General features: G+C 45.2%; 3 protein-coding genes across 7 annotated transcripts in view; 2 read left to right on the top strand and 1 right to left on the bottom strand.

Annotated features, from left to right (window-relative positions):
- cdk12 (cyclin dependent kinase 12) overlaps positions 1-26,375 on the bottom strand; it is a 27,593-nt gene extending 1,218 nt beyond the window's left edge. The window contains exons 1-15 of one of the 5 annotated variants that reach the window (XM_062533024.1): positions 26,187-26,375; positions 22,910-24,197; positions 14,285-14,950; positions 11,756-11,941; positions 6,905-7,044; positions 6,537-6,707; positions 6,230-6,419; positions 5,757-5,813; positions 5,304-5,405; positions 5,025-5,102; positions 4,796-4,912; positions 4,536-4,667; positions 3,976-4,193; positions 2,530-3,087; positions 1-91 (exon numbers count right to left, since the gene is read on the bottom strand). The exon at positions 1-91 is cut by the window's left edge and continues 1,218 nt beyond it. In XM_062533024.1, the coding sequence (XP_062389008.1) occupies positions 1-91; positions 2,530-3,087; positions 3,976-4,193; positions 4,536-4,667; positions 4,796-4,912; positions 5,025-5,102; positions 5,304-5,405; positions 5,757-5,813; positions 6,230-6,419; positions 6,537-6,707; positions 6,905-7,044; positions 11,756-11,941; positions 14,285-14,950; positions 22,910-24,120 (3,917 nt within the window). In that variant the 5' untranslated portion in view covers positions 24,121-24,197; positions 26,187-26,375. Of the gene's footprint in view, positions 92-2,529; positions 3,088-3,975; positions 4,194-4,535; positions 4,668-4,795; positions 4,913-5,024; positions 5,103-5,303; positions 5,406-5,756; positions 5,814-6,229; positions 6,420-6,536; positions 6,708-6,904; positions 7,045-11,755; positions 11,942-14,284; positions 14,951-22,909; positions 24,912-25,767; positions 26,123-26,186 lie in introns of those variants that run through there. The other 4 variants (XM_062533021.1, XM_062533025.1, XM_062533023.1 and 1 more) reach the window with 4 other exon arrangements.
- Positions 26,376-28,308: 1,933 nt separating this feature from the next.
- On the top strand, positions 28,309-43,726 carry fbxl20 (F-box and leucine-rich repeat protein 20). The gene is made up of 15 exons (XM_062533027.1): positions 28,309-28,581; positions 32,308-32,369; positions 33,122-33,176; positions 33,483-33,557; positions 33,754-33,848; positions 34,459-34,527; positions 34,690-34,785; positions 35,103-35,229; positions 35,819-35,893; positions 37,848-37,978; positions 38,203-38,263; positions 38,479-38,523; positions 38,863-38,919; positions 39,140-39,352; positions 39,881-43,726. The coding sequence occupies exons 1-15, from the start codon at positions 28,540-28,542 to the stop codon at positions 39,986-39,988; spliced, it is 1,311 nt and encodes a 436-aa protein (XP_062389011.1). The 5' UTR covers positions 28,309-28,539; the 3' UTR covers positions 39,989-43,726.
- A 4,702-nt stretch (positions 43,727-48,428) lies between these two features.
- Positions 48,429-67,197, top strand: LOC134076254 (SH3 and cysteine-rich domain-containing protein 2-like). The gene is made up of 11 exons (XM_062531252.1): positions 48,429-48,927; positions 56,903-57,215; positions 58,557-58,651; positions 60,480-60,570; positions 60,962-61,086; positions 61,577-61,706; positions 63,615-63,667; positions 63,962-64,044; positions 64,485-64,536; positions 66,372-66,509; positions 66,676-67,197. The coding sequence occupies exons 1-11, from the start codon at positions 48,835-48,837 to the stop codon at positions 66,772-66,774; spliced, it is 1,272 nt and encodes a 423-aa protein (XP_062387236.1). The 5' UTR covers positions 48,429-48,834; the 3' UTR covers positions 66,775-67,197.
- Positions 67,198-71,535: the final 4,338 nt, after the last annotated feature.

Genomic DNA, 71,535 nt, shown 5'->3' with positions numbered 1-71,535 from the left:
AGTCTATGCTGGGAGGGGGGATGGGGAGGTGATGGGGGGCGTCGCTCAGAGTCCATCAGGTCAGGAGCATTCACTTTCCTCAGTGCATCATCTGTGTAAGGGGAGAGAAGATTATATAGTCAGACAGTGCAATATCAAATATTTATTGGGGCACAGACACAGATGTACACACACTAATTTACGTTTGTCAAAAATTAGGGGGTGACCTTGGCCTTTGAACACACAAGATCAGGCCACCGCAACAAGAGGTACTCAAGGATGCCACCAGAGGTCGCTAAAGGGTCGTACATTTTAGAAGTCGAACGAGCCAGCATTTCTGTTTGCCAAAACTACCATCCTGTTTTTTTAGGGTTATTTCTTTTTTTTTAAAAAACGTACCTAATTATTTTTCAACCATGTCTTTAAAATGATGAAGATACACTACTCAATGCCTCCTCTCATGCACCAAACAAATTTAAACATTCTATGGCTATTTTAACTCTCATTTCAACTGTCAACTTCATGTAATCATGACTAGACAAATCTATTTTAGTCTACCACCAGGTCGAGCTGAATTGAACCCTTAAGTCAGCTGTTTTAAATACTTAAAGCTTCTAAGGAGGATACAGGACCAAAACACCCGACTCTACGCTACTCTACGGTTCTATCGCTATTTAATCAAACGACTGACAGTGGTCTGAAATAGGCTTTATATTTCTCGGCACCACATATCAAATTGCAAATATTACAAAAGTTGTCACGAATATGCACGGTCGCATAAGTTGGTTACATTTACATGTACTTCACGCATGTAAGCAAGTTGTTGATATATTAAGGTTACAATATGTAACAAAGTATGGACATAAATACTCAATTCTAACCAAAACTTGACATTGTGTCATCAGTCAGTAAATCTGGAGTAGATATCGTATGCTACAAACCATGTCTTGCGTAAAACCTTCAATTTTCAGACGACGGCTTTTGTTGTTTTGGGTTGGCTATGCTAGCTACGCGGGCTATACATCCACATTTTACATTAAAAGGCCGCCAACATTGTCAGCTTTTCCTCGTCTATCAAACTATTATTAGAAGAGACACGAATTGGGAATTAAGACGTTAGGAGAGGTACGCTGGAATGTTATGTACATACAATTTCCAAACAAGGCAAAACTGTTTTGGACATGCTGAGGAAAGATTAACAGCCATATTTGGCAAAAATGGCAATAAATACATTTTAATTATTATCTGGATAGATTAAATGGTAGTGGCTTGCGGGAGGCGTTGGTATGAGATGTGAATCTTCAGACGCTGTTCTTCAACTACAGGGGCTGTTATGCTAGTATGATTGTTGAAGTGAAGGAAAAACGACTGATGAAACGAAAAACAGGGAGATAACCATAAAGATACAAGAGACAGAAAACCCCACAATGTGCAGTTAAGGAACGAAAAGAATGTGTGACCTAGATAACAAAAAGCACAAAGAAATTCGTGCAGGTGAAGTCGAAGGTTGAAAACATTTATTTCTGATGTATAATTTATTAGATTTGTGTTTCATATAAAGGCTGACATACAGACTGTTTTATAGCAATATTTTATGGATAGACTGGCAATCCAACAAACCTGCTTTACAATGAGAAAGAAACCTACTGTGAGATGGGTGTGACAGAAAAGGGGAAAACTTAAAAACGAAAAAGAAGAAATAAGCATGAGGAAGGGGGGTGTTTGAGGAAGTTCAGCCTTGTTCGCTTGCACCCCGACATTCCCTGTTGGTCCTCCAAGGGAAGGCTCTGCTAGTGTAGTGCTGCAACAAAACTGACAGCAATGGTGCTCAAGTATGAAGAGGTGCTTGTGTTTGAGAATGCAAGGTGATGGATGAACAGAATGTACAGGGAGAAATTGTGAGTGAGAAGAAAGGGAAACATGTTTTCTGTTTGGTTATAACAGGCCAGGATAACCTGGTCTCTGTGGCCTGCATTTACATCGGTGGCAGATCTGCTGACTCAGCCCATTGTCATGTGATCAGGCCCTAATGAAGCCACCTCCTTGTCAGCCATCTTGTGGTGGCTCTAAGCTTCCATGGTTGTCTGCTTGTCCAGCAAGGAGGTTAATTAAAATAGGACTACAGAGGGAGGGTGAGCTGGTGGGTGTGTGTGAAGCTGACTGTTGCCCTAAATGTGATGCAAGCCTGTCTGCCTTAACTCCTGACTGTGATGTCTACTGTAGGTTTAGATATATATTTCTTCCTTTTCAAATGACAATGGCATACATTTATTTCTCAACTTCGGTTTCATACTTTAATAGTTTCACATTTTTTTTTGTAATTTCATATTTTTCTCAGGTAGCAAAAGAAAAAATAAAACCTCACAAAAATGTACAATCACAGGAGGCAGAAACACTGGACAGAACTGCAGCGCTGTGCATCACCTACACACAACCTCTCAAGATGCGTTAGCCATTTTCCCCCCAATCTCAAAGGTGCCCCCCTCCCTTTTCCACCAAACCTCGTCCCGGCTTCCTGCCCCTTAACTAGAGACCGAACTCAAGACTTGCCCTTCCGATCGCCGCCAACAACGGGCCCTCCGCGGGGCCCGCGCGTCGTCACCTCGTCGGCCTGGATACCGTTGCTCTCGTCGGCACCCTGCTCCGCGGCGCCTGGGCCCCCTGCCGGCGGCTGCTTGATGAACTGGCCCAGCAGCAGGGCGAACAAGCTGGCCTGGTCCTCCTGGCTGAGCGTGCCGGCGGCCGGCTCGGTGCCCGGCTGGGGCGGTGGCTCGGGGGGCTGCCGGTGCGGGTGTGCGGACGGCTCCTCGGGCGGCGCGGGCGGCTGGGAGGAGGAGGACGACGACTGCGAGTGCTGCAGGATGGAGGACAGCGTCTGGCTCAGGAGCTCCAGCTGCTGGGTGGGGTCGGGCTCGGGGGGAGGGGGCTGGGGTGGAGGGGGCGCAGGGGGCTCGGCCGAGGGGGCGATGGCGGAGGTGCTGCTGGGGGGAGGACGGGTGGGGGTGGAGGGGTTGGTGGAGGAGTTGAGCAGCTGGGCCATCTGAGGGAGACTGTCCGTCTGGCCCTGGAGCAAGTTGAGCAGCACCGCCAGCTCCGTCTGATTCAAACCTGAACAGTCAGAAAGACAGAGGGATGGAGACAGAGTTCAAACTCACACTCAACGCTTCTATTTCCAACCCAGCTTTGAAATAATTACTACCCCTTGCATGGTGGGAGGGACAAAAGCATACCCAAGCTACAAAGTTTAGTGCAACAAAATGTTGTATTCTGCAATACAGTTACTGGCTTCACATAAAAACACACTGATTAACAGATGTGTTTTGGCTTACTTTCAGCAGGTGTTACTGAAATGTGGGTTCACAGTAAAGTCATGGCAACATAAAGCACTAATGCTAAAGCACACCGATTTCCTCTACCCTCAAAGAGCTGAAGCTCCGACAGGCCCCTGTAGAAGTCAACTAGGCAACGATTAGCTGATCATGTGAAAGAAGCCAACTTGTCTGCATATGCTTCTCTCTGCACAAACACACTCAGTGTACACACACAACAAATTCCCATTTATTTTTTAAACGTCAGTCCCCGTCACCTAAAAAATGGCCTACGCATCAATGTAAAAACCAGAACGAGATGATTATTTACCACGTCATGCCACCACAATCCACCATCATTAGCAGGCAAATATACGCACACACGTTATGTTTAACACTTAATCCCAAAACTTGCCTGTGAGAGAAATGCCGATCAACCAAGAACAGCAATAAGTATTTTTAGACAGAAAAGCATGTTAGATAGCAAAGCAAGTTTATGTTAACATTTCACTTATGTCTGTAAACGTCTTATGAGGTGGCAAAAGTGGGCACTGGTCGATTTCATGTGAATTAGTACATGGTAGTTAAGTAGTAATTCCCAACCCTAGCACATCAAGATAATACATTTCAACTCAACCAATCACAACAAAAGCAATAGGCTCATGTTCATGGCCATGTCATGTCTAACCTGCCAGCTCATTGGCCGAGATGTTTGCTGGGGCTGGGCGTGCTGACGGCGGAGGGGGTGGGGGGCTGGGTGGGGGCCGGCTGTTCTCTCCGCTAGGGGGTGCGACGGGGTCCTTGCGGGGCACTTTGGGAACAGGCACATCCTCAGACAGCCCACTCTGGCGCTGCCTGCGCCGCTTCTTACTCCACAGCTCGTGGCAGTCCTGCCAGTGAGGGAGACTAGAGGAGGAGGAGGAGGAGGAGGAGACACACAGGACAGAACCACATTAAACATGCTGTGAGCACCGAGTTGTCTTGAACACAGCCGTCCGACACTCCTTTATTTACTTGAAGTGTATTTAATACAGCAGCAACATCTGGTGTCACAAGAAAGCTGGCACAGCACAAGCTGTTGATCCACACTGTATTAGGTTTTGGCATTAGGGTAACAGTTTGTAACAGTGATGGACCATTATGTTTTAGCTGACGCCAAGGGAAGAGATGCACCACACAACTGATATCAAATTTCTAGAAGAAAGGCTTGTTTCTGTGTGTGTGTGTTTGTATGAACAGTCGACTTACTCAGGAGGCGACATCTTGCTAGGCTCCACGTCACACAGGAACTGGCTGTTGAGCGCCTGCTCCGCTGTGCAACGTCGCGAGGGGTCAAGGGTTAACATTCTGTCCAGCAGGTCTAGAGCATGGGTCGGTAAACTAGAGGGAGGGAGAAGCAGGGAGTGAACGGGAGAATGAGTAAAGACAACGAGGAGCAAGTCACAATATGAGGTGTGTGTGTGTGTGTGTGTGTGTGTGTGTGTGTGTGTGTGTGTGTGTGTACTTACAAGGCAAACTCCTCTCGTAGCCGTCGTCGGTACTGCTTCTTGGGCTTCATGGTGTTGAAGTAAGGTAGCTTGATGACGTCAGGCCAGACAGCAGGACAGGGACTACCGCACAGCCGACTGCCAGAGACCACAAGAGGTTAGCAGATGCTACACTACATGCTAATGGATCAACCACAGACCAATCAAGAAGCACGTTGGTGAGATTTCCAACCAATGGTGTGTTGCATACCTAATGAGCTCGAGCTGCAGCAGTTCCTGATTGGCCTGGAAAATGGGCTTTTTCGTGAACAGCTCTCCAAGGATACACCTGAATATGAAAACAATGGTGGTTACTCCTCATAATCACTGATGGAGGCCCTCATACACAGCACACAAAGTTGGACAGGGTTAAAAAGCCATAAACAGACTAAATTAGCTGAAAGGCATTTTTGTACAAAACACCCGGATGTCAGAAGCCTGGCTCATTCAGTTTGCTGCGCTGTGCGGGCGGGTGTCTATGTGCACTTACCCGCAGCTCCAGACGTCGATGGCAGGCGAGTACCTCTCCTCCCCCAGTAGCAGCTCAGGCGGCCGGTACCACAGTGTGATCACCTTATTTGTGTAGGGGCGACTGGGTGGGGTTGGTGAGGAGAGAGCGAGAGGTCAAATTACATGCCTCAATAAAGCATCAGTGGTGGTTTAGTGATAAACCTAGTTAAGTTAGCTCAGAGTAAATGGTAAACCTTTTAAGAGCAGCAGACTAGCTTTGTCTAGGCAAGAGAATGAAGCCATAAAGCTCTTTGATAAAGAGGTGCACCACGTCCTCTGGTTTAATTTACACAGGGTTGTCACCTGTGGGATTGGTTACCCCAGATTAAGGCAAAACGTTACTAATCACTGAAATGACACAGGACAGTCGATATGGGTAGAGTAGAATCCACAGTCTTTGGTAATGTACAGTCTCAGAGCTGGGGGAACTTACCTCTCCTCAGAGTTATACAGCCGGGCCAAACCAAAATCGGCCAACTTGATCTGACCACTGAGGGAAGACATCAGAAACAATGGTGTCAAGGGGTAACACTTAATAGAACTCCACTCTCCAACGACATGTATTTGCACTTGGTGAAATGTCAAATCTCTGGCAGCAAGAGATGCAAGTAACTGGCAGCACTGAACCAACAACGAATTTAAGCTTTAAAGGAAGCTTTAAAGAAAGTAATATGGCTCTGCTGAAGGCTGTTTGTGTGTGTCATTTGCCAGATTGCCTCTCACTGCAAGATCACAAAAGGCACTTGCATGATTTAATAATGCATTATTAGAGCGCAACGCTTCACACGTCCTATAAGTTGGATCAGCAGCACCCCCGTGTGTTCCATTTAAGAATTACAGCCTGCAGGTTGAGTTTACATTGCAACAGTGCATGTTGACTTAAATGTACCCATTCCAGGGCAGTACCTGTTGTTGAGTAGTATGTTGGAGCACTTGATGTCCCTGTGCAGGAAGTTCTTTTTGTGGCAGTAGTCCAGGCCCTCCATGAGCTGCCTCATGAAGCTGCGGATGTGCTCGTGGGAGAAGGTCACCAGGCCCGACTCCAGCAGCCCCATCAGGTCATGGTCCATGTACTCAAACACCAAGTAGAAGGCACCTGAACACACACACACAAATATGTTGCCCTTTTTTGCCTTGTAAAATCTTTATTTTAAGTTCCTGAGACACAGGCACATCATGGCTGGCTCAGCATGTAAGCGGAGCACTGGCTGACCTTTGTCCTTTTTGAAATCCAGGGCGTCCTGCTTGTCGGTGACGATCTCCTTCATGTTGACCACGCTGCGGTGGTTGAGCTGCCGGAGGATCTTGATCTCTCGGATGGCCGTGATTGGGAAGCCCTCTTTCTCATTGTCCAGACGCACCTTCTTCAGGGCCACAAGCTCGCCTGTGTGGACACATGCACACCCACAATCAAACACCAGTGCGCACACAGGGGTGCACCCACAAATACATTCCTGGACATACATGTATTGACTCAAACATTGCTCTTTAGGTCAGTCACTTGTTATGTTGGTGGAAACATAATCCTCCACCACTGGTAGTAGAAACCACTGCAGTGTGCTCTTGCACGCTCCCACACACCTGTGTCCTTGTCCTTGGCTTTGTACACCTGGCCGTAGGTGCCTTCTCCAATGATGCCAATGATGTCAAATTTGTCCACGCAGCGCTTGCCCCAGTCACTCTGGGTTTGCATTCGCTCACCATACCGTGGACAGCAGAACCTGCACAGACCAAATCAATCAATCAATCAATCAATTAATTAACCAAACAATCAATCCCTGAGCATGGATTTAACGACAGACAGGATCTTTATGGTCGTTTGTATCCATGTAAAATTGAGTTGTGAAATGAAAAAGAAAATATTAAACGATTCAGTTTGGAGTTGGTTTCCTTTTCTATTCAGGCCCTGACAACAGTACAAACATGAACATGAAAAATGAACCGTGAAAAGTTGCCATCAAATAGCAGATACTAAACCATAAGTTGCACAATTTAGACTTGCCATTTCTATCTTGCTGAGTGGAGGAAAAACTGGGGTGACAGGAAATCCTGTTTGTGATTCTGACCCTGACTCTGCTTTGTGTGTGTGAGGCAATTGCAATCTGTCAAAATCAGCCTCACCATAATGGCCAGAACATTCAACTTGACTAGAAGAGTGAATCCTCCAAAATCTTGCTTCTGGTAAAGGCTTTTCTATAGCGATATTCCATTGGTGCATGCATGGCAAATCCTTTCACTACTCTTGAAAATGGAGGATTTTCATAAACTCTAAAGTTGCCATCACACAGATTAAGATACAGTACACAACAATCCAAATTAAGATAATTTCAGTGTACTCTAACAAACAGTCTAACAGTAACACTAACAGTACACAACTACAATAACAATAATGATCATTTCCACTGTAGCATAGAATTTTCGCAACAACTTCGGTAAGGACCGATCTTCATAGCAATCATCCCACCGGACTCATACTAGGCCTCTTGGGAATTTCCCAAGGAATTAGTTTCTACCTCAAACAAAGTAGTCTGGCTATCACCATACGAAGCTCAAACTTTTAAGATTGAACATTAATATGGGGAGTCTGCGCTTTATTTCTACTGCACAAGAGGCGTGCTTGCTTGGGGGAGGGGCGGGACTGACAAACTCTATTGGCATTGTTCAAATCATGACTCTGTGCGCTATAATCCTTAAACCAATCAGACCAACGATTCGGTGCATCTTTTGGATAAGCTAGTTTGTGATTGGAGCCAAAGTTTCTGGCAGGGAACAGAGGAGATAGATGAACAAGTTACCAGCCTGAGCTGCCGAGCGAAATCCAAATTTGCCGGCAGGTCAGGCAGGGTTCACCCAGCCTAATAAAGTAGCCTAAATGGCCAAGAACCAAATCTGGAAGATTTGAAGAAAAAAAACAGGAAGAGGCCATCCCGGAGGTGGGCTTGGCCCCTTGGAACTCTGAATGCTTCAGCATTAACCAAGAGATTTTGGACAATTCCATGCTCCCAACTTTGTGGAAACAGTTTGGTGATGGCCCCTTTCTGTGCCCCAGTGCACAAAGCAAGGTCCATAAAGACATGGATGACAGAGTTGATGTGGATGAATTTGACTGGTCTGCATAGAGTACGGACCTCAACCTAATAGAACACCTTTGTAATGAATTAGAGCATAGACTGAGAGCCAGTCTCCTCCTCCAACATCAGTGTGTGACCTCACATATGCGCTTCTGGAAGAATGGTAAAAAATCCTATAAACACACTCCTTAACCTTGTGGAAAGCCTTCCTAGACGAATTCAAGCTGTCATAGCTGCACAGAGTGCACCAATGGCATATTAACCCTATGAATTAAGAATGGGATGTCACTTAAACCAACACTGTGCACATTAAATGCGCTATATAAAAAAAATGACTTTCTTACTTAAATTCATATGCGATTCAAGGCAAGTGACCCAATACTTTTGGCAATATCGTGTATGTTGCAGTAGAAGTGCCATTTGTTCTGGCCTATGTTCCTTTTAAACCACAATAGGAACATTTTAACAGTCGACTGACCAAACATTCTTTGGGTTGTCAACATGCTTTAACTGTGGATGATATGTTAAATTCACCATCAACTAGATTTGTGTGGCAACATACAGTTGTCTTCTAAATGCAGTGTTTGAGTTTAAGCGTGTTAAAACTTCCAGTTGAAGTGGTTCTATTGTGGAGGCAAGCTAATAAGTAGGCCCAATGCATCTGAGAGAGTTGCCTATCCTGGCTGCTTTCAGAGCTACAGCTACAAAAGTTCTATCACTACGCTGACGGCAACTGTTGAGGCAGATGTGTAAACACTCAAACATAAGGTGCACAACAACAAGCCTGCATGCCGCTATCTACAGTTTAAGAGGGCAACAGATACAATTTATGTGGTGAAAATGTTGGTGCGAAAAGAAACATGCATCTAATGAGTCACATCAATGTAATCTCATACATTAAATAAATAAACAAATAAATAATAAACAAACAAACACCGGTCATCGATAGAATTTGGCCAAATGTTTGTCTTAGGTTGCATGATGGTTAATAGTAATAGTACAGAGCTCAAAACTCTGTGTTTATGCTTGTTGACAGACATGGTTATAAGCCAAACAGCCATATAGTTAAAGTGATAGCAAAAAAGAATAACTTTGTTTACTCCTTACACAGCTTCCTGCTCATCGCTGCTATGCTGAGGCACACTAGTGAGACCGTCAGAGGCTTTGTAGGACACGTAGGACACATTTATACCACTGCTTGGTCAAATTTCCTATGGTGATGCGCTATTTGGAACGTGCATCATTTTTCGATATACCGCACGGCTATGAAGTAGTTCCCTTCTTTTGGGCTTATTACACTTGAATATTAATTCGGCAATGTGAATGTAACGGTAAAAACAGCAACCTTGTATCTAAGACAGCGGCAATATAAACGAAAATGATAGTAGCAGTGGTATAAGCGGGATAATCAACTCTGCCCCGTGCGTTTCTAGGAAAATAATGCACGTTCGAAGTGGTAATAAGGACCCGACGCCACAGGCGGAGGGGACTTTACACTTCGATAAGTGCACGGCGCATCGTTGATCATCCCTTACATAACGACTTTTAAGATAGATGTCACAGTACACTACTTATGCTCACACACAAACAATCAGTTGCATGTATGAAACGCATGGTCAGTAGCAACTCCTGTAAAGTCTAAACACACCTTTGAAAGTTTAGTGTTCTTGCCCATCATTACTAAGAGCAGAAGCTTGTGTGTCTGACCACGGCGCTGCTGCAGCGTGTTGCGCGACAATGGGCTGTCTGCAGATCGGCTTAATATGCCCAGGCAATCGGCCGATGCCGATTATTTAAAAAAAGGCAAAAATCATCCCGATTAAACGACCTTGTGGAGGTTAATTAATGTGCTTCATGGATGTGTGGTATAGATGCAGCCATGGGATACTCTTGTGTGTATCAAAATCACATTGATGCCTAATGCCTATTGCTACTAAAAAACAAGCAAACGCACACATTGGGCATGCAAAGATGAGGTGATAAACTAAAGAAATGGATGCCGTAGCAGTTAGACATGGGAAAGACGTTTACCAGCCTCTACTGAACTAGTAAAGGCAGTATTCACCAACAGCAAGTGAGTCTGATGTTACAAAAGTTTACGAACTACGGTGTAGATTATACTCCCTTTCAATGACATCAAACTCACTTATCAATTAATAGAGGCATTTATGATGAACAGCAACAAGCAACTCTGATACACAGTACCAATCATAGTGAAAGGCAATGAATGAAGCCTATAATGATGCTGAGGCACTTTTCCTTAGCCTGGCTAACACCAGACCGATTCTAAAAAGAGTTGGTCTGGGAATGCTTCTTTCAGTTTCAATTTCCAAGTAGCAAAACCAGCAGTGAAATGAAGGCCAACACAAACGGCAAGCCATGCAACAGTTGAACGGGACGGCGGAATTCTTGTGTTAGGTCAAATTGCTTTATTACACACACTGCTTGCGATCCGAACGATTGCCAGTAGCTTTCTCAGGGTCCCTAGTCATAAAACATAGCACCCACAACATAGTAGCAAACCCAGAGTTCATTACAGAAGACTGTTCAGACTTACCAACTGTCCCCCTACCAACTCCTCTCCAAGAAACGTCCGTACAAGGCAATTATGTCACGCAAGATCTCGACTTTCTTTCGAGAGGAGCTAATAAGGGGACAGTTGGTAAGTCTTCTGTAATAAACTCCGGTTTCGCTAACTACGTTGTTGGTGCTTCGTTTTAAATGTAGGGACCCTGAACAATCTACGAACGAGGTTCGATGCTGTTTTGAACAAGGCTACTGGTTTAAAAAATGCTATAAGGAAAGCGTTTGGCTCATCCCTCCCTAGCTAATACATTGTTTGCGATTTTGGGCTATAGCGTATACCGGTGCAAGCTCTGTAGTTTCTCTACGGCTTACTGGTTTGTTTTCATGCAGAAAGAGCCTGGGGTCAATTTTCGCCGGAATTACACTTTAAGGCCGCAATATTTTGAGAAAATATCTAATTGCGATTTTTCTGACATAATGCCATCTGATGATTTTGAATGTCACTGTCAAGATTCAATTCAATATTCCAGATATCTAGGTTTAATTTCTGATAGGTGAGCATGCTGAGTGCATGAGAAGCACAGCACTCCTAATTGGTGAACTTCACTGTCTGTCACACAAGAAGGATGATATGAATATACAAATCATAAATGTGACAAGATTAACCATGCTCAATTAACTGTTCATACTGCAATTGTGTTAAATGTGCAGCCCTGCTAGCTATTCCCCCAATGAACATGTCAAATTAAGAGTAAGGTTTACAATGTGTACTTTAGGTCCCTGTCTTGGTCAGATGTCCGAGACCTCAATTTAACAGACAAGACAGGCCACTTACTTTGGTCTCTTCTTGTAGGTTGGCTGCACAGGGGGGAGGACTTGCTGCGGAGGCGACGGTGGCGGGGAGGAGTCTCCGCCCGACTGCGGAGGGGGCAGGGGCAGGTCGCTGAGCAGGGAGCGCGTCCGCGTCTCCCGCTCCTTCTCCCGACGCGACGAACGCTGAGGAGGGGTGCTCTTCTTTGGGCTGCGGCACACACGACACGGGGACGGCCATTAAGGACTGTCTCAACAACTAAAAAGCTCACACATAGCACCTCTATGACATGACACAACTTGGGTGTGATGTGTTAAAGGTGCTATATTTAAAACGTTCAAAAATGACCTCAGAATGGCAACAGACTGTGAAGAAATTATCGTTTTGATGTCATTTGAAAATACACAGAGAATAGATGTGCTTTCAGAATAAAAGTTGCACTTAGTTTAAAAATGGTGCTTCTGCTTGGTAGAGTTGTGCATGACCAATCGACATGTAAGTACATTGGTCATGGTTCCTATGTGCAGGGAAAAGACCAAACCCCAAAGCAAAAACTAAAATAGTAATAGGAACTGCAGTCAGAAGAACTACAATAGGCCCCCCGACTTCCATGCAATGGGAATGCATGAAAAAATTATTTGTTTCTCAAAAGGTTCAAGGAATTGCAAAAAGTCTCTCCAGTGCGAAAACACCCCATGCTTCAGACTGCACATGGAAATTAACGGAAGAATGCAATCATGGACTAAAGAGTGCTTTCAGTGTGTGTTTGAGAGAACAACATGTAATGCCTGCCAGTCAATTTTCACTTCTTTCTTTCAATGGTATAAGCAGTGGTGTCTCAAAAAACTATGGAGGAAGTATTATACAGGATCAGATAGGTCGACTTCTGCTCCCCTGCACACAGTAACCTGTCGCAGACAGTTCTGAGTCATCCTTGAGGGACCTTTCTGATTGCTAAAACAAACAGTTTTAGACTGTTTACCGTTCACTGCCTACTGCATCAGAGCTTAGTCATTGTTAAACCTAGGTAAACAGAGGAGACCAAACACCTGCTCAGATCCTGCATAAACCACAGGCAGCCACCGATGCCACCCACTCCTAGCAACAGAAGTTAGTGAATGGCTTCGCTTCAGTGGGTCTGGTGACTCATAATACCCAGCAGGATCCTCACTGTGTCCATTCACCGCTGCCACAATAATTATTAATTTAAATAGGAAGATGTTTGAACAAAACAGGCCTACAGTTACTAGTCAAGAACATCCTCTTCAGCACATGCCAAGAAACAAGAGCAAGAGGTACAAAAATGTATTTCCACTCTCTGCAACGACTTAGTCAATGCAATTTACATTACATTTATTGTGACCAAAGGCTGTTGGTAAGCAAACCAAAAGGAAATTATACTTTCAAATTTCCATAATAGAATCCTTTTCAGTGTACGACATAACCAGAGAGGGTTGAAGCGGAGCAAGTCGCCAAAGTTCAACAATTTACGCCTTCGATTACTGCTGGGGGGTGGGATTGCCCTTTATGCAAACTAGAGTAAGCCCTTGCTGCACCAATGTTAATGAGAATTTCACCAATAAATTGGGCCATTGTGTCTTTCTGGACTTGCTGAGGGTCTTTAGGAAACATTTGTCATAATTCGGACATGCTTGTGATCATTCCAAACTTAATAGTGTAATTTGTTAGTGTTAAAAATAACTTTATATATCAGACCATGCAACTTACAGTTACTGTCTGGCTGCTAGCGAGCTAGCTAGTCCACAGCTAAGGTAGCCTAACATTTTATAAGGAGAAGTGTCAATTCTTTGACATTACAACTAGCTGAATAACATTACTGACATCAGTTAAAGTGGATGTCATAAATTGAAGTGAACTTCCAACAGCATATTAAGTTTAAGCGAAGTCCCTTAACTGTTAGCCATTAGCTAGCATCTAGCCATAGCTACCGCCAACTACTTGTATAGGTTTTACTAATCAAATTCTTCATTCCACTTCCAAGAGTGATTCATTGGCATCATTTATGATTATATACAGTAACTGTACACACCATTATGTTTATCTGCTCTTATTGTTTAATAAGAGATAATATTCATTTTGTGACGTAAGGTAATACACCCACTTAAGTAGTGCCGTTTTGCTCACACAGAAACAAATTGTTGTTCAACGCTAGCGTTGCGCTAGCGCCCCAACCATTCCGCAGCCGAACCATAGATAATAACACGAAACCTGCCACTTGCCACTGGTCAGTGTACTCCCTGCCTAAGGGGGTAATAAACATAGATGCAGAAACGTAGATACCGCATTGCAACATTCTGATACACGCCTACGTGTGGCTACCAGTTTGGAGAGGTCAGGTTCAACTCAAGATTCTGATGACGTACAGTTAGCATCTATCGATAGTGGGATAACAAGTCAATGAACCAAGTCAACGTCAGTGTTGCATCAAAATTAATTTAAAGCGGTTATTTTAAAGTACTACTCTAAGCATTCATGTACCGATTAATCATTTCCTGATAATAATATAGCATATAACCATAACCACACGCTTACCTGTCCCTGATCTCTACCAGCATTGGAGGCAGCGGGAGTGGTGGCAATGTGGAGGTTTTCATTGGCAGAGCCTTGTGGGCGGGGCTGCGCGTGTGACTCTGATTGGCTGGTGATCTGGGGCGGGACTTTGCCAGAGCGGTGATGGAGGAAGTGGCTGGGGACGGCGGAAGAGGAGGGGGTGAGGTGAGAGGAAGCGGCGGAGGGGAGGTGAGAGGAAGAGGCGGCGGAGGAGAGGGCAGAGGGGGGAGAGGAGCCGCATTCTCCTTCCCCAGAGCCACATCAGCTGGAGCGTCTGGAGGGGGCGGGGGTAGCGGCTCCGTGGGCTGGGACGTAGCCCTGTCCACTGGGTTAGGCGTCCGGTCCGACATCTCCATTTCCTGGTCTCGGGGACGGGAGGAGGGTGTTGTGGGCGTTGCAGTCCGGCGGGTGGGGGATGAGCCACGGGAGGCGGCCAGTGAGGCCGCCTGTCGCTCCTTCTTTCGGCGGCTGAGCTCGGCCCCCAGGCTGGAGGCGATTGGCAGGCGCGAGGAGGAGGGGGAGCGGCTGGTCGGCCGGCTACTGTGGGTGCCACTGGCCGCTGCCGACGAGCGCTTCTTACTGCGAGAGCGGGAAGAGGAGCGGCGGGACGAGTATGGAGGTGAGCGCGTCCGGGAGCGGGCAGATCGTCTGGAGGGAGGAGAGAAAAAGGACAAGTTCAGTGTGGCCAATAATAGCTTGGGGCAAGGTCATTTCATAAAGGTCAAACAAATAAATTAAAAAAAGATGTTGCAGGTAGTACAATCAAGCACTAAAGAACCCAAACCCAAGGAGGGGGGAGCTTCAACTATGACTACACACAAAAACACATCAAGGACCACAACCAAGGGTAGCAATACAAGGGGAAGAGGTCAATGGACTTGAAGAGTTCTACTAGTCAAACAAATGGAGGTGCCCACCCAAACATTATTTAGAAGATACATTCCACTCCATAAAAACAAGCATTTAGCAGACGATTGTATCCATCCAATTTTAATCTGGCTAAAATCAATTAACTGGATTAATCTATCGCTATTTTGGGATTAGGGCAGGACATTCTTCTGCATAAAAGAGATGCACATACCATAATAGCGTTCATAGAAATATAAGGACCGCTGGCTAAAGCGCAGAAGTGCAATGGCATAAGTTTCCCCTGCTACTGAATCCGCTTTCAGACAGAGGTCTATTTCCGCAATGTTCATGACTTTTTACGGTAGGTTTTTTTTCGTTGTGCTGTCTGAATGCATATGTCCATATATCTACTACCGTAACTTTTCCTGCTGCCGACCTAGTCATGTTTCCGCCACAGCTGCTATGTGAATGCAATTGCGTAAAAAATCCGCACTGATCCGCGGATCAATGATGATCAAGGAAAGTATTACGTGCATTTAAAGCGCCCAATGTCACTGAACAGTTCCATCTCTCTAACACGTTACAGGTAATGCAGCAAGGCTATAGCCTCCTCCATAGGCTGTTAAAACTACACTCTTCCGCTGTCAGGCATGCACAGCTGACAGCGCGACCGCATTCAGGCTATTAGGCTTCATTATCTGCCCAGCGAACTAAAGTCCAATTGACAGAAATTCTACATGAGATTATATAGATATCTTATTATATAGATATACAGCTAATAACGTCCACGAAGGTAAGACCTAAGCGGTTTAAGCTTACAAGTAGCGTTCCCCACGAACTGTATAATCCCCCCCCCCCCCCCCCCAAACTGTATAAATCCCCCCATTTGAGTCACTGAGGGGGGAATTCCCCCCGTTGTGAAAAATGAAATTCAGGCCCTGGTCTCGTTCACAGGAGTTTCTGTCTCAGCCCCTTGCCACTTAGCTTGAACTTCAATCCATTGATTAACCAAAGAACAGGTTTGTGTACTGCTTACAGGGCTTGAGGCAAGGATAGTGGCAATGCTCATAAAAAAAATACGTCTTAGTCCTCTCAAGCTTATGAAAAGAAAATGAAGAATAAAGATTGTTAAACGTGTGCATCACTGTTGAGATTGTACACACAGATGTATGTCCACCGTTGTCCACTGTTGTCAGAGAAAATGGAATTTATTCCAAGGATTCCCTCCTACCCCTTCAAGGGCTGTGACCACCAGACAAATGATTAAACACAGACTTGTTAAACTCTCATAAAGCTCACACAGTTCAGTGCACAGTCCAATGAAGAGCAAACACACCTTGTGTGAATATAAAAGAACGCATGGCAATTTCATGGGGCGACAAACTCCCACTAAAATAAATTTTAGTCTAGCCTGAGGTCATAATGTCACCTGAATGATTCCTCAGCAGAATGCAAAAAATAAAAATCCAATCCATTTCCCAAACAGATTTTTTTTCATTCAAGATACCCAAATAAATGTGTCAACATACTGACCAGCAAGCACCAAACCATCCCTGTTGCAACACTTTGTATCTCAAGGAACTACTCTGTAACGAATAGAGTGCAACAGAATTCTATGCACAGGCCTAGACCCGTTAAGATTGCTTGATGAACTTTGAAGATAATTTTCTGTTGAAACTTTGACCTTTGATAGTTTCCACGCAACTTTCTATACGTTTAACAAAGCAGGAAGACTTTTCTCATGATTTTCACAAAAGTGTTAATATTTTTCCAGATCTGGAAATTTAGAATTGCCCATTTTAGACTTCCAAGACCAAAGCTACATTAAACAGCCTGAATAAGCAACCAGGAGCAGCACAAGTCATGAAGACTTGAGCTTCTCCTACAGAGCTCACCAAGGAACATTAACACAAGGAACACAAAGACCCCTGTGACATCAGCTAGAACTAGAATGACCACCGCTATTCATATCATGGAGCGCTACAATCTTTGATTCATATCACTACTTCTGAGGCAGGAACTACGTCACAGTTATGTCATACTTGTTATATGGGTCTTCACAATGCTAGTGGAACACTCCATTGACTTAGGATAGAATAGGATTTCCCAACATTGTGCGGTAAAAGAAATTCACATAATTACTGCTGCAAACATAATTACCGCCGTCAATGGCAACGGGTTTTGTGGCTCTGATTTACATCTTTCATATAATTACTGCTGCAAACATAATTACCGCTGTCAATGGCAACGGGTTTTGTGGCTCTGATTTACGCCTTTCATATCACTCCCCAAGTAGTTCGGTCACTATTTGCAAAGGAACTTCATTCAAAAGTGAAAGCATACGGTTGATCAGCTGTGCTCAAAAGAATGTTTGATTCAAGTTCAGCATGTGCAACGTATTTGTAACTCAGCAAAACCCACAACAAAACGGTAACAAATAAATGTAGAGACATATCTTGTGGAGTTTATTTTTTTGTTTTGACATGGTTGGAGTGCCAGTCATTATCGGTAAAATAAGTCCCCTCCGCTGGCGTGTCGGGGTCCACCCCATTGGAACTATTTTTCCAATAATGACCAGTGTTCCATACATTATCCCTTACATGACCACTGCAGCCTATAATACACCCTTCAAAAAATAAATCCTTTATAAATGATTATCTGATCTAACCTGACTCTCGCCAGATCCTTGTAGTTCGCTGAGCTTCACACAGGGATCTGGGACTTCGCGATAGGAGATGTATTTCTGAAGGCGGGGCCTTGTAAAAAAATCCCTGCTTGTGATTTGATAAACCACTTGTCCGTTATCTTGAATGACGTGCTAGGCTACTTCAAGCTCTTGCCAAACCCGGTTGGAAGTGGAGTGAAAACATCCTGGCCACCAATAAATGCCTTCAAAAGCATTCTCTGTTCGTCTTTTTAAGAATGAATACTCGATAGATTCGACACAACGTTTGAAATAGCAGAATCAATGGCAGCACAAGACTCCTCGCTTCGTGCCGCCATTGTTGTTTGAATCAGACAGTCACTTCGGCGCTACGTCACATCTATGAAATCCCCTCTGGCGATCTTGATTGGTTCATTATTTTTTTCTCCCGTGAAGGAGTTTGCATTGCCCAAGTCCAGACCCTTGTGTGGAGCTCAGCGAAACGCCTCTGGTGGAGCATGGCGGAAATACAAGGGTCTGGCGAGAGTCAGGCTAGATCTGATCTGAACTGGTCATAAGAAAACTGAACATCTCTTATAACACAACACACCACAGCCCAGTGTTGCTGTAGAACATGCGAGGCGCATGCTGCCCCTTTCAACAAATTACTATTGATAGTGAGCCTTTACCAAACTATAGGTTAGAGGTAGGGATGGGTAGTTTACCAATAACAAAAAGGACAAAAAAAGTCTGCACACTAAGGCTCCAATAGATTATTTCTTTATTTCACCACATGTGACGTTTCGGGCCACACTCCTCAGACATGTCTGAGGAAGGGCAGTGTGGCCCGAAACGTCACATGTGGTGAAATAAAGAAATAATCTATTGGAGCCTTAGTGTGCGGACTTTTTTTGTCCTTTTTACTGTTGCTCTTTTGAGTCCAGCACCTACTTTTAAAATATTCAGATGTGCGCCCCCGCTTCTACACTATTAGTTTACCAATAACGTCACCCACGGGAATAAGTTACTATAGACCATATTGATAAGGTCTGACATGAACAATTCTGGGGGTTTTTTGGTATCAGAGAATCTCTGTGTGTGTGGGGTGGAGCAGTTGTCACCTGTGCGCACGCGAATGTGTACACACACGCTGCAGACACGGAGCTGATGGGAACAACGGCTGAAAAGATACACTGTTAAAAGGCATGACTTCACTACACTTTCCTAGAGTTGATGCTGACAATGCCCATTCTAATGGGAGAACGGAAACTCAGGTAATTTGTCGAAAAGTCCTTCACCACGAGAAAATGAAAAGACTGAAAGAAATCATAAATGTTCAATAAATGTTTTGTTAAGATACACAAAAAGTGTCAACTGAAGTGTTACATTTTATCGTGCAAATAAAAAAAACATCAGCAGCATATTGGCCATCGGCTGATCCTGATTTCGACCCCGAGCCATCGACTCTACACATTACACACATTTGCTACATCAAATGATTTTTATGATCACATTCAGGGGAGATTTTGACTTGGATCTGCTCGTGCACATGAAGCGAGCTACTGTGCCACTCTCTGATGTAAGGATACTTCTAATTTGGCCTAAGAAGCTGAAGAAAGGTAATTGAACCCCTTTTCCATACAGCAGAGCAAAGTTGCACTGTGGTTATCATCTAATTCTAAGTGGGTCACGATTTCGCAGATCAAAATTACCAATCTTGAACTTCGAACTCAAAGGCAGAATTGACGCTGTAGCCATATCCTTAATGTCAAGTCCAGCAACACACACACACACACACACACACCTCTAATTTTAGGCTAACAATAACTTATCCTACTCAATTCAGCGAATGAAAAGATGATCTAGTAACAGTCCAAAATTACTTTAAGGCTTAAAATGGACATTGATAAGTAAATATTCCATGAACACAAACCATGGGTATCTTAGGAGTGTGCACAAACAAGTAAATTATCATTCTGGTGTTGTTTCATTTCACTATGTTCCTGTCTATGTTTAGTGTTTGTTCTGTTTACAACCTCATGGTTAGAAAGGTTTCAAAATAAAAAGGGCTTTCAAAATAAAAGTCCCCCCGAAACTGAACGGGAAAAGGCCAAAAAAAAGTAAACATAAAGAATGCATTAATAGCAATATAGATCGAAAATCGAATAAAAATCGTGACTTTAAAATTGAAAATTAAATCAAATCGAGGATGATGACCCTATTATAACTCCATCCTGAAGTTGGCCCATCTTACCCTTCACAAATTCATCCCAATTCTAAATGGACAGTGAAAGGATACGAGATTGTTATTGGAAGATTAGAAATAAATTATCTACCTTAGGGATGGACAATATACAATAACTGTCATAGAGTAGTGGGATGACCATCCTGCCTAGACTTTCAAAGGGAAATGAAAGTAATAAAATCTACATTCAACTCTCACTTACAACAAGTAACAAATTGCTTTCAAAATGCAAGACCACCAAAATCATTAACAATCCTGAAAGCGACCTCTACCAGAATTGACAAAAGAGTGTAGAAGTGAATCTAAACAAACTTTTGAAGTGGCATCAACAGCATTATATTCACACATGTGGCATCGTTTCTACCTCATCAATTGTTTTTAAATGTAGGTAGGCTATAGCAATTTAAATGTTTCACCTGCTAGGCAGGTCACATAACATGGATTCCCTGTCAGGTGTAATAAGGCTTAGTTCACCCTGGCAGTCGAAATCCGATTTTTTGCTTATCTGGATTGTATCTAGCATGAATTTTGGGTAGTCTGAACGGCACAAAACCGCATGAAATGCGATTTTTCCAATGCTGATTCGCACCATACGGAGGTGGTTTCAATATCACTTACTATCGGATATGACTCAATCTGAACAGTCGAACCACTTGAATAGGATTTCAAAGTGCCCCTTTCGTCATTTGCACTGCGACAAACAATTGCAATGTAATTCTGAGTGACGGAAGTGATTGATTGATTGATTCAGCGCGTGTGCCAGGGCTACCAGCAAGACTCAAGTCATCATTTTATGGTGAAACATGGAAAACTGTAACGTTAAGGGTGATGAGGTATTTGCGCCGCGGCTACACATAATAAGTTGGAAAATATCCAAAATAAATCCACTTTCATCCATGACTACTTGGTTGTGTACAACTCTACCTAATGAATCCAGGTGTGTGTAATTTATATCGGATCTAAGCATTGCACGCCAAGATCGGATGTGATCACTTGCAATATGTAATGAGAACAGTCAGTCAGAAAGATCAGGTTCTGATCGGATATGCACGACATCCGATTTCGACTGCCAGTGTGAACTAAGCCTAATAGGAATCAAAATCCCAGTGGATATTTCACGTCTTATCAAATGCTCACCACTGTCAAGGGTGATGTTTTTGCTTCAAAAACAAAATGTTGTTTTGTTTAGCGCACACGTCTATGAATTTAAAGATCTTAACTACATACTGTGAAGTTACATTCAGGTCTATTAAGTGTAAATGTTGTCAAATTATTTAAATAGATAAAGCCACCACTATGGTCACTACTATGGTTATATTTATTTGTTTAGATCCAGTGAAATTGCTGCCTTGACAACACGGTCATGGCTGCGATACTCTTGTTATTGCATACAGGGTCTTCCTCCCCAAGGCCCCCATTAAGCAGCGCCAAAGCCCATAAATGTGGTCTTAACACCCTCCCTCTCTGTAAGGCCCATGCCTTTAATTATCTCCAGCAAACCCTCCTCCCATCCCCGTATACACCTCCACCACACACCTTCCTCTGCTACTTTTGAAACCATCAGCCACCCCTGAGGTTTACAGCCTATACACACACGGTGTGAAGATGGTACCATGGCCCACCATCTTCTTGGCCACAAGTCACATCTGCTTACAGTCTTGAGAACCACCCACAAAAGTGATCCTAAAAGTAAAACCTTGGTCTGAAAACTGCCTTTCACCATGTTTGATCTCATTCTTTACATACATTACAGCATGAAGCTCATGCAACATGTCCTGTCCTCCCGGCCTGGACTTATTTTTCAATACATCATCCCTATCTTGTACATTTAAATGGCATCAATCCACATTCTGTCAATGATCGCAGTCAAGAAGACTCAAGAACAAGTTCTCTACAACACTAGAAAGCTGGTAAAATTGTGAGGTTCAGCAACTGCTGCTAAATACACAGAATCAAAATAAAAGTAGCCAAAAGTAAGTGACCCAACAGCATAAGGATTTACTTCATAAAAGGGGAACTTTAGGAGTGTGAAGATGATTTGGCTAAGAGCAAACAGTACCAAGAGAGATCAGGAAGTACAGCGACATCAGGCGTTCAACCACCACCCACCATCCTTCAGTGTTGGTGAAAAGTTCTACACACCCACACCAGAGCAGACAACTGTCAGATATTTGAAAGTAAATGATACCATTCGTTCACACCACTGTAGACTGTTTACAACACTCAGGGTTAGCATATGACTACCACTATGCCTATAATTTACCTTTAGTTGAGCATAACCTCAATAAACACATTTATGGTGAATGCTGCCTCTGCACAATATCAAGGTCAACGGAAAATATTAACAAGGCCTTGTTCCATTTTTGGCTTCAGCTTGGCCTGAAAGCACAGACACTTCACTGACATCTCACACTGCATGCCATGAAGTGAGACTGTGTACAGAGGCATAACAGACCTATTCTATCTATAGGAACTGGGCCTTGCTCTATGGACTGAGGCTAAAGCTGACTCTGAGGCAAGAGACTATTAGATTTGAAAAGCTAGCCTATGAGTCCAAGGTACTATAAGCCTCATCTCGACATGCCTGTGCACAGTAAGCAGGCCCACAAACCATGCCCTATTCACCACAGCTGTGGCCTAAATCAATCATTGACATGTATGTATATATAAGGTTGGATGTAAAAAAAAAAAAAAAACAGAAATTACCAGCTGAAAATCCTATGCACATTGTCACATTCAGAATTTCAGATGTGTATGGAAATTTATTTGGCCAATCAATTAATAACACTGCTGGAGGTGAAGTTCAAGGGTGCAAATGTAGGCCTATGTTTGTAACGTTTGTTCTGTGCGTGTGATTCAATACACTCACCTGGACATGGGACTTGCACTTGAAGATCTCCGGTTGCCATAGGGACTGACAGATAGCCGTTTCCGCGATGAGTAAGGGCTGGTATCCCTCTCATAGCTGGAGGATCTGTGTCTGGACCCATAGGGGCTGTCTGAGCGCTGTCTGCTCCGTCTCACTGACTCCCGGTAAGGGCTCGGGCTCTGGGCCCTACGGCGTGATGAGTATATGTCCTCAACCTCTGCCCCATAGACCCCCATTCCCAAAGGACTGTCCCCCCTTCGAGGGCTGGGAGATAAAGTCGAGCCAGAAGTCTGCTGTCTGCGGCGTGGGCTGCTCCGAGACGAAGCCTTACTTTTGGGGCTCGACTTGTGACTCTTGGAGGACTTGCGATGACCCCTGTCCGAGCGCTCCCCCTTAGAGGAGGTGCGGCCCTGGCTCTCACGGTGCTGCTTGTCTTTGCGGGTTTTGGACCGGCTGGCCTCTTTGTTCCGTGATGAGGTGCTACTCCCCAGGTTAAGCCCTGGCTGGACTGCAGAGGACGGAGACTCCCCGCTACGTTTCAAGACACCTGCCTCCTGTCTCTTCAGTCCTGCCACGGAGGAGGAGAGCTTGTCTTTGCTCTTCCCCTCTCTCTCCCTGTCTCGCTCCTTGCTGCTCTTCTTTTTCGAGTTCCCTCCCCCGTCCACCGATTCCCTCACTCTATGCGGGTCCTTGGATTTTTTTCGGGAATGCCGGTGTTTATGAGACCGGCTCTCTCTAGCCCCGTCTGCCCCGCCCCCGTTATCACCCCTGCAGTAATCCGACGACTCTGAACGTTCATCATCTCTCCGCTCAGCCGCTCTGGCCGGTGGATCTGAGAAGGTGTCGGAATCGGAGCTGATGTCGTCATACTCCACTAGTGGCTTGATGGCGCCGACTGCAGGTGGCGGCCCAGGACTCGGTGCAGTGAAAACTGTGGCCTCTCCTGACGCCGCTGAGGAGGACTCACGGCCGTGCTTCGATGATTTATGCCGTTTGTGCTTAGAAGTCAAGCCAGACGACGAGCCCGGAGATTTGGACTGTGGTTTCCCGTCTTTACTGGTCATGTTAGCAGCAGAGCTGTGACGCGACCCTGAGGTTTGATGAGGCCCGCTGTTGGCGCTTGTAGCAGGCTGCAGAGGTTGCACAGAGACGCTAGTGCTGCTGGATTCTGGCTTTCTCTTGGTCCCATGTTGTCGGTCTGATCCAGGCATGCCTCACGTCAGCAGCGGTCCTTCTCCCAGGCTCGGACCTCTGCATCGAAGACAATACATTAACGCTGAACAGATGCCTTAAAGAAAAAAACATCCGGTAAAAGTTGTACAATCAAAAGCACTAAACAAACATCGAATCAAGTCTGCCCACGTTGTCCTCAAGGTTTATCCCCGGCTCATTCCAGTCAGGTCAAGCGGCAATTCTTTAGAGATACGAAAAAATTGTTCGTATCAAAAAGTCGGTGAACACTGCCTCTCCGCAAAGAATGTTTTAAGAGCATGAAACAAAATCCCAAAACGATTATTTTACTGTTCTCTCCCCGTGTGTGTAATTTAGCCAGCTAGCCAATGCTATCAAACTAGCTCGCTAGCAAGCAAGCTAGCATTTTTCGTCAAAACAAAAAGGAAAAAGATTGAAGTCGCCCATTAAGCTGGCTATCCTTGCCCGACACATGGCAATGAATAAGTTATTTTAGATCCTCAATTTCACTGCCCTTGACTTCAGAAATAAGTATAGTCCGTTATCAATGGGCAATATTTTCCCACAAACTAAAAAAAAACTTGACCCCGTTGGTAGCTACTGTTTACATGTTCGCTTTAATATGCCAGTTTATCTCTTTGCAGTTTTGATATTGGTTAGAAATTATCATATATTCATGTGCAGAATATGTTCCAGTTTATTTTTCGTGGCTCTGGGCAGCAACCCGGCCTAGTTTAAGGGCGATGTTAATGGATTTCAAAACATCCACAGCCCCCGTTCTACGACCAAGCTAGAGCGGCCATTGTGCCTAGTATTATGGGAACTTGAGTAACCGATTCCTTAGAAACTCCTCCAGTAGGAGGAGCTACACTCATAGAGCTAAGCCACACAGAGCACGCACAGTGCGGGTCTGTCCTGTGTTCACCGGCTTCAACAGCAGTGAAATTCAGGTTGCTGAACTGCCTCGTCACTGGCATTTAACAGTGGGCAAAAAGATACCGTCGCTGGCCCTTCCTGAGGTTAAGAAGATTATTCGATGTACAGAATCCAGCCAGGTCCAACATGTTGCTCAAAGTGGAAAACGCCAGTTCAGAACGGTGCACTGTAATCTAGTCTCTAAATGTCTTTGCCATGAGAGCTGTCACTCCATCAGGAACTCAGCGACAGCCTATCCGATGTGAACCTCGAATCCCGCCCATGGATCGCCGCAGTTGCTTCTGCTCACCTGATGAGGGCCTGAAAGAATGTACTATGTGCAACTCTTATGTTAGCCACTGTGACAAACTTTTTAACACAAACCAATTTCATCCAGTTGCATTCCACCAAGGTAAAAGAAAACGCTACCGACGTATAAATTTGTATTAATTTTATTGTGAAAATATCATGACCACACCATTCCCCTGCCAAAACATACTTTAAGAATTTGCCATGTGTAAGAAAACGACTAAAAAGCTCAATTGCACAGCCAGATCAGATTGGATATTTTACCAATTTCTCATCAGTAGCCTTCTCAAAAAATGACTATTAGGCCTACTTATTTCGCCTTGACTGTCTTTGCCCACTTAAGGATCCGCGCAAATCCTACATCATTGGATAACGTGTGTCTAATGTTTATTTCTTATTATTACAACTAGTGAATTTTAAATGGTGAAGTAAGTTTCACAGACCTGCATTGCATCCCGTGATCAATTGCGCGTGGAGACCCATAGAGCCAAGCTGGATCACGTTAGCCAACTTTAACGTTACCTAGATGTTAGCTGCTGCTGTTGTTGCTACGTAGCTAGCTCATTACGTTACCTTCCGCCATTCTGGGGAAAAAACCCTGTTCAGGAATAATCCACTAGTAGCCAATCGAAGAACACGCAATATCTTTTACACAATTCATACATACAGCTTCACACAAGAAACTGAAGACCAGCGTGGTAACGTTTCTACGATACGTTACGATAGGTTGTTAACATTACACCAGCTTAGCTAACGTTAGTTAGCTAGAGAGCCTGTGGTGTCGCGGCTAATCTAACTAGTCGGCTAAGTAAAAAAAAGATTCAACAGTGCCTAAAAATGGAATCACAACAGTAGATTTCACCTTCATTTGTCTTCATCTGTGAGGATCTGATGAAACGATGTACGACAGATGGCAGTTTTAAGAAAGAACGCTATGTACAACAAAATAGTTAGCAAGTACTGGCAACATCCATATTTTCCTGAGCATCCTTTCGTCGCAGAGTAGTGTCGTACAAACGAGGGCGACGGCTAGTAATTTCGTGCGCACCTTACTGCGCAACTCACACAAAACGGATAAGATGCATACTAAAATGGTTTTGTTTTGACATGGCATATACTGCATTTGGTTATGTAGCCTACGTATTATCTGATGACGGAGAATTACAGTGAATAAAAAAAATGGTTTTGTTATTTAAAAAAAAAAAAAAAGTTTTGTGTGGGCTATGTATATTTGTGTGATGATAAAAAAAAAGTAATAATTGTATGTATCATTTGACATTTGTTTTTAGCCTAGCAAATATATTTTCATTTATATCTGACTGACTGATGTAAGTCCAGGTAGCCCTATTTATAGCTTAATAATTGGCTTTTAATATCCAAAATGGTTGTGGCTATAAGTGGGTTACTCCATTGCAGTCATATACAGTGGATTTCCATAGCAGGTCAAAGTGTACATTAGAAGCACGGCATGGTAGGACAATTATGTTCATGTTTACTCAGCTGCAGTTATATTAGGCTATTATGGGCCTTTCAAAAAGATTGGTCTGCAAAAAGTGTTAGTCAAAATTCTATGAGGTTAATTTCGCCATTAACTCTTCCAACCTCTTTCTTGACACAGCTGGTCTATTTTGTTCCTTCACTGCTAAGTGAGGATCACCACCTACCCTACCAAGCAAATGTCAGCAAGTAAGTTACAGTTAGGGGCCACTTAGTCATTGATATTAATAGGACTACTAGGCCGATTGTGTTAACAAATTAGGCCTATGGCGTAAGTCACCATTTTGATTGTCTATGGAAAGGGTTAAAGATCAATATGTGCAATTTCAGCATTCAATGCAGCTCCCCACTGTCACTACTGCTTCATTTATTGCTTTACTTTATACTCGGCAAAGTAGGTTAGACTAAAGGCCCAAAATGCTGCAGCCTGAATTATCAATAATTATGTAAATTAATAATTGTACTTTCAAAAAAATGAATGGACATTGTATGAGGCCCATAAGACCGTGATTTAGCTTGATTGCTTTGATACAAAAGTAAGTCCTGTAAAAACAGTTGTAATAGTTTAGCCGGACAGACTACCAATGTCTCAAAATCAAGTTAACCTTGGATGAAAAAGGCACATTAGGCAGTTTGTAGCATATTCATCAAATGATCTCGAATCTGTAGACCACGCTTCTTTTTCCCGCTTTAATGACGTCAGAATAACAATCTCTTGATTGGACAAATACACTCTGGAGGCGGTGTTAACTGCAGGCGGAAGTGCAGGTTTCACGCGAACGAGACAAAAGTTGTTATTTTGCATCCGAATGTTGTGATCATTTAGATTCTCCAAAAGTAGAGCAATCTGTAGGCTATGCAGGACTCAGATTGTCAGACTTCGTTTCGACTAAAATTAAATAAAATAAGATGTAGAATAATAGCTACAGAATACCACATAGGCCTATGATAGTGGATGAAGGCCTGTTTCGAACTAAGGAAAACAGCGTTTAACAGGCTACGTTTTGACGCCTGGTTAAATTAACATGGTAGCCTACCCTTCATCAGCAGGCCACACAGATCCATAGCCTACACATAGGCTATAGTCAGTGTGTTAGGATAGCTTAGACAGGCCTCATGTTTACTAGGCCCGATGTGGATTTTTGGACTAAGCTTCATAGTTGCCATGTAGTAGGTTATTCCAAAAACAAATCGATTTAAATCAGAATAGCCTACAGTTCAAGGTGTCACCTGGGCCTATGGTTTAGTCTATAAAAACGTAATATCAAAATGTTTCAAAATCCCAGTCGAATGACACAGTTGAAATATTTTTTTATTTAGTAGATTAAAAGTTTAAATTCTTACAGTTTATGCCTGTCTGGTCACATTGTCTGTTGCGGGTTATTTATTTTAAAGAGGAATTGCGGATAACTAAATAGCCAAATGCGCTTTTAGATAAGGGGGGGAGGACGGAGGAGGGGGGAGACACAGCTAGAAGAGAGATAAGAACCAGACTTGTCTATGGTTCGGGCTGCAACGGCTTCTAGCCTACAGAAAGCTAGCGCGTTAGCTTCACCCTCAAAAACAATGAATCACACATCCACGGCTGCCTACATAACAGTAGTATGATCGGTTTGGATAGGGTTGACAAGGAAAGCACGGACACCGACATATTTCTGTTCTTTTAACAACGGATTCGTTATCCTCCCCGCTCGAGTCGGGCAAAACCACCGTTCGCGATGGGTAAGGAGGTGAACGGGGTCTCGCGGAGTCGGTTTGAGGTGAGTATTTTTTATCGTCAGACTAATCGAAAATGATTGACAGTTCATTTAAACGTCAACGTTGAAATATATGCAACGTTTGGTGCGTTTCTGTGTGGGTTTCTTGATTATCTCGCATTGTTATTATCCTAGCTACGTAAGCTATGGACGGCTACTGGGTTAGGCTACCGAGTTTAGTCAGCTTCCGCAGTCAGCGTTTAGGATTAGGTCAAATAGGCTATTCTGTTGTTTTCGTATCATGAAACGCTAGAAACGCTTTTGTGCACATACGAGTTAGTAGCTATAGTGATGTCAAATAGGCTGTGATATAGGGCTAGTATTCGACATCTGTAATCATTGAGCTTGGATAGGAAATGTTCAAAGGCAATGTTTCGTCCTCTTTGTGCCATCAAAACAAAGACAATAGCGTACAGATATCTGAAACGAAATTTCTTCGGATTGACACTGTTTAGTATAGCCAGACTGCAACATTCGGGCCTGCTGCATCTTTCTTTCTCTCGCTGAATAGGCTAATCTGTCGGATTTGGGGACAGGGGCGGTTGTGTCTAATCATGGGACTGGTGTGGGCGCTTATGGCCGCTGCGTCTGCAGGGCCCTGCGGCTGCTACTGCAACAAACTCGGCCAGTAGCCCACGACACGGCCCCAGTTTTAACTACCAATTGTTTTATTTTTCAACGAGAGAATCGAATGATTTCTTCGGTTATTTGTTCATTTACGAGGAAAGTAACATGAAAGTGATTAAAGACCATGTTGACATTCTGGGTGTGTTTTCGAAGACGGTTCATTTATTGAACACGGCAAAACTTTGCGTCGCTGTAGGCTACCCTCTTGTGAAGAATGGCACCATACGGACGATATTGCGTTTAAGCATCTGAATGTCTCTCCTTACTGTTTTGATTGGGGGGGAAGCTGTGTGTTGTGATCGTGGCATTGCTATGCTATGTGTACCCTTCACTGAGAGCTGGGTTGTTGTTTAATCCCTAGCTAGGCGGCGTGGGATTTGCGTGGTTTTATTTATTTTTAACGGTGCAACAGCTGACGGCATCGCAGATCCAGGCCTTAGCCTACCTTCTGGCCTGGAACCCGACAGCTGCGCCTGATACGTGATCAGTGCCTTATTAGCCAATAACAATGGGCGTTAATAGAATTTCGTCTGGGGGAAATCGTTCATTTGCATGCCAGTCATTTATTGCATTGGTTTAGCTGCATGCATGTTGTTCTTCACGGAGGTCGACGAAAATGTCGAATCAACAACAAACGCTTGTAGGCCTATAACCTATATGCATCGATTTGGCATCATCAAAACTCGTACCGTTATGACAACAATGATGTTATTGACGAAATGTGGGCTTTAGGCTTTCAACATTTGGACTAGGCTGAGAGACAGTTGTTATGGTTCTAAGCAGGAATGCCTTCGCGACAAGCCGACGCAGTGGTCGTCTGGACGGCCGGCACGTAGCGAGGCAACATACCAAACACGAATATCCAGCAGCATTGACAGTGCGATCCACACCTAAGTAACTGTTGCCATGAAAACTTGGTTTTGTCACAAGCCTTATGTGTCTACCTCGTATAGGCTATCTATAGCCTACAGCATACAGAGCATGACCAATGGATGCTGATTGGGTTTGGCGAAGGTCCCACATTTTGAGTTGGGATGAGTAGCATCGATCCGTGCATGTTAATTGGCACATTAAAAATGCCCCAAATTAGAAATCTAGTGACCGTCCAGTTCCAGTATTGGCTCACGAGTTAAACACGGCTGCTGTGTTGGTGTCTGTGGTCTATGTTTATATGTGAAGGAGTGAGCGTGTGTGCGTGCGCGCGCGCGCCTCGCTGTCGCCCCACTATGGTGCACTGTAGAGGACTAATGTACTATTGACCCGATGTCCAGTGGATTGTGTAATCATCTGACGGATGACAGGCATGTGATCATGTGGTAGACAAAACAGGGGTGGTAGCCTACCTCTGAGGACTTAGCCAGCACAAGTGCCTGTGGTGGTAGCCAACTCAGTGGTGTAGTCTAGTTAGCTGTAGTGGGCATACTGTAATGTACTTTAGTTAGTTGTAGTATACTGTGATCAACCCCACATTTTAATTCCTATCCTTGCCTATTTTAAGTGGGTATACTGAGATGGTGATTATTTTTAAGTGGGTATAGGCCTACTAGTCCTGCGTATCATAGACTACACCACTGAGCCAACCACCCTGTCAATATTATGTCTGCATTCTGCAAGGTGTTGACGTGCCATTACCTGCTTAAGGGTATCTGTGTGGTTCTATGTGTTTGTCTGAAGATACATGTTTAATGAGTCAGTTGACATCATCTGACTTGTTGCAAAAATGTAGTCATGTTTGCACACACAGAGAAGCCCCCTCCCTGCATTTAACACTGTTACTGCTTTATAGAAAAAAGTAAAGTCATACTTTGCTATGATGCTGCTTTTAGCAATGACCTTTCCCCTCTAATGGGTAGCACATGCAGCACATGCTGGTTGCAGTGCTGGTAGATTTATGTGTCAGCGATCTCAGACACTGAAGACGTGTATTGCCATACTGTATTCAGCTAAGGGTGGTGACTGGGCTACACAACTGAATGTAAATAGAACAGTTGAGGACATTTCAGGTTCATCTTGGTCAGGTGCCCCTTCCCCCTTCTACCCATCACCTGTGTAGATAGATATGTTAGTTGTGTTGGGGTCAGAGGTATAAGAGTCTGTCAGGACTGTACTGAACCTGTAGCATGACTAAGGTTTCCCCAAAGTTACATTGGTTCAGATAATACTACAACCATGCTACGTCTAGACCATACTACACCTTGTAGGGATTCTGGGCTCATTAACATGTTTAGTACAAGGATGTGTTTTTAGCCTTATTGCACAGCTCAGTATGTTTACATTAAACATTTCAATTGCATACTTGACATACCAATCACATAGAGGGTACAGCAGTGAATCAACTCAAAGATGTATTATTAAATTATACAGTTTCCATACATAACATGTGGGAACTTGTTGTACGGCCTGTCTGCCTTTCTGCTTCCCCTCGTCTTTCTCCATGGATCACATATAAAATGTTCTGTCCTTCTCATACATGAGCTCCAATGCTATAAGAAAGGACTTCATGAATGACCTCTCCATGACTTTAATGAGTGATGGTTTATCACTTTCTCTTCACCCTCCCCCCAACCACACACACGCACAAACACACACTCCCTCTCCCTCTAGTTCAGCCATGTCCTCACAGTGCACTGCCTGCCTTTCTGTAATGCCATCATCTTTATCAGACTCACTCTCCTCACGCTGCGTCTCTCCATTCTTCCTCTCTCTCCTCATGCCACGTCTCTCCATTCTTCCTCTCTGTCCTCATGTCGCGTCTCTCCATTCTTCCTCTCTGTCCTCATGCCGCGTCTCTCCATTCTTCCTCTCTCTTCATGTCGCGTCTCTCCATTCTTCCTCTCATTTTCTCTTTCCCTCTCTTCCCTCCACCCCTCCTTCCTCCTCCAGCTGCTCTGTGATTGTGGTCTAATGTTGACCCTGTGTGAACCCTATGACACATTGTTGCCATCAATCACTGTTTGTGAAAACAATACCATTTATATTACACACACACACACACACACACTTGATGGTTGGCTATGAACAACAGACTGCTCAGTGTGAGCCCGAGGTTTGTACAGTGCCTGAACTGTGTTGATTGAGTCAATGTTTTCCATCTCCCCTCAGATGTTCTCAAACAGCGATGAGGCTGTGATCAATAAGAAGCTGCCCAAGGAGCTGTTGCTTAGGTGAGTGGCTTCCTGTGCACTGAGACCTTCTTCTTAGGTTGCCCACTTGCCCAGGTCACCATAACCTCCTCACACACTCAGTTGCTTTTGTACACACACACACACACACACACACACATGCACACATGCACACACCTGTTACATTATCTGTCTTTGTCCAGAAAGGATTCAAATTTAGTTGACACAGTGACCTGATCAATGGAACATGCCAGGGGCAGCGTCTCCTTTTCTGACTACTCACCATGCCTCTCTCTGTCTCTTAATCCTTTCCCACCTCTAGACACACTCACACGCACACACACACACACACACACACACACACACACACCTCTTTGGGAGTTCATTATGTAGTCCGGATGGTAGCTGCCATAGCTTATAAAACACCGAAATTGATTGTGAGGAGAGCAGCCTGGAGGCCCTGAGCAAACAGAAAATGAAGGCCGTAACTCAAGCCTGGGCCTCGACTATGGAGAGAGTGGGACACTGGGTGCTGACGCTGCGGGGACCTTAGCTGTGGCGCGTGGGCCTGATTTACACTTGACTAAAAAGGCCTCTAATGGCAGCCATGTTTCACCAACATCAGCACTCAGTCACTGATGGGCACACATGCACACACATTCAAGACAAACACAGGCACACACTACCACAGGCCATCTTTGTCTCTGCTCAATTACTTACTCCGAATCCTTGACTATCCATTCTGGATGTAAATGGAAACCAGCGATGCTGATCTATTATGGTCTGTTTTCCAGAATTTTCTCTTTCCTGGATGTGGTGACGCTGTGTCGGTGTGCACAAGTTTCCCGGGTAAGTCAAAAGCATGGAAGCCCACAGCTAGTGTTAAACCAGTAACGATGGATGATGATCAGCTCAGTAGTTTTCTGGTGTTCTATATTTCTTGTGTTTGTATTGGGCATATTGTGATGGTTGTAATAAAACACCTCATGTGTTTAAAGTGTGTGTGTGTGGGGGGGGGGGGGGGGGGGGGGTCTGTGAGAGAGTCTGTGAGAGGGTGTTGTTGATCTTTGTCAGTCTCGTGGTGAGTGTCATACTGTGTGCGTGTCCTATGATGAACTCGTACACACTCTCCCTCTCTCTCTCTCTCTCTGTTAGTCGTGGAACGTGTTGGCTCTGGATGGCAGTAACTGGCAGCGCATTGACCTCTTTGACTTCCAGAGGGACATTGAGGTCAGAGAACCCTCCACCCACCCACCACCACCACCACCTCCTCTAAACACATAACTCAATCACATCTTTTTTCTAATTGGTCATTATTTCTGTTAGTGTCTCCTGGCTGTGCTACTTCCTGTGCCCTGAGTATTTTCTTATAATTCATATGAGTTATTTGTCATCCTTGACGGCTGTGCTTGTGAATTTGTTGCAGGGCCGTGTGGTGGAGAACATCTCGAAGCGGTGTGGGGGGTTTCTGCGAAAGCTGAGTCTCAGAGGGTGTCTGGGCGTCGGAGACAGTGCACTCAGGTGAGATGTTAAGACAGGTAGAATGGGAGACAGTGCACTCAGGTGAGATGTTAAGACAGGTAGAATGGGAGACTGTACACAGGTGAGATGTAGACAGGTAGAATGGGAGACAGTGCACTCAGGTGAGATGTAGACAGGTAGAATGGGAGACAGTGCACTCAGGTGAGATGTAGACAGGTAGAATGGGAGACAGTGCACTCAGGTGAGATGTTAAGACAGGTAGAATGGGAGACGGTACACAGGTGAGATGTAGACAGGTAGAATGGGAGACAGTGCACTCGGGTGAGATGTAGACAGGTAGAATGGGAGACAGTGCACTCAGGTGAGATGTAGAGACGGGTAGAATGGGAGACCGACTGGGGGAGCGAGAGACAGACAGGCAGAAACCAGCAGAAAAGAAGACAAACCGAAGGCACAGAGTTCAAAAGGAAAGCCTTAGTCATTGTTATTGAAGTTCCTCAGCTCTCCTCAGGTCTTTCGTGGTCCCCACTGAGTAAATTACTCATGAAGCAAGGAGCGGAATGAAAACGTTGCTTTGAGCACTAGAAGTGTAGCCAAAATTGTCATCTACTCTCATAACCTAAAGTCCTTGTGTCCTTTTTACTTGTAGAACTTTTGCACAGAATTGCAGAAACATCGAGCTGCTCAGTCTCAATGGCTGCACCAAGATCACTGACAGGTGTGTGATTTGTGCTTTATTCGCTCTACCTGGAAATGGATTGGCGGGATGGCATTTGTCTTAACCACTGTGGTTCTCTGTTTGTTCCTCTCTATCTCTTCTGTACTTCTTGCTCTCTTTCTTTCTTGCTCTCTCTCTCTCTCTCTCTCACTCTCTCTACAGTACATGTAATAGCCTGAGTAAGTTCTGTCCCAAACTGAAGCACCTGGATCTTGCCTCCTGTACCTCAATCACCAACCTGTCACTGAAAGCACTTAGGTGAGATTCCCCATGCAACAAACACACATGTCCATTAACACCCCTCTCTGTATATCGGATCTCTAGTGGCCATTGTCTCGTAGTTACTTCTGTTCCGCTACCAAAAAACAGCATATTGACCACATGTAGTACAGTGCCATTAGCACTGTGCATATTCCAGTCTGCTGCCTACTGTTACACACACACACACACACACACACACACACACACACACACACACACACACACACACACACACACACACACACACACAAACTGCCCAAATGTACTAAGTACCTCTCTGAGATGGAGTGATCAATGTCTGTGTCTGACCACAGTGAGGGATGTCCTCAGTTGGAGCAGTTGAACATTTCCTGGTGTGACCAGGTCACTAAGGACGGGATACAGGCGCTGGTGCGATGCTGCCCTGGACTCAAAGGCCTCTTCCTCAAAGGCTGCACTCAGGTACCAGCACAGCACAGCACAGCACAGCACGGCTCTGAGGAACCATCTCAGTAGCAGCAGAGAAACATAGTCAGACACATGATTGCTTTCAGTTGGCATTTCAGTATTGCAGCACTAAATCCAGGCCTGTTATGTCAGGGTACTAAAATGGGCAACATTTGTAATGTCTTTCCCAAAATGAGTTATGATTAATTACTCATGATTATCTTCATGCTTTGACTGAAATTCAAGCCTAGTCTCCGGTTAATGAATGCAAGATGAGTATGAGCTGGCTTTCCAGTTTCACTCTGAGAATGATCTGATACATGGAGGATTGAATTAGCTCATCATCACTGTCTTGAAATTAGGGCCCACGAGCTGTCATGATTGTGTTATACATCGAGTTCATGTGGGTGGGGCAATATGAATGGCAACTTGGCTCTGAGGAGATTTGTAGCAAATTACAATTCTGAACATTCTCTCTCTCTCTCTCTCTCTTTCGATCTTTCTTTCTTCCTTCCTTTCTTTCTTTCTCTCTCTCGCTGTCTGTTTGTGCTTTGTATCCCTCCGTGTTCATATTCTCTCTCACTGTCTTTCCTGTTGTGTCCAGCTGGAAGACGAGGCTCTGAAGCACATCGGAGCTCACTGTCCAGAGCTGGTCACACTCAACCTGCAAACATGTTCGGTAAGACCTGTCACCACACACACAATTGCTGTTCTCAACACTATGGCCAGGTTTCCTATATGTGCATTGTCCTAGACTTGAAGAGAACTTCAGTTGGAATTTCCTTTTTGAAAAAGCATTTAGTCTAGGACTACTCTCAACCTTTTTCCTCCCAGAGTTACTTTTGACAAAATGGAGTTGGCCGAGAGCTTTTATGTTAGTAGATGTATTCACATGGATCTTCACCCAAAACCGCTGAACATGACTCATCTCAACTCATTTACCTTCTCTCTTTGTAGACTTTCAATTTGATTTCATGGGAATTTTAACATGTTTTCCACTGCCTGGGTTACCAGATTTAGGAACATTATCCTCAAACCTTTTGTAGAGCTACTTAGAAACGGGTGGGGAGCTACTGGTAGTTTGGGAACTACCTGTTGGACTAGGACTAGGACTAGGTTCAATCCATGTATTGGAAATTGGCCCTATACAGATGCAAACATGAACACACATGCAAAAATATTGGACATTAATCACATAAAAATGGAGTTCAGACGTGACTTCTAAATTGTCCTTGAATAATGGGTTAATAGTGTTACGAATGAACACGACTCGGTTTAAAAATCTGAAAGGAAAATGGATGTGAAAACAAGTGTCTTCAAAACTCGTTATCTCTCTCGGTGACGTCTGAACTGATGAAATGCAGACACTCCCATACACACTGGTGACCCTGTGACCTCAGTACGTTCACCTGCTGCTCTAGATCTGATTTACACCAATGTTATTACAGCACACGAGGGCACAATAAAAGGGGGAAACAGAAAAGGTCAAGGTTAGCTTGGGTCACACACACTTGGTTGAATGATTAATGCTTACACGGCTAGATACAGTATGGCAGACCCACCAATGAATAGCTACCATCAGCAAAGCGTCCAACCGGTCTAAGTGATAAGAGGAGGAGGATCTGGTGCAAGGGCAGGACATGTATACGTAGTGCAGCCATTAGGATTGGCTCTATGGACCAATAGAAGGACAGATACATGATTGGCGTCTTCTGATTTGTATGTGGAGTAAGATCTGGCCGTTAGTGTTGCCGTGGTGATGCTGCTTTCATGGAGATGATGCACAGAATAGTATTTCTTTCTTTCTTTTTATCTTTGCAAAAGGTCACAGACCACAGTAGTTGTGTAGTGATTTTGAAACACTTATTTCTTTTCTAAAACATCACATTAACTTCAGTCTTATATTCTGCTATCCATGGCAGGTTAGACCTACAGTATGTATATGCCATTTTTCTTCCCTGCATCAAGCCCACAGTTGGACTGCATAGAGAAATAAAAACTAGGTTAAAATATGCATTTTGTTAAGTGTGCAGATGTGATCTCCTAAATCGCAGCCACAACCATTCGTCACAGTGAGATGCACCCAAACACCAAACTGCAGTCTTAATCAAATTGCACAGGGCTTCTATCGCCAGTCTAGCTATTTTTGACACTTTCAGGCTGACATGTGTACTGAAGACCTGACACAGACTCTGCTTGAAGACCTGCATTTAAATCTTTAATGATGTTTAAATATTCAAATGTAATTACAGACAAAATGTATAAACATTCCCCACACACCTACTCTCCACATAATTATTCAATGAGGACGCTGGGGTGATGATGGGGTGGGGTGGGGTGGGGGGTGCTGAAAGGAACGGTTTAAAGAGGGGGCAGACTGGGAGAGAAGGCAGGGCAGGAAAATGTGAAGGAAAGCTGTTTTTCTCCTTCCCTGTGTAACCTACATAGTTAATGTTGTGTGAAGTCAAGCTGAGCTACACATTAATCTGTTGCCTTTTTCCCTGACACCTCCCAATCCCCTTCTTTTTTCCCTCCCCACCTCTTCCCTTTTGTTCTCGCTCTCTCTCTCCCCCCTCTCTTACACTCTTTCTGTGTCTGTCTGTCTGTCTGTCCTGTTGCTTTGTCTTGAGTAGCAGATCACAGACGAAGGCCTGATCACAATTTGTCGAGGGTGTCACCGTTTGCAGTCCCTGTGTGTGTCTGGCTGTGCAAACATCACAGACGCTATCCTCAACGCACTGGGACAGAACTGCCCACGCCTCAGGTACACCAGTATCCCACACACACACACACTGACCTCCCCACATTGACCACACACACACACACACACACACACACACACACACCACAGCCCATTCCAGCCGGCACACATCCCAGCTCATTCCACCTGTTAACCTCAATGGCTTCTCATCTTCTATTCTCATGCCCTCTTTTTGACGTTCTTGTTTGTTCCGTCTCCCTCTGTTCTTCTCTCCTTCTCCTCTTCAGAATACTAGAAGTGGCTCGCTGCTCCCAGCTCACAGATGTGGGCTTCACCACACTAGCACGGGTGGGTTTACACACAGTGTGTGTGTGTGTGTCTCTCTCTCTCTCTTTCTCTTTCTCTCTCTCTTTCTCTTTCTCTCTCTCTATCTCTCTCTCTCTCTCTTGATACCACCTACATTGCATTATATGCAGAATAAATGCCTTCGGTGTATGGAGGCTCAGACAGGTGATATGAGCTGATTAATTGTGTTGTCAAACGTGAATGTCTGTCCCCTGCAGAACTGTCATGAGCTGGAGAAGATGGACCTGGAGGAATGTGTGCAGGTAAGCAGACTTTAAAGAGACTACTGGGAAACCAACCTATAGCCCAGCATGTACGCATACTATACTATGTTATGCAAATGAGACGTTTTCTGGACTAGGCTGAGCCTGCTTCACATTCTTATCCGCTCCAGTGATTCCTAAAAAGCGAAAAACACCTTAATAGTAAAGATGGATGACAGTCCCAGTGATTAAAGTCTTTGTCAGTATGCTGAAAGCCCTCTCAGTGAAAAGCATAGAGGAAGTAGCAGGTGCCAATCTAGCAGGTGAAATAGGTGTGGAAGTCCATGTTGACATCTCACTCTCGGTCACATCTCATTGTCCTCCCTCCCGCTCCCTCAGATCACAGATGGGACACTCATACAGCTGTCCATCCACTGCCCCCGTCTTCAGGTTCTGGTAAGCATGGACAGCTCCTTTAACCCTTGTATTATAGCCTACTTGGTTGCATTTCATCTTTGGGGTGTTACTGATCTGAGTTCAGGAGATATGAGTAACCTCTACTACTTTGACCAGTGTATTGATATTGATCCCCACACTAATGGCTGTGCTCCATGTGTCTGGCTCGGTGTGTGTCCGACCCCGTGTGTGCCCGCGTGATGCCCATGATGCCCCTCAGAGTCTCTCCCACTGTGAGCTGATCACGGACGACGGCATCAGGCACCTGGGCAGCGGGCCGTGCGCCCACGACCGCCTGGAGGTGATCGAGCTGGACAACTGCCCTCTGATCACAGACGCCTCGCTGGAGCACCTGAAGACCTGCCATAGCCTGGACCGCATCGAGCTGTACGACTGCCAACAGATCACGCGCGCCGGCATCAAGCGCTTGAGGGTGAGTGTGCGCACACACACACACACACACACACACACACACACACACACACACATACACACCTCTACACAATGCACACACATACATATTGTATCTAAACGTACACATGCATATGTGTGAATAAAACACATACACAGGCCTGCTTGATACAGCTTGGAGCATTCTGAGCCAAAAGGCTGCCAACGGATCATGCAGTATGGAGTGTGAAAATGATGAAAACGTATGCCCGTGCCAGATATGTATGCAGACATCATGCACACACACACACACACACACACACACACACACACACACACACACACACACACAGAGCCGTACGCATTCAAACTGGCTGGATTCACACTGATGCATCACACTCTCAAGCTGCCAACAGATTATCCTCACCTACCCCAGATGTCTTTGCCAAGGTCTACACACATGCACATACACACACATATACACACACAAGTGCGCAGACACATACATACAGACAGACACACACACACACACACACTCTGTGTTAATCTCTCTCCACCCCTCTTTTTGCAGACTCACCTGCCCAATATTAAAGTGCACGCCTACTTCGCTCCTGTGACTCCGCCTCCATCAGTCGGCGGCAGCCGTCAGAGATTTTGCCGCTGCTGCATCCTGCTATGATGTTACCACGACAACCACTGCACCAGGATTACCTGACCCCTGACCCCAGGTGCACGTGGCGCCACGCCCCTGAAGAAGCTGCTGCGAGCGAAACAGAGACCGAGACAGAGAGAGAGAGAGAAAGAGAGAGAGTACCACTTTTATATATACAGTACACACACACACACACACACACACACACACACACACACACACACACTCCAGACCAATACAGACCTGCACAGTAAATACAGACCTTCTGTGCACACATGTGTACACACACACACACACACACACACACACACACGGTCACTGCAACGCCACTACATTCCTGCTCTTCCAGGGCTGCGTTCATGATCAGTGGCTACTTCCTTGAGGGCTTGGTCGGCGAGTCCTGGAGGCTTGGCCCGCCTCAGCCCCAGCGGCCGTGATCCACCCTAATCAGATTACCCAAATACCACTGCGCTGGGTAGCCGCGCACACGGCCGGGCCACCGCGACCCAGCCACCCAATCAGACAACCACTTTAACATGGAGTAAGCCCAGTCCAGCCATGTCTGCATGAAGCGTGCTTCTTTTCAAATGAGCACAGTCCTAATCAGGCCCTCCTAGAGAAAAAACAAAATGGAGGTTGTTGAGTGGCAGCATTATTTTGTGATTATGGAACTTGTAGGTGGACAGATAGGTAGTCTATGCTGATCTGTCAGCTGTTACTGTGGGCCTTCCTGCTCCTAGCGGAAGCCCCAAATTTAATGACGATGGTTTTATCTTACTCTGAAGAGACCACTGAACCACAGCTCTAGGCAACCCCAGACTTCCCGAAGTGGCACCAGTGTGCATCTGTGAATCAGTTGAGCACTACCTCTGCACAGCAATGCATGGAGAGACGATGGGGGGATTCATGTTGACATGGTTTCACCTCCTGAACGCAGCCCTGGTGTCGTTTACAGCGACTAAACTGCCTTCTAACTTTGTTATTCTACACACACACACACACACACACACACACACACACACACACACACACACACACACACACACACACACACTACAAATCCAATCCATACATTTAGAAAAAGGAATTTACTCACAAAGACAACCAGATTCACACACACACAGACACACACACACACACACACACACACACACACACATAGTCTCCACCTACTCTTCTGGATGTGTTTTGTCTAGTGACTGTAAGACACTGCCCTAAAGCCGACAAGTTACTTAAAGTCCTTCCAGCTCCATTCTGGACACGCATCAGTCCGCTGGACTCTGGCACACATCCCTACACATGCGCACACACACACACACACATGCGCACGCGCACACACACACACACACACACACACACACACACACACACACACACACACACACACACACACATTAACCACCTTCTCATGCTGTATAGTATTCCTAGTTTAAAAGACATGCAGTTGCACATAGAGCAGCACTCTCCATGCCCCCAGCCCCTCTCGGACTCTTTGGCTCTCTCACACTCTCTGTCTCCATCATATTCAGAGGCTGTGTGGTTCTTCAGAAGAAAGAAAGTTGACTATTTTTCTAAAGCGTTGTGACTTGGACGAGGGACCTCGCTAAAAGATGCCAAAAGATGCATGATGTTACGGATTTAGTTTTTTAAAATCTACACCTATATACGGAGGCGCTGGGAGGGTGGGGCTTAAGCACCCACGACCAGCCAATCAGGTGACGGCAAAGAGAAGAACTTTCAAGATGGCAGGAGGACAAAAATGACCTCTGAACTGAACTTCAAGACGGCACACACAAACAAACACATTCAAATCAACACACACACACACACACAAGCACACAGGAGCACGTTTGCACACACTGGATCTGAGTAGAGAAATGTGTTTGTTTATGTGTGTCTACACAGATGAGGATCTTATCTGGCAAAAAAAAAAAAAAGAAAAACCAGCTTGCACATCCTCACACTTGGATCTTTGGAGACTTTACCCGAACCAACAAGACTCATGATGATTACAACAGAATAATGATGAAAAAAAGCAAATAAATAAACACATACATCAATAATGAATGAGTAACTATGACAAGAATCGGACATCCACCATGGTGGTCATGGATACAAACATAAGAGAAGAAAAAAACAACTGATCATGGGAAAAAAAACAATCGTTTTGTTTCTTTTCGTTTTGCTCCATTAAGGTTTGTCTATTTTTTTCTTTCTTTTTTTTCTGAACGTTGAAACTTTGCAACCACGATCCGCATAAGGAGAGGACTTATTTGGCAGAGGGGTGTGTGTGTGTGTGTGTGTGTGTGTGTGTGTCTGTGTGTGAATGAGTGCGTGTGTGTGTGTGTGTGTGTGTGTGTGTGTGTGTGTGTGTGTGTGTGTGTGTGTGTGTGTGTGTATCTGCGCATGAGGTGACATGTAGTCCCTTCCTCTTTTTCCCAAAGCCCCTTTGGACGCTGTGAAATCCCAGTATAGTGCTGGACTCTCCAACTGGAGCAAACTGGAATCAGTGGCAAGGACGTTGGCTGAGCTCATTGGACCGGGGGAGAGGGAGGGGTGGCACGGTGGAACTTGCGCTGAAAGTGAAACCTACTCGACCCAGTCGCTTTCATGCACCCACACATACCCTCCCGCAACAGCTCACTCACTCACACAGAAACACACACTCTGTCACAAACATTAGAGGGAGATTGGGATATGCTGCCTTGTCTGCAGTCCACTCTCCCTCCCTGGTCGTTTGCCCCGCCCCGCCCCGCCCCACCCCACCCTCTCTTCCATGGATCTAATGTTGTTTAGTTGATTGGTTGGTTTGTTTTTTTTTGGGTTCATTTTGTCAGTCGTGTCTGTTGTCCCCTCTCTCAGTGGATTACAGTTGGTTAACTGAAGTGTCTGTGTCTGTGTGTCGGCCTGTTTGTCTTTGTTCAGTCTACCCTGACACCCTGTATGGTTCATCTGCAGCTCCATCATCCCCAGAGAGGAGTGCTTGCCACCCGCTCCTCCGTTAGTGCTTCACAACTGTGTGAGATTGCGTGTGGGATTTTATCAGTGGACTGAAAACTAAAACACAAGTTGGAATCCGGGTGGATGTGAACTCTTGCGGGTTTTGTGGAAATGTACAAACAAAAAAACAACTTTATTCAAGATGACTCTCTTGACACTTTCTGGAAACTGTTGGACAGTTAAAAAAAACTCATGTGGATTTTTATGTCAAATAATGCATGACAATTGCACTTTCTCAAAAAAAAACCCAACTTCACTCACACACCATTTTTAAAGCCCCATGCCCTCGAACATGTCGACACCAAGACAGACACAGACAACACACATACACACCCACCCACACACACACACAGACAGATACATGCATACATACATACATACATACAAACATACACAGAGAAACAGAGAAACACTAAAGCTTTCATTTCTTTCAGGCTCCTACTACATGCTGGCTCTCACGCTTGCCTTGTCATATACTGATGCAAAGATGCACACGTGAGCATAGAAGCAAACTAATGCACACACACACACCGTCACAAGCCGAGAGAGGAGAACACACACGTTCACACACTCACACACACAGCGCCCCTCTTGTTTTTTTTTAAGTTTTTAATATTATTTTGCAAATGGTGTGGTGTCTGATTTTGTGTTTGTCCAAGCAGCTTTTATTCTGACCTCCGACCCATCTGTCTCCTGGCAACCTGGTGTTTTGGTTCTTTGTGTAAATGTTGAGAGCGGCCATTTTGGATCGAGGAGTTGTGTTGTGGGGGGTTGGGGTGGGCGGGCATGAGATGCATCTGAAGAAGTTTGGTGGTGTTGAATGTTCTGACCTAGGCCAAGGACGCGTGCGTGCGTGCGTGCGTGCGTGCGTGCGTGCGTGCGTGCGTGCGTGCGTGCGTGCGTGCGTGCATGTTCTTGAGGGAGGGTGGTGGGTGGGGACATTTATGGTGAGCCGAAGAAGTGTATCCTGAGTAGTCACGACCCTATGGAGGTAAAAGCAAATTCAGTTTTGACAATGACTGTAGTTGTTATAATTACTGTAAATCTTCTCCTTTTACTTTTCTTTTTTTTGGTTTTCTTTTTCTTTTTCTTTTTCTTTTTTTTACAATTAACGGATATAAATGAATCTGTATGTATGAATAAATATATAACTATATTATTAAGACCTGTGTTTTATTTCACTGATCAAATAAAAGATCTTGTAAAGTTTTTTTGTGGAACGATGCCTTAAATAGAGAGAGAGCACTAGAGTGTGTACACAACTCTAATTGATATTGAAACGGTGAAATGTCTGGTGTAGCTAAAGCAGATCACTGGTATTTAAGAGGTGTCTTTTTGTATGCTTCTCCAAACTCTGTTTCAGTACACTGGAGGGTGAGTTATAAACTCTGTATTGAAACTCCAATGGATCAAAGTCATCAAACCCCTCCAGTCACCTTACGGGCTGCAAATTATCTCAAGCCAATATGTCCCATTTGTATGCTGAATACCAATGACCCCACAGTTTTAACAAGAGTGAATGCCTCTAGGCTACTTTTTTGTAAGTATGACTTTTTAGAGCTGAAGTTGCACAAGGAAGGAACTGGGACTGTAGAATCTTTCTAGGAGTACCTTAAACTGTGTTCAAATGTCTATGCCCCAGTGTTTCATGTTTAGGTTAAACTGATCTTGTCTGCTTTGTTGTCTTGTTTCTTGTCTCTCTAGTTCTCTATTTCCTTGAACCTAAACATCTCATCTTGTTAAAACAGGGTGTGTTTCAATTAGATCATACGTATGCCATTGTGCCCTAGTCGTTTTCTTGGTGATTTCACAGAGGCACAGTCATGGTTTGTTCAAGCCCAGACAGTGGGCAGGAGCTGTAGTTCACAGTGAGCCTGTCAGTGTGTCCTATCTACAGGCTTTCCTCACTAGGGAGTTTACAGAGTAGTAAGTATACATTTTTGGTAACACTTCACTTGAAGATATCTGCATAAGAGTGACGTGACACTGCCATGACACATGGACCCTAACCCTAGCCCTAACTTGTCATGACAAAAACCGAATGACGGTTAGAAGCTTTATTTCATAAACATTTATGACTTGTTTATCATGTTTATGACATGTTAATGACAGTGTCATGTATTTATACCTTCAAGTAAATTGTAACCCATTATTGATGTCTACTATATTGCCCTTACAAATATTTTCATTATAATTTAGTTATACTGCAGAAACTACATTGCCATGTCCAAAATATTGCATTCCTGCAGTAGAGTGCAATGAAATACATTCATTGCAAATGAACTGCAAATCACTGCTCCATAACTGCAGTTTTGATACTGGTCATGTGCAAGGTCCCTCCACAAGATGGCAGTGACGCATAAGGTTGTAGATGTTGCCATAGGAACAGCTTGGTGAGTGAGCACAGACAGCTTTGACACCAGGAGTTGTATGTGTCGCAGTGTCAGTGCACCACAGATTTATGCATTTGGGTCGCGTTGATGAAAGCCGGGCAGGGATCTTTCCTCCCCTCCGAAATTAGCAGCTCCGGATGCCCACCCAGCAAATGTGCGCCATGGCGATAGCGTCATAGAGACAGACGCACATGGGCCAGCATCTGTCTCCCGCCAACCCTCCTCCTCAGAGCAGAGCAGAGCAGAGCAGAGCAGAGCGGGGCACTGTACAATGTTCTCTCTGACCTCAACTGACTCCACTGGTTGTATTCCCGTTCCTCCACTGGTATGATATAATTTGATTTAAGACGAGTCTAAGGGGCATGCAACACACACACACACACACACACACACACACACACACACACACACACACACACACACACACAGACACACACACACACACACCACAGCACTCCTGCAGAGCACCATATCCGCTCCCAGGGCACCTTGATGTCATCAAAAGCTGACAGATCCTTTGTAGACTCCAGGGAGGCATTTGGAAACTTTCCTCTCCCTGTTTCTCTCTCTCTCCGTCTGCTTCTATCTCTCTCTCGCTCTCTCATTCTTTGTTCTTTTTCCCATTAGATAGGTGGGCTGTGTGTTGGTTTGGGGGGTGAGGCAAGTGAGATGTGCTCTGGGGAGCTGGGCTGGTGTGAAAGGGATGGATGGCTGAGTGGACTCCGTGCCAGGTGTATTTTGCCTGTTGCTCTTTGTTAGTGGCGGATAACCCATTTGGTCCATTATGCTGTTTGAAATGACTGTGTGTAGTTGATGAGAGCAGGCCGGCTGGAGGTTGGAACTACATCAACCCTAAAATGCCACCTCCCTCCCGGCCATCTGTTGCAGCAAACTTGTTCCGGGCACCCAAACGTCTAATGGGATTGTAGTGGGCCTTATGTGTCTACGCCACATATGATGTCTGTGTGTGTGTATAAGAAATGAAGAGTGGACAATTAAGGGAGCCGTTTTTTTTGGTCTCTCTGTACCGTCCATCTCTTCTGTGGCAGCTAATAAGTGCATTGGATATGGGGATTAGTAAGAATGATTTGTGCTGTTGTTGTTGGGAGGGTTGCAGCTCAGCTCCAGACCTGGTAATAATGTAATGCGCACAGAGCACACACTCTTGCAGTACGTTCAATCAACTGATGGGAGTTTCACACACACACACACACACACACACACACACACACACACACACACACACACGCACACACTTTTACTAGTGATTCCCTCTGGTCTGTGGTGTCTCAGTTGGTTGCATTTGTCATGGCAGCCAGGTGCTCTCAGTGCTTTGTGACACACACACTGTGTGCACTTTGTGTTTCTTTCCTCAGTGACGTTGATATTATTCACTGCATTCATATTTGTCATTGTTGTGTGTAGGGATGGGGGTGGACCAAGTGTGGTGTGAATCAGTAGGCTACACATAGGCCTAGTACTCTGCATCAGAATCATTTAGAATTTTAATCATTTTTCCTCCCTCTCTCTCTCTGCCAGTCTACCCCCACCCTCTGTTTTCATGAGGGAATATGAAGGGAACATAACTGCTGATATATTGGACTGGTTAGTGTTTAGGAAAAGGTGCTTACATTCTTGCAATACCAAAATGTGATGCTGTGCATAATTTTTTAAGTGGCAAGTGCCCCTCCACCTCCCTTGTCACCACAATGCTGACTTCACACAGAGGAATTATAGTTTGTTATTACGCTTTGTGTTTCACTATTGGTATGGATCTTTCTTACTGTTTGTGTTGATAAACAAGCATAGGTTCCACTGTGCACAACCTCAATCCCTACACCAATAGGTGACCTTCCTGTTAGCCTGGACATGTCTACACGCACACACGCACACACACACACACACACACACACACACACACACACACACACACACACACACACACACACACACACACACACCATAGGTGAAACTGCACCATCCTCCCTCTGTGAGACTTGATGGGTTACGTATTATCTTGTAGGCTAATGTAATTTTGGGGAAAGGGAAAAAGGAATTGTAAGAGTTATATCCAAAGATTTGAACCGTTTGCCTGGATATCCATTTCAGCTGTTCTTGCCCAGTTCGCTCTGACATATTGAGTCGAAGGCGCAGCTTTGCCCCTCGAAGATTCACTCTCGCTTCTAGTCCTCGCTGACCCAGAGGGACATTTGAGGTCGCGTCTCAACGGTGCTGCGTTCCATGACGCAAAGACCGACGGAGAGGAGCGCACGCAGTTATGGAGAATTCAGCACGGCTGGTTCTAGAGGGCGAGTTGACCGACTGAGACCAGTTGATTAAACACGAGTTTAGCTGCCCTGACAACAACGGTTATTAACATAACGACATGTTCAATGTAGGGCTTCAGATTAATGGACAATTGACGCCCCACCATGTAGGCTACATAATCAAGACATATTCTGCAATGTAGGCAAGGTAGTAATGATAAGGAATTGTTTTGATTGTTTAACATGCCAGGTTATGACCAGGGTATTTTCCAGCCGTGTTACACTGTACCAAGCCACTTGCAGACATTTGAAGTTGAAGTACATCGTCAGATTATTGCTGTCGCATTAGTGTGATGTGCTTTTTATATTTCCCAGGGCGCGAGCGCTTTGAGTAGCAAAGGGCCAGTAATGATACAGACGATCATTTTTAAGACATGCTCGTATTGAAGTCTAGCCTAATTAGACCCTGATCCTTCATCACCTGCATATCCTGGGAATGCAAAAGTGCAACTAGTTGCTTAAATTGACCTTGGGTAGATATCATAATGTTCGATTCCTGGAAAAACACATCAGGCTGCGTAGATTACTCTAAATTGTTATGACTAAAAGTGTCAGATAAATCTGAAAAAATAATTTAAATGGAAACATCTGAAGCATGCGATGACTCCAGCTGTGGCAACACGAACCTTGCTGTGAACCCATAAAAGAGGTGTGGTTACACTGGCGTTAAATTGGGTTTGGTTACCTCCCTGAAAGCTTACTACAGCGGCCCCGCACTGACACATGGGCGCAAACGACAGTTGGAGCTCGAGGAGGAACCTCACGCACCAACTAAACAGAGTGCTATGTAAATAAACCCAGTTCGTGGTTTTTTTTTGCTGAAAGGTAAGCGTGTCTATCATTTGAAGTGACCATATATCGGTGTCACACATCGACAGAGTGATCAGTTGTTCGTGCAGGCTGGTCGCGGTCCTTTCGCGACTCAGTCAGGGAGGTTTCTCGTTGCTGGTGGATACCTTTTCTACACCTCGCAGAGAGAGCAGATGTTTCGGTCCAGAGCCGAATACTTCACTTTAGGCTGTTCCCTCCTGATCCCTTGTGACAGCTCTTTGATGAGAAACACACGCTTCTACACGCTTTGAGGATTACTTTGAAGGGCTCTTGCTTGTGCGCAAAGACAGAGTTGAAACTTTTGAACGGACACTCAGTCAACATGACGGAGAACAACGAGATGGAGAACGAATCACAACCTCACTGTACACTTCAGCGGACGCCGAGCACCCTGTCCATCACGCCTGTGACAAAGGTAAGCGCCAAACGGCAAACTTATCTTTGGAGATGAGGTGGAGAGCTCGCGCAAAGCACGAAACTTTAGTGTATCATATCCCTTAGCCGGGCTCCACCAAATCCTATTTTCACATTATCTATGACAGCCAGCCATAGAACGATTGACAATTTGTCAATTTGCCATAATGACCCTTCATCGAGTTAATTAAATGAAATATTTTATTGGAGTCGTATTACGAGTATTACGAAACCTAAGAGTACAAACAATTCTGCTTGGCCGGAAATAATTTGTTTTTGCTCTTAGTCAATTTCCATTAACCTGCTTGTTGTCTGAACGCGTCTTGCGTCAGTACCTTCGCAGGAGGCGCCTGACGCAAGAGCAGTGACGAATTAAACTAGACTGAAACGGACCTACTTTTATGTGCCTGCCAGGTGGTACGTGTGTTTGCGTATATTCGCGGTCTGCACATTTATGAGTCTTTTCAAAATTAGACCCCAAAGCCTCTGTCATTGATTATTGATGTGATGAAAATGGTCAGATTTCAGGTGCTCTTTTTTTACCAACAAGATTTGCAGCTGGAGCTGGATGAGTCAAAAGCTTTTAGTGACCCAAACACACTGGGCTGAGTTTATTCATCCAGTCCTTTATTAGTGAAAGGCAAGATAAGAAAAGCACTGTTTTCTTGTACCCTCTTGTGCCTGTGCCTGTCATGTTCATCTATAAGTCCATGATCCATCCATTCATTTGTCCGCCCATCCATCATTCCATCCATTTTCATTAAGCCCAGTCTATTTGTCCCTTACTGTGATTATGTCCTTCCATATGCCTGGCACACACATACTGTAGTCACAAACACAAGCCCCAGCATCAGGTCAGTGGCAGAGAGCTCCTTAACCCTCCCCTCTCCTCCCCTCTCCTCTCCTCTCCTCCCCTGCCTTGTTGTCTTTAATAGAATGGCCGTGTGTCAGCAGGGTCACTGAGTCAGTGCAATGAACAACAGATGAGCCGTCACAAGTGACAAATACAAGTTTCTTTCTCTCTCTCTCTCCCCCTCCCTTCCCTCTCTTCCACTCCCACTCTTTCCTACTCACTCTCTCTCTCTCTCTTCCTCTCCCTGTGATGGCTGATGGTTGAAACCTTCTATGACCACAGGCAGTAGAAATAATGGCAGATGCTCTCTAGAGTGTGTTCAATAAGCGGCAGCCCAGCGCTGATTCCTCCTGATGGGCCTCTAGGTGTTCCCAGACCAGCCTCTGCTCCCTGGGCACCATCTGTGCCCACTCCTCTGGCTCCACTCCTTTACTGAGTGGCTTTTACCCTCCACACAACATCTGGGGGGACTTGGTGTTCCCTGTTGGCACTGGGTTTGAAAAGGTGATATAAACTCAAAAGGAGTGTCTGTGTGTATTTTGTCCATTTACTTGTGCTTTGAAGGTGTTCTCTTTCAGTATTTGATGAGCAGCTTCACATTTTCTAGAAAACGCACACACACACACACACACAAATACACTGCACTTTCGTAATTCGCATTCATCCACACAGGATCTTGTCATTCTCACAAAATGGAAGACTGAACTTGATGAGCAGACACTGAAAGTCGTACATGGTGACAGCTTCTGGCCCAGTCTGGTGGCTGTGTGGTGAATCAGACCGTGTAAAGGACATCATTGTTTTGATGGATAGGGAGGAATAAGGCTGCCCAAGAGAGGTTACTGATCCTATGGCCCATTAGAATGAAGATAGATTGCGCAGCGTTAGTGTGCTCAGTCTCTGCTTCCTCCACCACTCCCACCCCCTCCAGCTCTCACCAGCTCTCTATAGGACTGCTTTAGCTTGTAGGAATAAGCATAATTACATAATTACACAGTGTGTTTGTGTGTGTGTGTGTGTGTGTGTGTGTATCTGTCTGTCTGTCTGTCTGTCTGTCTCTGTCAGTCTGTCTGTTTGAGAGAGAGAGAGAGAGAGAGAGAGAGAGAGAGAGAGAGAGAGAGAGAGAGAGAGAGAGGCGAGGGGAGGTTTCTCAGATAGCGGAAGAAAGAGACCAACTGACTCCCCAACCCCTCCAGTTTCAGTTCCTCTTCATCAGTCTTGGTCAGAGCATCAGGCCTTTGGTCCACTGACTGAGGGCTCCATCATCATTCCCATAATGAGCGCTGTTATCTGTCATGCACTGACCTCGATTGCTCCACTCTGCCCTCATCCTCCACCCTGCCCCCTCATCCTCCACCCTGCCCCCTCATCCTCCACCCTGCCCCCTCATCCTCCACCCTGCCCCCTCATCCTCCACCCTGCCCTCTCATCCTCCACCCTGCCCTCTCATCCGGCCCTGTCTCTGATCTCCTCCTCTGTTCTTCTCAATATCACAGGTCTTCCAAGTGCTATGGTACTGTTAACAGAGCCAGTTAAAGTATTTTCATTCCTGCTGTGTTATTGTGGGATATCATTGGATAGGTGCATCAGTGCAGTATGCTCCTCCTTACTTACTATACTGGGGGGAAACATTTATAATGCTGCACCCTGTAGTGTAGATGTTGTAAAATGCCTTTATGTATTACCATGGGAGAAACTCAAGATCTACCTAGTCTACCTGGTCTACCTAGTCTGTTCATGATCAAGGCCATTCTAACCAGCATTATGATCATTAATCCAAAAAGGGATGCTATAAATAGAAAGTGGAGGTTTTTGCCGAACCATTTTTGTCAGGATGACATCTTCCCAATTTCCCCCACAACTGAAGCCCCCTCTGTAGTACGCAGCATGGGTTGCGCTCTGCTTCCTGCACAGTGTGAGTGTGTGTGTGTGTGTGTGTGGGTGTGTGTGTGCGTAAAAGAGAGAGGGGGCGAGGGGGAGAGAGAGAAACCCTAAATCACATAGGAAAGATAAAAGACCTGAACGAAGAAACTTAAAAGCTAATAGTTAGTCACAAAACATCTGGGCCAACAGATGCCTTTGTGTGAGAAACAGAGAGGTTTTTTTTTTTTTTAAATGAACCTACATAATTTGTTGTGTGTGTTGTTGTGTGTGTGTGTGTGTGTGTGTGTGTTTGTGTGTGCGTGTGCGTGTGCGTGTGCGTGTGCGTGTGCGTGTGCGTGTGCGTGTGCGCGTGTGCGTGTGCGCGTGTTTGTGTGTCTGTGTGTGTGTGTTTGTGTTGGGGGGAGATGAGGGTAGAACAATAAAGGACGCCAAAGGAAGGTTGCATCCCATTGCCTCGAAGAAAAATTGCTTTCGCTAGTCTACATTATCATGGATTGTTGTTGTTCCCAATGAACACACCTGTCCTGATTTGTTTCTATGGCCGTGTATGTCTTCTTTGTCCCCAGTGATTCGGGTTTATGGTGTGTGTGTGTGTGTGTGTGTGTGTGTGTGTGTGTGTGTGTGTGTCTGTGTGTGTGGGCACACAGATACCTAGCCAAGGAGTATTCGCTCTCCCTTGTTCCTTTCCATCTTTCCCATGAGAGACAACAACAGTAGAGACCACACTCACACACACTGGCACAAAAACAAACAACATGCACCCACCCACCCACTTCTGAGTTGATTCAGAGACCCGCTGGTCAGCATTGGTCGAAAGCATAATAGCTTGTTTCCAGACTCAGATAGTAAACACACACAAGCACAATGATTGTCGACATGACGTGTGTGTGTGTGTGTGTGTGTGTGTGTGTGTGTGTGTGTGTGTGTGAGTGTCACGACTACCTTGCTCAGAGTAGCCATGACATGAAGGGAGACCACACCGTTTGAACAGTTAATTCAAATAATTTATTAAAGCATAAAATGATACTATTAAAGCATGATCTAAATCAAGACAAATGTCAAGTCAGTAAATGAGAAGCAACAAAAGGTTAATCAAATGTGTTGTGCAGATCAGTGAAATGTAGACTATGTGTTAAGCAAAAGGCAAAAGGAGTATAATGGTGCTGCCACCACCACCAGAGCCAAGCAAAGCCAAGCAATGCAGCGCAGAGCAAAGCAGAGCAATGCAGCGCAGAGCAAAGCAGAGACAGAACAGCAGGTCAGAGGTGTTTTTGAACAGTCCCGCCAATCAGCTGTTGTCTAGCCCAGGTAGACCAACAAACAGACAGCTCCCCCTTCAGACCTGGGGGAGAGAGACTGCCCAAACATTCACTGTCATAAGGTGGAGTGAGCACACCCAGCACGGCAAAGCCGGGCGTGACATCACTCCCCCCACAAGACAGAGACCCACATGGGACTCTGTAAACCATATTCTAACCATTTAGACAATTTCCCCTGATCAATATCAAGAAAATAAACAAACTCAACAAATTACACCCAAAAATACAAAATGACTAGACCCATTAAAATGTTAAACCAGTTACCCCAAAAGACCAATGTAACCAACCACAAGAAGTTACCAAACCCAGCCTCCCTAAGCCCCCCACCACCTCCTCCCCCTTCACACCCAGCAGATCCTGGCGCCTGGATAGCAATTTAAGAATGGAAAGAGAGGAGATGGGAGAAAAGGACCTGAGAGAAGAGATAAGACACCCCCTTAACGGTCACCTGTGAACAAAGCATCCACCATAACACTCAGACCTCTAACGTGCCTATAAATTATAAGGCCACAGAAAGAGCCCAACCACTAGCTATTGTTTCCAAGAGAAGTGAAAAGTGTCAGTAACCACAAAAAGTTACTTTAATACCCCCACTGAACCAATGAAACGTATCAATGCTGTCCTAATGACAGGAAGTGTGAATTTGTGTCAGGATTTTCGCGCTCACTGGCCGAATTTTCCCTTGACCGACTATAATTCCCCTTTCGACGCTCAATCAATACCGGACAATCTCTTTTCCAGTGGTCTTTCCCAAAACAGTAGTTACAGTCTTCTTTAGGGTCAAAATCTGATGGTTTACCATGCGCAACTGAATTGGAAGTTACAAATGTGTCTGTATCAACACGACTATAGCGACGCCCTTCGTGACTAAAGTTGGAACGCGGACTGAACTCACGAACTGAAGTCTTGTGGATGAGAGAAAAGTTATCAGCAAGAACAGCGGCATCTGCTGCTGTTTTCACGTGATATTCACTAATATAAGTGGCTATGTGATCAGGCAAAGTGTTTTTAAGTTGCTCTATTGAATCAACTAACCCACTAACCACATAACTGGCCAAACACACAAAACGAACGTCTTTCAGGTTACTAACAATCAAATATTCCAACCATATTAATTAAAACGGGCAAAGCGAAAAGTAGCTCACGTTGACAGGACAACAATGGAGTTCCCCCTAAACATTTACCCCCCTACTATTATAACCTATCTTCCCACTAAGTCCAAGAACAAGGCTAATTTACTCACCAATACCGCTGGAATCGTACTGTCCCGACAAAATGCCAATCCAGCCGGTGTTCCACGGCGGTGCCCTCGTTCGGACTTCAGTGATCAGCAGCCTAACCCACAACGCTAATTGGGGATAAAACGAGCTCCAGAATATGCCACCCCGCAACGCAAGCTACAAACACACTTCGCCACTGACAATAAACAAACTGGTTGGATAAATTGCTCCAAACTGCACAAAAACTCCCAATATTTGCCACAATCAAAATACTAACTTTAACAATCAAAGTATACCAAAATACCAAAGTTATTCGCTATATTAACTGACCAATCGATGTGGAATTCCCACCAAACAAACTCAACGTGTGTCAGCTGATTAGGCTACTAGGCCCACCACCAGCTGATCACTGAAACGGTCCATTCACAAAAATGCGACCCAATGACGTAGCACTACTCACGCAACTAGGCCTACCAAAAGACCCCCAAAAGTCCGAATTATAGTAGTCTACTCTCCAATGTAGGTTCAAAATGGCCGGATCGAGCCCCCATATGTCACGACTACCTTGCTCAGAGTAGCCATGACATGAAGGGAGACCACACCGTTTGAACAGTTAATTCAAATAATTTATTAAAGCATAAAATGATACTATTAAAGCATGATCTAAATCAAGACAAATGTCAAGTCAGTAAATGAGAAGCAACAAAAGGTTAATCAAATGTGTTGTGCAGATCAGTGAAATGTAGACTATGTGTTAAGCAAAAGGCAAAAGGAGTATAATGGTGCTGCCACCACCACCAGAGCCAAGCAAAGCCAAGCAATGCAGCGCAGAGCAAAGCAGAGCAATGCAGCGCAGAGCAAAGCAGAGACAGAACAGCAGGTCAGAGGTGTTTTTGAACAGTCCCGCCAATCAGCTGTTGTCTAGCCCAGGTAGACCAACAAACAGACAGCTCCCCCTTCAGACCTGGGGGAGAGAGACTGCCCAAACATTCACTGTCATAAGGTGGAGTGAGCACACCCAGCACGGCAAAGCCGGGCGTGACAGTGAGTGTGTGAGAGAGAGGGTGTGTGTGTGTGTGTGTGAGGGTGTGTGTGTGTGTGAGGGTGTGTGTACATGTGTGTGTGTCTGTATCCAAGACAGGAACAGAAACACATTAACCTTAGAGCCAGTGTAATGCAACCTCTCCCTCAGATGGTATTGATGGCCATTCTGATATGGCACACAGAGACCAGGACCTTGCTTGTTCTCTTTTACACAGACACACAGACACACACAGACACACACACACACACACACACACACACACACACATACACTCACATTTACTTTTCATCCTTTCATGTTGTGTGGACCGGGCCTATACTTCAGAGGAGCGTCCATCCCACTGGTGATGTGTTCTCAGATACAGAGCTAGCTCATGATAGCCCACACAAGAGACATCCTGGTGATGGCCGTTTGGATGGGCTTAATCTAGTTGTGCTACAGTCTTTGATGTTTTTACGTAAAGGAACATTGTAGTGGTACTTCCATGATTTGTTCAGATTGGTTTTGATTGCTTTAAGAGGCTTTTACCTCATTAGAACACAAGAGTTCCACTTCTGTCATTTGCCATCACTTACGTTCAGGATTAACTGGAATAGTCTGATTAATTCTGAAATGCTCTTTATGTATTTTTTATTCCTGATTGTGTAACAAATAATATTATTTTATGCCGTTCAGTCCAATACAAATAAATTGTGTCATCAACAGTGAACTGCCTGAGTATCCACAGGAGCTGAGCTGTGTCCAATCCCTCTTGTTATGAGCTGTGGACAAGTAGGTGTAGTAGGTCAATTCAGCAAAGGATAAAGTGTGAATGAGGGTCTTTCAGTTGATTTTCTTCTTTTCTCCAAAAGTCTTAAAAAAGTCACCCTTCAAAGAGAACAATCTGACTCTCTGTGGGTGTCTTTCTCAAACATGTTGTTAAGTGGCTGCCTATGACGCCCGAAGGGACTCAGAAGTGTGAATTGAACCATAACAGTATCTGCTTTCCAAAAGACTGTATGTTTCTGCATGACTCACGTACAGTGTGTGATTATGTAATTATATGAGTGGTGGACCAGAACAAGATATTAGTGTTTTGGACTGCAATAACATGGACTGAACATGGAATGGACAACCATACACCATCTCTCTCTCTCTCTCTCTCTCTCTCCCTCTCTTTCTCTCTTACTTACTCACTCACTCTCAGTCTCTCCCTCTCCCTCTATTCATCACTGCTCTTAGTTGTGAGATTAAGCACCACCCACCTTCAGTTGAGTGTGTGGTCAATCAGTGGCAACAAGGCACCACAGTTGAAAAATTGTAAGTACCTGTGTGTGTGTGTGTGTGTGTGTGTGTGTGTGTGTGTGTGTGTGTCAGAAAGAGAGAGAGAGAGAGGTTATCCATCATCTACACGTCCTTCAAGGCATTCAATCAGTCAATCAATGCACACAGCAGGCTAATTCATGTAAACTCCTTCAACTGGCTATTCTTGTGTGAGTCCCCTCTCTTCATCAAACGTCCTTGTTCCTCATAATTTCAATTCTTGATTTAATCTTTCTCCCCCCCGCCCCCCCCCTCTCTCTGCCCTATCCCCCACTCCCCCCCTCTCTGCCCTCTCTCCCCACTCCCCCCCCCCTCTCTCTGCCCTCTCCTCCTCCCTCTCTTTTCCACTTCAGCTCCAGCGTCTCAAGTGCTCTCTGAAATTCATGCGCAGCAAGAGTGTGGAGAACTTCTTCCAGCGCTCGTACAGCGATGCCCGCTTGCCCGCCGACTTCCAGACGGACCCGCCGCCGCCCTCGCCGCCCCTGTTGCCTGGCACCCAGTTCCCCGGTGGCTTCCCTCCGTCGCCGTCGCCCTCGGTCAGCCCCAACCCCTCGTCCAGCCCGACCCCGTCCATCCCCCCGACGCGGCCCCAGCTCACGCACTGCCTCCTGGAGCACGTGTTCCGCCGGCCCACCAGCTGCCAGCTCTGCAAGCACGTCATCGTGGGTAAGCCGTCCACTCCGGCAGAGGACCGCACCACTGGGTCAGTGTCCTCCCCAGGGACCACCGCTAGGACCTCTTTCATGGCCATGTTGGGGTATAGCTTCTTGTGTCTGCTGGGTGGTGCTTGCTGTGGTTGTTGATGGTCAAGTGGGATGTGACGTGGGTGGGAAAAGGACAAGCACTATTTTAGACCCAAGGAGACGGCCTAAAATGACACAGCTAAATAAATCATAGCTGACATTATATAATACATTATAGCAAAGATCAACGGTTATGTGTTTGCGTCACCTGATAAATGGCTCAAGTTCCTGCAGATGAAAAGCACCTTTTGTCATGTTGACACTCCTGTGTTCTCCTCTGGTGCATTGAATATAGGCATTATGGGTAATGTAGTAATATACTGGAGTAATATAGTGAGTAGTGAGTGGTGGAACAGAAGAGCAGTTTTTATGTTCAAGCAATGAACAAGCAGCTCTCCCCTCATGTCCCATGTTTATCATGTTTATCATGTTTGCCAAATTAGATATTCATGGTGGTTCTTGTGCTTGTAGAATTGCTCCCTCACCCACGGCTGAGTGATGCATGTATATTAAATGGGCTTATATAGCCCATGCATTACGCACGCAGTGTCTGGGCGGTGGGAGTGTACAACAGCATGACCCAAAGGAAGAGGATAGATGGGCCAGTAATGCTGGAGACATATACTCATAATCTAATATACAGATGGACTTAATAGCAGCTTTAGCCAGACCTCCCGACCGGTCCCATCTCTTTAGTCTAGTACAAACAACCGGCGCCAGACACTCACAGATGTAATCACATATACACTTTTACAAATGCAGCCATAAATACCGCTCAGGTTTGCATCATTTCCTGTGACATACAAACAGCGTACGGGTTCGCTCTTCAGCTCCCTTGTTAGAGTCTGTCAGTCAGTCTGGGAAACGTGTGGCACAAAGTCTGTGCGTGCGTGTGTGTGTGCATGTGTGTGTGTGTGTGCATGTGTGTGTGTGTGTGTGTGTGTGTATCTGTCACTTAGTATTCCCATGCCCCGGCTCAGTGCCCTGAGGCGACTCTGTCAGTGTGACTGATTGTAGCTTTTGTTTGGCTCTTCAGCCTCGGCCTGTCGAGCTGTCTCTTGCGCTTTCCCTCTCCAAACATGGTTAGCCACATGATTTGCTCCCACAGAAAGTCCTCTGTTACACTTCACCTACATTAACCCTTCTCCCTGTCTCTCCCTCTCTCCCTCTCCTCTGCTCTCCATGGCTCTTCTCTCCTCCTCTTCTCCTCTCCTCCTCTCCTCCTCTCCTCCTCTCTCTCTCTCTGTCTTTCTGTTGCTCATAGGGAACTCCAAGCAGGGGCTTCGCTGTAAGAACTGTAAGATGGGAGCACATCTCTGGTGCTCCTCAGAACTCTCACAGCAGCCCTGCCAAGGAAAGGTAGGCTTGTCCAGCTTCATGCACGCGCACACACACACACACACACACACACACACACACACACACACTGTACTCGTATGCATTTCCGTGTGTGTTTTGAGAGCTGTGTGAGACTAATGTCACCCTCATTGCAGTAATACACACACACACACACACACATACATAGGTACATGTTGAGTGGCCATTTGAAGCATTGCCATTTGTCATGGGCCGAGACGCTGTGTCCCTGCCGCTGGAACACAACCAAGTTTGGTCAGACACACACGTGGACTCCCATGCTCATCACTCACAGCATGTCACAGTTAGACAGAGCTTCTAGACTAAACTTGTGCACATTAAGTCTGCACTCTGTTACACAGAGGTCCCAGGCTAGACTGCTGCACATGGCGTATGGACCCACTTACACAGAGGTACCGTTCTAGACTAGACTTCTGTGCATGACGTTTGCACACTGTTACACAGGTTCTGGACTAGACTGCTGTGCATTAAGTCTTGAAACAGTTGGATTCTAGACTAGACTTCCACATTATAATGATGTCTGTTAAACTGTTAAACAGTTACACAGTTGCAGCTCAAAATCAGTCACTGGTCAGTGATGGTATGCCATAGCTTGACTATTGCAAGTTTGTATTCTATAAATGCGTGCTTATTGGATGGCTGGCTCTCAGCCTGAAGCCACCCTGCCCGCTCTGCTGTGGTGTAGAGTCTATTGAAGCATGCGCGTAGCTGTCTGATGGTGTCTGCTTTCTACAGAGACGGCTGGTTCTGGGCCAGCCCAGTGAGACTGAACATATCACAGTGAACAGGTTGACAGCATTACCACAGAATAGGCGCTGAGGTAAAGAACATGAGCTGAGGAGACTGGCAGAGGAAGATATCATCAGCACTTTTGTAGTCCAGCTAAAACATACTGGGATAGACATGAAAAACATTATTTTCACAGATGATGGATGGATGGAGGGAGGGAGAGATGGACAGATAGGAGGAATGTAGAAGTCTGAGATGGATAGATAAATAGATGGATAGATTTTTAAAGGAAATCCATTCCTCTGTCCTCACCTGCTGACAGACAGATCTCTCATCCAAACTCAGGGAGTGTGGATCAATACTTTGTAACAGTGGAGGACCCAGGATAAAGTGTGTTTCTGTGCCTGTGTGTGCGTATTTGGTGTGTGTGTGTGTGTGTGTGTGTGTGTGTGTGTGTGTGTGTGTGTGTGTGTGTGTGTGTGTGTGTGTGTGTGTGTGTGTGTGTGTGTGTGTGTGTGTGTGTGTGTGTGTGTGTGTGTGTGTGTGTGTTTGTGTGTGTGTGTGGTAATGGTTGTAGGGAATGTAATCATCATCTTCAATATCGATCGGTAATTAAGTCAGTTTTGTGTTTACCTCAGCAGCATGTTCAGGAAAGACAACTACCCGAGAGAGAGAGAGAGAGAGAGAGAGAGAGAGAGAGAGAGAGAGAGAGAGAGAGAGAGAGAGAGAGAGAGAGAGAGAGAGAGAGAGAGAGAGAGAGAGAGAGAGAGAGAGAGAGAGAGAGAGAGAGAGGGACAGACGGACAGACAGACAGACAGACATTTGGACCTACGCACAAATTTACGACTTTAATAAAGCGGCTCCCGCATGTGAACTTGTTTACTCGTGTGTGCCTTAGTGAGATGTCTCTCAGGTGGCCCATTCTGCTGCCTCTCCAGTGCATGTCCTGCCAGATTGTTTTCTCTTTCATTTTTGTTTATTACAGCAGTAATGCACCCCATCGTCTCGATTAATCTCCTGAATCATCCTCTCTCTCTCTCTTTCTCTCTCTTTCCCTCTCTCTTCTCTCCTTCCCCCTCAGTCTGGGATGTTCAAACGCAATTTTAGCTCTCCGTTGCTAGGCAACGATCAGCTGGGCGTGGTCAAAGAGACTCCACCAGAGCCTAATCCAGGTGAGCCTGCTTCTCCCCTCCTCCTCCTCCACCTCCTCCTCTCCCCTCCTCCTCCTCCTCTCCCCTCCTCCTTCTCCTCCTGCTCTCTCCCCTCCTCTTCCTCCTCCTCTCCCCCTGTTGTTCTCTTGCTTTTCTTCCTCTGCCCTCTTTCTGCCTATGTGAGTGCTTCAGACACCCTTTATGTAGACTGTTTTCCTCTCTGGTGTCTCTCTGCTCCTGTTCTCCATTTCACTCTTTCATCTGGTGCTCCCCTGTTCCTCCTTTTCTCTCACCCCTCTCTCCTCAGTTGGGAATCTGATATTTTATTCCCTTTATTGACATGTTTCTGGTCTCTTTTGACACATTATTCCTCCTCTTCTCTTGCTGTGTGTGTGTGTGTGTGTGTGTGTAGGCGCAGCGGTGGACCCAAGGGCTCGTATGGATCCTATCTACGCGGCTCTGCGCTACGGCACCACCCTGGCTCAGATGAGTCGCTCCAGTTTTGGGAGTGTGTGTGAGTCTCCTACCCGCAGCCTGGTACGCACGTGTGTGTTTCTCTTTGGGTGAGGGGTGCGTGTAGGTGTGTGAGTGTGTGTGTGTGTGTGTGTCTGTGTGTGTGTGTGTTTCTCTTTGGGTGAGGGGTGCGTGTAGGTCTGTGAGTGAGTGTGTGCGTGCGTGCGTGCGTGCGTGCGTGCGTGCGTGCGTGCGTGCGTGTGTGCGTGCGTGCGTGCGTGCTTGCGTGTGTGCATGCGTGCCTGCGTGTGTGTGTGTGTGTCTCTTTGGGTGGGGGGGGTGTGTAGGTGTGTGAGTACGTGTAGGTGTGTGTGTGTGTGTGTGTGTGACGTGTGCATGTGTGTTTATGTATTTGTTTGAGTGCATGAGGTCATTCAACCAATGAAGGTAACTAATAGGTGTTGTAGTCCTTCAAGTGCCTGTTCTTAGGTGTCAAAGGCTCGGCCTCTTAATTAGACACATCCTTGTTGCATCTCTTTCATCTTCTTCCTCTCTCCTCATCTGTCCATCTCAGGGGGAAGGGGGGGATGAGGGGGATGAGACAGAAGAGAAGGATGAGAAGGATGAGCGAGATGAGATGGAGGACAGCGAGGAGGGGCAGGCAGGCCTGGACGAAGAGGCTATCGGTGAGGCTGGAGACAGCGGTAAGAACTTGACCCTCCACCCCAATCTGCCGCGTAGCCTGGAGGACCTGTGAAATGAAAACATCTCCAAACACACACACACACCTCTGATACCCCGCGCGCTGATAAGAGGGTGGGGAGCGATAGCGCTCAACAACATCAGTTTCCCTGCCGATAAGGGCACAGCCCCCAGTCTTAGCCAAGCACTTCAATCAGACGCTAAACACACAGCCAAGACAAGGTTAGATTTCAGGAGCACATTTATGACATATCTGAAAACAGTATTACATCTTGTTTGTGTGTGTGTGTGTGTGTGTGTGTGTGTGTATGTGTGTGCGTGTGCGTGTGCGTGTGTGTGTGTGTGTTCTTTCTGAATACGACATAGTTCCACAGGGTGGGGCTTGACATATACTACTAAAACAGAATTTTGAAATTTCACTCGAAATGTTTTGTTTGTTTATTTGTACTTACGCAGAAAACTTACAGTATAATGTGTGTTACTTTGGAAATGTGAATGTTTTGTAAGCATGATTTGAATTGTAATGCAGACACACACACACACACACACACACACAGGTAGTGCAACTGGTACATATCATCAGTGTTTCCAGGATACCACTTGGTGTGTGGCACTGATTTGTGGGCCGGCACAAGTCTGTCCCCCACTATGACCAAAATAGAATAGAATATATACTTTTTTGATCCCGTGAGGGAAATTCAGTTCTCTGCATTTAACCCAATTTAACCGAATTAGTGAACACACAGCACACAGTGAACACACAGTGAGGTTAATCACACAACCCAGAGCAGTGAGCTACCTGCCCAACCAGCGGCGCTCGGGGAGCAGTGAGGGGTTAGGTGCCTTGCTCAAGGGCACTTCAGCCGTGGTGGACTGGTCGGGGATCGAACCGGCAACCCTCCGGTTACAAGTCCGATGCGCTAACCAGTACACCACGGCTGCCCCTAAAACAGTAACAAAACAGTAATGTGCCCACTATGACCAACAGTAATGTGCCCACAATGGAGACAGCAGCATTTACTTATCCATCCTATAGTTGTTGCTCTGCAAATGTATACATAATATAATATAATACTATAAATTATGGCTTGGAAGAGTAGTCAGTTAGATTTTTGGTAATCCACAGATGGGTTAATGCTACAATATGAATGTATCTTTGGCTTTGCAGAGATAAAAGAGATGACCTTCCCTTTCTCTCTTCTTTGTAACACTTTGAAAAAGCCAGCAGTGTCTTTTTTTGAAGATCTTGTATTGAGCCAGTTAGTACTTTTTCGCTTATCTGTTGGTTCAATCAATATAAAATAGAAAAAATACACTAAAGGTGATCAAGGTCTGAATGATTCAGTGATTCAGTACCTTGACTTTCACTTGCCTTCAAAACCCAAATCAAAGGCTGCATGTTGCTGTAGATTTTGTCAAGTTGTGCCTGTTGTCTAAACTTATGAAGGCTCATGTCTATGTGTTCAAGTTGTCCTGTTTTAATATTTGCAATGCAGCCAACAGAGAGAACTACTCTTTCATTTCTCTGCTATTTCACTGCTAAACTCCAGTGGAGATAAGTAAGGCAATATCAGCCTCACCACCTCCTAAACATGACTTCCTAAACACAAAGCACTGGTTAATTTGCTACGCTGTACTGCAGTCGGGACCATAGATGGCTCAGACTTTTGTTAAATGTGCATTTTATTTGACTTGTGTTATTAGTGTTGATTAAACAAAATAAGTGGAACTAAATAGGGTTCTTCTTGACTTAACCCAGCCGAAATAGGCAGAACTAAACAGGGTCCCTCTTGACTTAATCCAGCCAAAATAGGCAGAACTAAATAGGGTTCCTCTTCACTTAACACAGCCAAAATAGGCAGACTTAAATGAGGTTCTTCTTGACTTCACCCAACGTCTTCCTTTCTCAGATTGCCCCTTTCCTGAGCCTGAGAAGACAGAAGAAGCTGAAGATGCTGTGAAGGTAAGTCAGTCTCCATATGATTTATATGTGTACAACAGGCTTGCTTTTTAACGACTCAATCATAGCCTTTTTCATTATTTGATAGCTACAGTTCATGCATTTACATTTCCGTTATTGTGTATTTACAAAAATAACCAGTGTCATTTAGCTACTGTTTAGTGAAAACGGAAAAACAGTGAAGTGTAGATCCATGTTTTTCCAGTGCCACAGTTCTCCTCCTGTCTGCCTGCCTGCCTGCCTGTCTCTCTCTCTCAGGTTGTCTCTCTCTCCTCCCCATCTCTTGTTTTCCCTCAGGTGCCCAGACAGGTGCACTCCATCCATACTTATGTTGCGCTTTACAAGTTTCTGCCACAGGAGCCGAATGACCTTGAACTCCAGTGAGTGTGTGTGTGTGTGTGTGTGTGTGAGTGTGTGTTTGTTTGTATGTTCATGGGCACGCCTGTGGTCTACATGCAGTGTAAAGTAGAGAGAATTTGAGAAAAAAAATAGAAGTTTGTGTGGGGGATGTATATTGAGAATGAGACACAGTTAAAATGAGGACAGTGTGCGTGTGTGTGTGTGCGTGTTTGAAGAAATGAGGAACAAGAGGGTGGAATCTTACAGGTACGAAATAGAGGCGGGTCACCACAGGGACCTCTGAACCATCTGTCATTCCACATGCTCTCTGTGTGTGTGCGTGTGTGCGTGTGTGCGTGTGTGTGTGTGTGTGTGTGCTTGTGTGTGTGTGTGTGTGTGTGTGTGTGTGTGTGTGTGTGTGTGTGTGTGTGCTTGTGCAGACTACACCTTTCCCCTCATCTTCTTCCTGTGTCTCCCACAGACCTGGTGACAGGGTTCAGGTGACCGATGACTCCAATGAGGAATGGTGGAAGGTAAGCACTGGAGGTGTCACAGCACGTTTACATATAATGTCAATAGGTAGTCTCTGTGTGTGTGTGTGTGTGTGTGTGTGTGTGTGTGTGTGTGTGTGTGTGTGTGTTTGTCTGTGTGTCTGTGTGTGTGTGTGTGTGTGTGTGTGTGTGTGTGTGTGTGTGTGTGTGTGTGTGTGTGTGTAAGAGGGAAAGAGCGAGCGAGTGTGACAGTGAGAGAGAAAGAGAAAAAGCAAGCGAGAGAAAGAGAGAGAAAGAGAGAAACAGTGAGAGAGAACGATTGGGAAAAGATAGATAAGCACATAACCTCCCCAGTTTCAGTCCATATAAATAGGCAGCAATAGAGGCTAATTTTCTTGGGCCCATATTGTAAAGGGAGAAATAGAAGGCGGTTAATACCAGCTCAACTGGAATGAGCTTCCATTGAATGCATAATGGGCTGTGGCCACTTAAGATGGAATTGAGTGTCTGGCCAATTCAGCCATGCTCCAAGGCTTTCTCTTCCTTTGCCTCCTTCCTCATGCTTTGTCACTCTCCAATTTGTTTGGAGTGGAAGATTTCATGAGCAATAGCGCTGTTGGTTGCTGAAAGTGCAAATGGAAATGAACCATTGGAGTTTTTAAATGGTGTTTTGCCAGTATCGGAGTTCATCAGTTCAACACCTGCCTCACCTGTTGCCGGTCTCGCAAAGTCCAAACTTGTTTTCTTCTTCTTCTACTACTTTTTAAACAATATTCATTGATTCCGAATCGTTCACATATGCTGTGCAGCAGGACTGAAAAAGCATCACGGCACAGCAACTGAATTGAATACCTGGTGTGAATGTGTTTACATTACAGATGGAAAGCTGTATTTTGTACCTGTAATAACAGTGAGCATACGAGGAATGGTAATCACTTGTTGTTACCACCTTCATTTGCATCCTTTCCTCAGGGGAACAGAGACGGCAAATATGGACATTGTGTTCAATAGTCAGGATGGTCTGCTAGATATCTGCGTGTGTGCTGAATGTTGGTCCACATGAGAGACAGAACAGGTCTAAATCAGGCCCATACACACACACACACACACACACACACACACACACACACACACACACGTGTTCTCATTTGAACATTTGAGGTGAATGCATTTTCTGCTGTGAATTTCAATTTTTGTTGCAAACATCCCACAATTTAAATGGTAATTGGCAACCATTTGTGTGTGTTCACAATGTTCACAGACAATAGGGGTTCTGCGGAACTTCAGAAGGCTAGGCTTCACTTGAATACAGGTCTCATCATATCCGCTAATCAAGTGATTACATTGATTCTGACAGCAATTAAGCTATCGGCAACTAAAATACTGTTAACCTGCATTTTAAATCCAGTTTTATCGTCTGTATGTTATTGTTTAGTACAAAAGCTGAAGATAAAAAAAGATCAAACATACAATAATGTTTTAAATATGACCTATAGACCTACATATGCTTATTTAACATTATTTTTTTTACTGTGTATGTGTCATAATCAACGTTGTCTCTCGACAAATGGATGCAGGCCTGATAGAGTTCAGACATGGTGCCTGAATTCAGGCTTGAGTTCGGCCATGTATGATGTCAAAAAAGGCTATTCTCTATATTGTCTTTGAATGTATTTGATCATTTCAGGCACAGATAATTTCTCATCCCTGTGGATGTGATTATACGTGTTTTTAGGTGTAGCCTTCTGACGTTCCGCATAACCCCAATTGAAGTCAAAGGAGAAAGTCTTTGGAAATGTTTGTGCTATTTTTAGCGCACCTCAGGATGTGCTCCAGGCTCAGCAGCTGTCTGAGGTGTTGTGCTGTGGCTTGTGCAGGGCAGGTGTGGGGACAAGCTGGGCTTCTTCCCGGCTAACTTTGTCCAGCGGGTCCGTCCCGGTGAGAGGGTGTGGCGGGTGACGCAGGGTGTCCATGGCAACCGGGAGATGGGTCACATGGCAGTGAAAGAGTCACAGGTGAGCAGGAGTACACACCTCGTTACATTCCCATCCACCATGTCATAGCCGTTGGTCTTTATACACAGTAGCAGACAGCGAGGCTACCGAGATGAATAATGTATGGAATGTATAATATAATAGTATATCTTGTGTTTATATCCCCCCGTCTGTGTCTCTGTGGCAGATTTGTGTTGGGAGGGATGAGGACAGTGACGGCTTCCTGAAGCTGAGCAGTGGGAAGAAGAGGGGTCTGGTCCCAGCCGACTCCCTGGAGGAGATTTGACAGCGATCAGCAACCACCCCTCAGAGATCTGCACAAGATCTCCCTCACAGTACATAGCCCTCTCCCCACCCTCCGCCCATTTTCGTCCCACCCAGGTATCCGTAGGCCAGCCATGCCAGTCCTGCGTATGTCCAGTGGTTTAGTTCTGCTGTGTCCATGTTAGCGCTGCTGCACTGCCTTCCGCCCCACGCCGCTGCCCAGCTGAAGCCTCCGTGTGTGGGCTCCGTCACGTCCGCCTGATCCTCCCCCGTGGGCCGTCCCACACCCGCCTAGTCCAGCACAATCCAGCCCAAAGCCCCAGAAATCTCACTGATATTCACATCCACACACACAGACAGGTGTAGATATAATCAACCACATACTGACACACACGCACACACATTTACGTTCATACACACACAGATTCACCCTCTTACACACACACACACACACGCACACACGCACACACGCACACACACACACACACACACACATACACACACACACACACACACACACACACACACACACACACACACACACACACACACACACACACACACACACACACATACACACATATCCAAGTATACCTGAATCTGGAGACTTACCAACAGCCAGCACCTGCCTTTTTGTGTGTCCAGACTGAGTGTGCTGTAGCTCAGCGCTGTGTCCTCCGTCCTCCCTGGAGACAGCTGACGTGCTCCTCCAGAGGACTCTGTCCCCACGGCCCTAGTGACTGTGTGACTCTCCATCTAGCAGCCATTGAGGGGAGGAGAAGGAATGGGAAGCAGGAGAGAAGAGGATTCTGGAGACTTTATGGAACTGAGTCATCGTACCCGAGGAAAAAAGCACGACTGCTTATGAATGTATGAATTGGATTTTTTGAATTATGCTAAGTCAGCTTGGCGTCCGTGCTTCAAATGTGTAATGTGTCCAGCCATCCTTTGGTTGAGTTAGACCTTGATGTTCCCTTCCTCTCTCTCACGCTCTCTCTTGAGTTCTGGGCTCTTAATTGGAGCTATCTCGTCTGTGCAGCTCTGGCCCAGCTTCCCCTCTCCGTCTTCTCCTTCTGTTAGGAATGAGCAGCGAGGGCTGTGATTTGTGTTTGAGTCAATGTCACTGTGCGTCTGTGTATATGCCTGTGTGAAATGTGTGTGTGTGTGTGTGTGTGTGTGTGTGTGTGTGTGTGTGTGTGTGTGTGTGTGTGTCTGTGTCTGTGTGTGTCTGTGTGTGTGTGTGTGTGTGTGTGTGTGTGTGTGTGTGTGTGTGTGTGTGTGTGTGTGTCTGTGTCTATGTCTATGTTGTAGTGAATGTCAATGTGCGTCTCTGTGTATGCCTGTGTGAAATTTGTGTGTGTGGGTATGTGTGAGAGCGAGTGCGAGTGAGTGTGCAAGTGTGTGTGAGTGTGTCAGATATCCACTATGAGACGCCCTGTGCCAGCATGCAGGAGCAAATCTATTCTCACTTGGAGAACACTCTCACGTGTTTAGAATTCATAGCCAGCGCCCTAGAAGCGGCTCCTCTCCCGGTCCTGCTCTATGTTCAGAGACCAGCGTTTACATTTGCAGAGTGGCAGCTTGTGTTTGGGAGAGTTGAAATAGCAGCTATACAGGTGATAAATCCCCTAATGGACCCTGAGCAGTGCTCTTTTAAACAGTCAAGTTCACAGAGAAGAAGAGAAGAGGAGGGTGAGAGAGAGAAAAGGAGGGTGAGAGAGAGAAATGTTTGCCTTTTAACTAAGTCCTCCTGATGTGTGGGGTAATTGAGCAGAAGCTTGGAGAGCTGGTGTGTGCAGCCAAGTGAGTTATGAAATGGGGCAGTGACAGAGTCTGTTGTTTTCTAGCCAGAGCTGACAGCAGCCAACACAGACCTGAGAGATGAAGACTCTTCACAACAAAAGGGCCATTTTCACCCCAGTGAAGAATGCACGTGTTTGTGTTTTTTCGGTGTTCTTTATCTGTGTGTATGTTTGCCTCTCCCTCTCTCTCTGTCTCTGTGTGTATGTTTGCTTCACTCTCTCTCTCTCTCTCTCTCTCTCTGTGTGTGTGTGTGTGTGTGTGTGTGTTTTCTGTACCTCCACCAAGCAGCATAAACCAACCGAATTCTGACACAGCATAAACCACACTTGGATCCTTATATTTATTAGTCTGTTAATTTATTCATAGTTTTTCTTCCTGAGATATTTATTGACGTGCCCGTTGTGTGCGAGTCTGTAGCTTATTCTCATTTCCTTCATGCCCCTCAGCAAAGATGGTTCCACCGTGCTGATATAATATGGCATCATGGTGGTTCCACTGTGCTGTATAATATGGTGTGATGATGGTTCCACTGTGCTGTATAATATGGTATGATGGTTCCGCCGTGCTGATATAATATGGTGTGATGATGGTTCCACTGTGCTATAATATGGTACAATGATCATTCCACTGTGCTGTATAATATGGTATGATTGTTCCACTGTGCTGTATAATATGGTGTGATGGTTCCACCGTGCTATATAATATGGTATGATGGTTCCACTGTGCTATATAATATGGTTTGATGATGGTTCCACCATGCTATATAATATGGTACAATGGTGGTTCCACTGTGCTAATATAATATGGTATGATGGTTCCATTGTACTGTATAATATTGTATGAATGTGAGATGGCAGAGGACATGTGGCTGAAACAGACCTCCTAATTGATATGAATGGAGATGGGCCAACAGAGTGGTGACAGGCTGGCGTTCTGTGTTAGCAGCATGTTGTTTAATAAGCTTATAGTAAGAGACCATTTATAAATCCTCTGGTGCTACAAAATGTTTTAATGAAGGTGATTAGGACATTGTGATGGACGCTGTGAATGTTGACAATGCAGTATTACCTGACAGTGACACAAACTGACATTGGCATGGACTCAAAGGACATTTCATTGCATTCTTATTGACAGTGTATAGCACATCGTGTAGCATTAATAGATGCTTTATAAACAGAGAGTAGGAATAGTGTAATGTTATGTTTGTGTTAAGGATTTACTGTGTAAAGACGTCATGTTTTTCATGTTTCGTTTCCGCAGGTCGTACTTGGAAGCTCATATATATAGCATCTCATCCTGTTAGTGTGTGTGTGTGTGTGTGTGTGTGTGTGTGTGTGTGTGTGTGTGTGTGTGTGTGTGTGTGTGTGTGTGTGTGTGTGTGTGTGTGTGTGAGTATGTGTAAGAATGGACATTTTCCGGCCTGATTGTGGATGTGTGTCCCATGGGTTACTGTTTGAGAAAAAAATATGACTTAATAAAGATCTCAAATGAAAGCAGACTGCATTTGTTGTCTCACTTGTGCCTCGTCATGATTAGAGATGCCTGATTTTAGACTGTGTGTGTGTGTGTAGTGTGCGGATCTGAATGTATTTGTATGTCAGTGTGCGGTTCTTAACAGATGTGCGTGTGTGCCTGCACATGCCCATAATATTGTTCTATGTGCCAGTCTGTATTTTTGGCTTTGGTCAGACCCATCTGCAACAGCTTGCCTAATGGCTATAACAGACATCTTAATCTAGTGGTGTGTGTGTGTGTATATCTCTGTTTGTGTGTGTGTGTGTGTGCGCGTGTGTGTGTGTACATCTCTGTTTATGTGTGTGTCTGTGTGTGTGTATGTGTGTGTGTGTGCACATCTCTGTGTGTGTGTACATCTGTGTGTGTGTGAGGGAGAGATAGAGATAGAAAGTGTTTGTGTGTGAGCAAGTCTGTGTCTGTCATGCTGCCTAATGAGTCCCTGGGGGCTCTCAAAGAAGTGCATTTGGCAAGGTGTACACACACAGGAACAAAGGCACTGATGGAGAGAATGAGGAGCGTGTGTGTGTGTGTGTGTGAGAGAGAGAGATAGAGAACAGAGAAGCCGGGAAACCTGGAGGTGCCACAGACAAGAAATAGCAGCAGGAGGATGCTAGAATATGCCGTACTAGATACCAGGACAGACTTCACAGTCCCTCTGATAGGCGTGAGTTCTGACCTCCCTGTGCTCTTGTCAGGCTGCGGAGTCGAGGGCAGAGAGGAGAGGCGGACAGTAGCCAGGGGGACGAGACGAGTGGGCAGGCACGAGGATGACTGAAGTCATTATCGGTCATTTGTCCCCCTCACATTACAGCGGGGTTCTTCTTAGTAATCGTACAGTTCTGGCCTGCTAAGGAAATCAGCATGTCCTTGTGTGCGCAACACTGAGATGGATCCCCGGGGTTTGTGCCGGGGACAGACTGTGCCACGCGCAAATGTCTCCTCTTGTCCCCCGTAGCTCCCCTTGTCCATACAGCGTCTATTTATGTTAACATCTTCCCTTCATTACAAACTAGCACAGGAGGGAGGAGGAATAAGGGGCTGATGGAGAGAGAGAGAAGAGCAGGGGAGGGAAGGGAGAGGAAGCTCAACTGGATATTGACCGCAATAGTGTCATTATGTGTGTCTGTGTGTGTGTGTGTGTGTGTGTGTTAGGGAGAGACAGAGAGATAGGTAAACACAATGAAGAGAATAATCATGTTTGTGTGATTATGTGATGTATTATGTCATTTGTTTAGTAGGTTAAGCAAATGTGTGTAATTAGAGATATTTAAATGAGGCAGTTGTTATTAACCGTATGCTATTTCCTGCACACCAGAACTAATGATAGAATTGAATGATATGAAAGTCCATTTTTGCACTTGCAATAAATCAGCTACAAACTGAGTGAGATGCTGAGATGCTAATATGCTATGCTAAATATCGAGATACTGTACATAGTAAAAATTTTGGGCTAAAAAGTCCCATG

This window comes from Sardina pilchardus, chromosome 3 (genome assembly GCF_963854185.1).
Source record: "Sardina pilchardus chromosome 3, fSarPil1.1, whole genome shotgun sequence".
In the NCBI taxonomy this organism is placed as follows: Eukaryota; Metazoa; Chordata; class Actinopteri; order Clupeiformes; family Clupeidae; genus Sardina; species Sardina pilchardus.
The sequence above is the reverse complement of the archived record's forward strand: the minus strand, read 5'-3'. Positions and strand labels throughout refer to the sequence as shown.

Coding starts and splice junctions, on each gene's coding strand:
- fbxl20 (XM_062533027.1), top strand. CDS start 28,540: ATGGGTAAGGAGGTGAACGGGGTCTCGCGGAGTCGGTTTGAG. Junction 33,558..33,753: donor ACTTCCAGAGGGACATTGAG/GTCAGAGAACCC, acceptor AATTTGTTGCAG/GGCCGTGTGGTGGAGAACAT. Junction 34,786..35,102: donor CTGTCACTGAAAGCACTTAG/GTGAGATTCCCC, acceptor GTCTGACCACAG/TGAGGGATGTCCTCAGTTGG.
- LOC134076254 (XM_062531252.1), top strand. CDS start 48,835: ATGACGGAGAACAACGAGATGGAGAACGAATCACAACCTCACTGTACA. Junction 58,652..60,479: donor AGCAGCCCTGCCAAGGAAAG/GTAGGCTTGTCC, acceptor CTTCCCCCTCAG/TCTGGGATGTTCAAACGCAA. Junction 64,537..66,371: donor CCAATGAGGAATGGTGGAAG/GTAAGCACTGGA, acceptor TGGCTTGTGCAG/GGCAGGTGTGGGGACAAGCT.